Source organism: Vicia villosa, linkage group LG2, assembly GCF_029867415.1.
Source record: "Vicia villosa cultivar HV-30 ecotype Madison, WI linkage group LG2, Vvil1.0, whole genome shotgun sequence".
Taxonomy (NCBI): domain Eukaryota; kingdom Viridiplantae; phylum Streptophyta; class Magnoliopsida; order Fabales; family Fabaceae; genus Vicia; species Vicia villosa.
Window position 1 is genome coordinate 219,216,511 of NC_081181.1, and position 71,527 is coordinate 219,288,037.

At 33.8% G+C, this 71,527-nt stretch overlaps 2 protein-coding genes and 1 pseudogene across 3 annotated transcripts; 1 reads left to right on the forward strand and 2 right to left on the reverse strand.

The window, feature by feature from the left end:
* Window positions 1-13,709: 13,709 nt before the first annotated feature.
* Window positions 13,710-16,194, forward strand: LOC131653983 (zinc finger A20 and AN1 domain-containing stress-associated protein 8-like). The gene is made up of 2 exons (XM_058924351.1): window positions 13,710-13,870; window positions 15,279-16,194. Exon 2 carries the CDS (start codon window positions 15,294-15,296, stop codon window positions 15,810-15,812), a length of 519 nt encoding a protein of 172 aa, XP_058780334.1. The 5' UTR covers window positions 13,710-13,870; window positions 15,279-15,293; the 3' UTR covers window positions 15,813-16,194.
* A 750-nt stretch (window positions 16,195-16,944) lies between these two features.
* Window positions 16,945-57,696, reverse strand: LOC131653982 (uncharacterized). 2 transcript variants are annotated; one of them, XM_058924350.1, is made up of 2 exons: window positions 57,496-57,696; window positions 16,945-17,707 (listed from the first exon to the last, which is right to left on the reverse strand). In XM_058924350.1, exon 2 carries the CDS (start codon window positions 17,681-17,683, stop codon window positions 17,132-17,134), a length of 552 nt encoding a protein of 183 aa, XP_058780333.1. In that variant the 5' UTR covers window positions 17,684-17,707; window positions 57,496-57,696; the 3' UTR covers window positions 16,945-17,131. The 2 variants fall into 2 exon arrangements, with proteins under 2 accessions (XP_058780333.1, XP_058780332.1); XM_058924349.1 differs by lacking the exon at window positions 57,496-57,696 and adding an exon at window positions 17,823-18,004.
* On the reverse strand, window positions 51,150-57,500 carry LOC131653984 (uncharacterized; annotated as a pseudogene).
* Window positions 57,697-71,527: the final 13,831 nt, after the last annotated feature.

The window sequence follows — 71,527 nt, forward strand, 5'->3', positions numbered from 1 at the left end:
CCTTACTTGCGCCTTCTTGATGTTGGGCAAATAATTTCTGCTTATCCCTTTGTGGAATTGAGTTTTTTTTACAAATGTAGTCCATTTAGGATAAATGTCATATGGTAGATAATAATCTGTGTTGTATTCAGTGTGATTAATTTATCAATGCATTTTAGTATGGTGGCTTTTCCAATTCTCAAATAGTCGTCCATATTATCAGCGAATGTTCCACATGCCAAATATAAATAATAGTAGTACAATTTTGTAGCAGTCAATGACTAGTCTACCATTTGCATTAAACGTCATTCGAAAATATTCATCTTGCTAACGAAGAGCTTCAACAATACGAAGGACAGACATGTTTATGCATTCGGTACCTTCGAAGAAATGCTCATCTATATATAAAAGAGCATTAGAAAAATAATCATTGAATAATTTTTCATGTTCTTCTTCAAGATTCCTCTATAAATTCGTTCTTCGATGTCTAGGCATGTTAGAGCTCACAACTTCTTTTTGCCCCCGACTTTCATAGAAAAGCCTCATATGTTCTTCGTAAATGTCATCATTCATATAATCCATGGACATTTTTGTTATGTGTGAAGAATTTGAAGGCCCCATTTTTGCAATGTGAGAAAGATTATGAAGCTTATTCTGCATGTTAAGCATATCTATAGGAATATTTTGAATAACGGCTAGTTTGAATAACATTTAGTTTAAATAATATAATTTGCATAAGGACTAGTTTGAATAATAATGATTTACATAAAAACTATAGTAATTATGAGAATCTGAAAAATGATCCAACATACATGTTATTAATAAAGTTCAAATTTTTCTCTAATCAATTTGCACAATAATTCATGAGCCTGTAGTTGTCTTAGATTTATATTTGATGTATCCTTTGATAATATTTGTAAATCATTAATCTTCAGTCATTGCTTTTCATTCTCAACCCTTTGCATTTTTTATTCAACCTTTTTTCTCTCTATCTCAACTTTTTCACCCTCAATAAGTGCATAATCACATGCAAACACTAACATCAATTTAATTTTTTGTCAAATCTATCTTTCAATGTATTAAATTTGACTTTGGGGCTAGATTTTTCCACAAGATTTTCTTTCGCCATTCTTTTGGTCGCTTTTTGACCGATTGGATGATGTAAAAATGTAAGTGACCGTGAATTGTACTCGTTGCTTGTTGTTGTAGGTGGACTAGAAGAAGATGAATTCTCCCCTGAAATTGAATTCTTTGTTCTTTTTAAAGAGGGTAATGATGAACCCATGAGCTACTAGGGCCCATATTTCAATAATCTTCACGCCTCCTCCTATGTGAATTTTCCATGTTCACCTATGAAATAGATATTATGAGCTGCTAGAATAATATTTGTTTGATAGCTCTCATTTTCTTTGTAGCCACAACTTATTTGCAGCACTCAACAAATTTTTTAATAGATATATTAATCTTCTTGTGCCATCGACCTTTTAGTTTCATTGAATTTCTCTCTTGTTAATTCTTGTCGCGGTGCTTGTTATAACCTTCACAAATCTTCTTTCAAAAACAATCTCCTTTTTTATCAACCATAACAATTTGATCCTTTGAAATATTGAGGCACAATTGAATAATAACTTCACCATCCTTTGGCTAGAATTTTGTTTTCGGTGTATTCTTAATGTTGGAACAAAATTGGTTTGTACCATATCTCTGACATTTTGATGATAACAAAGTATTTAAAGAAAAATTGGATATACTAATATATGTTCAAGTGTGCAGGACCATGTACTAAAATATTTTAATATAAACTAAGTATTGATACTGAAAAAGTACATTTAAAGAGAAGCTAAAAGATTCAAAATTTGAAGGATCAGAACCTAAGAGTCGGACTCTAAAGACTCATAGAATATGAAGGAGGTCAACTTCTAAAGACTAGAGTTTGAAGAAAGTCAACCTCTAAATATCTAGACTCTAAAGGATCAAAAGTTGGGATCCAAACTCTGAAGACTCCGACTCTGAAGCAGGTCAATACTAGGATCAAGAAGATTTTGATATGTCACTATCAAACTCAGAGGTCATTTTGTCTTCTTCTGATAACATGCAGAACCAAACAAAAATATGCACAGACAGCAAGGATGCAACAAATAATTCCTTTTGAAGCAAAGAAAATTTAAATGTCTTTTTAACGACATTATCCATATCAAGAAATATTTCAACGTTTATGATCAAGCTTTCCCAAAACTCTCTTGTACAAGTTATTTTCAACGACTCTTTTATGTCTCTCCATATAAGGAGCTGAAGACTTGGAGAAATATAACTAATCCTTGACAATTAAAAGAGTTGTTGCTTTGTCAAATCAAAACCACAAGTTTAACTTATAATCTCTTGTCATTTGTATATCCTATAAATTCTCAAGTCTTAAGAGTATTATTGAGTTGTATTCTATTTACACCTCTTATTTTACATCAAGTGTAATATTCAATCAATCCTTTATGTGATTAGGATAGATTATCATAATTCTTTTGCTTATATGCTTGAGCATCTGAAGTCTCTTGCTTGTGTGCTTGAGAATTAGAAGTTTATTAATAGTGTGTTTGAGCATTAGAAGTCTCTTACTTATAAGCTTGAGCAATTGTAATCAGAAGTGATTATAGGGAAATTATTTGGAAGTGCAAGGGGAGTGGACTACTCTCGTTTTATGGGACGAATCCAAATAAATTGATTGTGTCTCTCTTTTGTTTACTCTCTACCTCTGAACTTGTTTCATCCGCTGCAAACAATAAAATTCTAGAGCTTATGTTTAGAATCTGATAAGAGTGTCTTACAAAAGAAAGAAAAAGCTAACACAACTCAACCCCTTCTTGTGTTTTTATCACCTTCAGTTCGAATCAGAGCAAGGTATGTGCTTTAAACACTTAAGAGTGGTACATAAAATATCTTAAGAGAAAAACATGTCTGATGGTGATGAATCTGGTGTTAGTACTAGTCATTATGTTGTGCACCATAATTGCAGTACTTCAGAAAAGAATAACTAAACTTCTAAACGTCCAACCTTTAATGGAGATTTTACTGAGTTTGAATGGTGGAAAAGTAATATGTACACTTACATTATAAGCATTGATGATGATTTGTCGGACATTATTTAAGATACCATTACTATTCCAGTTAATGGGGTAGGAATGGTTGTTGATAGAAAAAGTCTCACACCTGATCAATAGAAAATCTATAGTAAACATCACATGGTCCATGGCATTTTGGTAGATGTTCTACCTCACTCTGAGTACCTCAAGATAATTGACAAGTCAACAATAAAAATCATTTATGAATCTTTATGTGCTACCTGTGAAGGAAATCAGCAGGTGAAAGAGGCAAAGGCTAATCTTTTGGTCCAATAGTATGAATTGTTTAGAATGAAGGTATATGAAAATATTGAAACTATGTTCTCAATGTTTCAAGTTCTAGTATCTAGCCTTCAAGTTTAGAACTTTAATTCTTACCCTTTTTGGAATTGGAGAGATTTGACTTGATGATTCCAACCTTTTGCCTTTCCGCTTCTCAGAGAGATTCTTCTCAGGAATGCTTGAACTCATTTTAATGAAGGTAAATGAATTGGGAAGATGAGATGATATTGATAATGGATGAATGGGTTGAGATGATTGATGATGAATAAATGATTCTAAAAGAAAGGGTTTTAAGAGAGAATGGGAGTTTTGAAAATTATTTGAAATGAAATGAATGAAAAAAGAAAAGTGGGTGCTAAAACACATTTACTTGTGACTTTTGGTTTCATGATTCAAAAATTATGTTATAAGTGTGATTCGAATCATGCGTTAAAAACTTCTAAGAAATGAACAATTGATTCGAATCATGTAGATGTACTAACTCGAATCAATTTTGACAGCCATAAATTTTAAATTTTCAAACTTTATGGTTCGAATCAAGTTATATATGTGACTCGAATCATGAAGAATTTTTTTTGAAAATTTATTGCATGGAAAATGATTTAATGAGATGCAAAATTTTAAGTGATTATTTTAATGAAAAATTACTTTGATGGAAATGGCAAAATAGATTTTTATGTTAGAAATAAGTGATGATACATGAATGGAAATTGTGAATTTAAACACTATACACGGAAGAAATGAAATTAAGTTGATGCATGAGATAATTGAATGCTCAAAACATGAAATGCACAAATATATCACGTAAACATACACATCTCAAACAAATAATACATATAAGCAAATAAATAATTACGAACATGTATACAATAAAAAGAATAAATGAGGGTTGGAACCATCATACCAACTTGCTGCCCACGAAAATAATTAGTAATTAACAACAAGAATAACATAAACTAAATTAAGATCAATCATAAAAAAATTGGATACAACTTCTCTTGCATATATGAGAAACGCTATCATACTCATCTTCATAAGACTTCAAATGAACTTGTACGACAGATGTTCTGATTATATTTGATTGGTATATCTTGACAACCTCGAATAACTTATTCAACTCTTGGATGATTATCAATACCTTAATGCACACTTTGCAACCCTTGAATCTTTGGTAATTTTTTAGAACCCAGAAAACATTTACAAATGTCACAAACTGTCTTTATCTTCTTTTTACATTAACCTTGGAAGAGTAAGTCACTAGAAGATGAATTTTGCTTCTTTTTTTAATCTCTCATGAACTTAAAGCATGTTGACATATGAATGTAAATCGTTATTTAAGTAGGCTTAAACAAGAAAAAACTTTAAGACATAATATTGGGTTTTCGATTACACTGCACATACCTCAAAACTTTGTCAATTCAATTACGGATGTATAAAAACTTAGAGAATATCTAAAATACAATTGGTGATTGAAGGGACTATTAGTAAGGTTTTACTTTAAGTTAATACATACAATACATTACCAGACACTATGAAATTAATGTGATACTATTGGAATTCATTGAACTACATAAGCTTCCAAACAAATAGAAAAAATCCTCTAGAATCGAAAAATGAACCATATCTTGAAATTTTGGAGTCTTAATACTTTGATAAAAATCCCTACTCTGATACCAATTGTTGGGTGAGAATATGGACACAAGGGGGTCTAGGGGGGTGAGTAGACCTATCCTCAAAAGTCATTTCAAAATATTTTAGGTCTTGTTCCTGCAGAACATATTTGGAATACCTCCCGGAAGTGAATCCGATGAGGTCGTAACTGTTCTAGGGTACCTTCTTCCTTGATGTAGGCCTCAAAGGAAGGTATTGAATGGAATGCGTGCACCCAAGAAGAAATGTCTTGCTTATCCCTCGGATGAGAGCCCCTATTTATAGTGAAATAATTGGTCTAATGACCATTAATTAGCTTCGTAACGCTTGTAATCGTCCATAGGTTCTTGTAACATCTTCATTAACCATGGGTAACCGACTCCATCAATGGCTTGTAACGTCTTATGACCATTGACAACTCCGGGCTATTATCCTGGCCTCCGACCTCTAGATGCCTTACCCGTAGCTCGATTTTACCACTTCTTAGTATTGCTCAACACATCCGACTTGGGCACCCGGCCTAGAAAATTATGGAATATGTAAAAGTCTCATAAAATGAAATAAGATATTTTCAAATACGCATAAGCAAAGCACAACACGAATAGGGCTTGAAAGCTTCTCTGCCAATTAGTCTAATAAGAACACTACAAGATATCACTAAAGACATGATTATTTCTAATGCAAGTCAATTACAAGATAATAAAGAATGCTTTAAACAAAGAGATTTTAAAACACTTTATGTAGATCTTCATTCATAACATTATTGAATTTATGATGATCCAATAGGTTTGATGCATTGGAGACCCAAGCTTACACATTAAAATGCTATAAGCAAGATTTAACCTAAATGACAAAGAAATGATGCACTAACTCAATAATGCAATAGTTATAATAATGAATGCAAAAAATTAAAAGAGACAGGGGAAGAAAGAAAAGATACCCGTAAATATATAGTGGTTAGGCATTCGTCCTGGCTTTGCCTATCCACTCTTTAATGGTGTTAAAACCATCAGAATTAATCACGATATTCCAATATTTCAGAAGTTTGATGCAAGCATTTATATTAAAACAAAATATCACATGATAATTTTCTCTATTGACGCATATACTCAAACTACTAACAAAAACAAGATCTTGATCAAATAACCTTGATATCCACAATAATCCGCTTCAAGTCTTCGTATGTTGATTTCTTATTTGAGCAATTTCCATTAGCTAAGCATTCAATTTAACAACTCTAAACTTTATCTATGAATAGTCTTTACACGATTTCACCAAAGTTAGATAACTCCCAACTCCGCCTTACGAACAATCTGTACTCGACTTTGTCAAAGTATTCAATGGAGTATAATGAGACTTTTATCTTGATAGATAACACAACTTTCCAAACCGCATTCAAGAAACGATCCATGACCTATTACAAACAACAAACTTCACACAAAAAAATAGATACAATAATGTACCACTAGTCTCCCTAAAACACTTAATATTTAGATATAAAGGTCCACAAAAATAGATTAGGACTAAGGTTGAAAATGATTAATAATTCCAAAGGAATCACACACGCACACTCTAAAGTTTACAAGACAACTAAAAGGAATTTAGATGTTGGTGAAAAAATAACACACAAAGGTTCTCTCAAATTTTTGGATAAAATGGGTTTTAGTTCTTGATGGTTATCATGAGCTTTATCAAAGATGATTCATTACAATATTGATCAACTCGCTTTCTCTGGTTTCTCTCAACAACAAAAAATTACACAAAAATAAAGTGGGGCAAAAAGAAGATGCAATTTGACATGGATTAACACTCAAGAAATTCGGTAAAAAAACACTCAAGAAGATGTTCTTCAAACAAGATACAAAGGTGCTAAGAATATACACTAGAGAAGGAAAGATAAATTGAACTTTTGTCTTTCAACATTTTCATTAAAACTTTCATCATGAAAAAGAATCATAATGAGAACCATTATTGTCTTTTTTTTATCTAAGAAACTACTATTTCAATCTAAGGTGGAAATTTGGAATTTTGAAGGTACGATTCAAATCACTATTAAAACCCATGACTCAAATCAAGAGCAAACCATGAATCGAGTCACCCAGTGTTGCAATCTAAGTCACGTCAAATTTGTGATTCGAATCAAATCTGGCAGAGCAAAATTCTTGCTTTCAAAGAAGTTGTGATTCGAAACAAATCATACAACATTGAATTCCAACTTCTAGAAATTGTATGATTCAAATCACACAATATATGATTCAAATCAAGCAATTTAACACCTTGATTCAAGTGTTCTAACTTATGATTCAAGCAACACTTCATGAGAAAACAAAGACCAACTTGCAAGGATAAAAAAGGAACAATATCATGGATTAACACTCTAATATATTGAATATTGAAGGGACTAGGGGTAAAATGCCAAATAGATGAAGTGAACATAATACAATTCATATGAGAATGAATTAAAAACATGCGAATGATAAAATAATGAACAAATTACAAATATGTGAATAATCAAATAAAGAACACACACAAATTGAAAAAAACATCATAACTAAAAGATGATATCATGAATTCAATTTCACTGTAGTTTTTGGAAGATATCCCATAACATGACATCAACGAAACTACAAGGATCTATCAATACGCTCTTGATATCCCAATTGCCATGTTGCACTGTGATGACTAGAGGATCGTCATCACGAGGGTTGATGTCGAGGGCTCCCTCCTTAGAGAAAATGATGTTAACCCCTATTTTCACTAGGGTGCTTATGGGAAAGCCAGAGGATATTGCATTTGCTTCAAACACTTGTCTTGCGTATTTCCTCTAGGGTATACGGTTTTCTTGGAAAGGGTCACCATCCACCCAATTAATGGTGGGCCATTGAATCTTTATTTCCAAGGGATATGTGGGTCAATTAATGACCATAACTTCTCTCTGCCCAAGAAACGTCTTATCTTATGTTTCCCATGACTGGGTGATAGAAAGGTTCAGGGGCGAGGCGATACACCCTTTGGGCAATATTCCATCGTTGCCTCTTTTGGGGCGGTATGAAGGCTTCACCCTAGGTGGGTCCCTTCATAATTATAACACCACAAATATGAGCTCAAATAAGCTAAACACTTTAGCTTTAGATCAGAAGCATGCTTTTATAATTAGGTCAATTCCATGACAATTTTCATAGTATTTGATCTTTGTTGATCAATCAATAAAAAGTTTATTTCATGCCTTTTGATTCAGGTATATTATTTGACAATGTCTGTGATGTTTGATCTTATTGAATCAAACATCAAAACTTGTTTATGTATATAACCATAAATAATGTCAAATGTATACTCAACATTACCTTATTTCATATTAGTTTCCTTCCCTATGAAGATTCTTATGACATGACACAAGTAGTTTTTTACCTCAAGAATCTTAATTGTTAATAGATTTATCATAGAACCAATTTAAATTTAATCATTATATTCTTCCATATCATTGGCGAGGACAATGAACAAGTCACTTTCTTGGATATCACAATTCTGTTCTTTTTGTTGATACTTCCATTGATCAATGTGTACTACCCTGAAATCTAATTTACTAGTGTTTTTGAAAACTTCCTTAATTTTTCTCATTCAATTAATGGTGCATACCACCTATAACCATGTAAGTTTACCCAGTCGTAGGGAATTTAACATAGCATTTCACTTCCTTATTTGTGAGCCTTTCTAGTGAACTATACAACTAATTCGTATTCTTGTTGTCCCAATACCATGAGTTAAACTACAATAAGTTTAAGTTAAGGTCAATATAATATTTCATGGAAACAATTTTCCGTGCTTGTCCAAGTTTGAAGAGTTACACACTAAGGAACCATACTAAGTGAAAGTTGTTTTTGTTAAAGATAAAGGGAACATTTATAATTTTTTCGAATTCATTTTGGTTTTCTTCTCCATATTACTCAGTGAACTTTTTAATATACTTTGTAGTGGATTCTCCATATTTCTCGAAAAAGGAAGGGAAATTAGGAGTTTTATAACCTCTAGAAAAAGAAACCATTATATCCATAAACTGATGATACGTCTTTTTATATATGAGTTTCACAATGAATTTCAAATATATCCACAATTAGATCTTGATGGTATGGATTTGAGATCCAATAATGGTTGTCTAGAAGATTTAGCCTCAAGTGCATTTGGTTGGCACCATATATTTTGTGGTGGATTATGGAAATCTTGTTGATGTTGAACATGAGTGGGGTATTCCCCTTATTGCTGCTATTAATCCATTTCAACACCATTTCTCATAAGAATACCCAATACCATTGAAGAGTTATAATGGCAGGGTTAATTTGTAACACATGTATGCTTTCACAAAGATAACTACTAACCAATCTTACTAAATTTGAACCCACCTCTATTGAAATTGGAACATCAGTACTAGAAGTTATGATGTAGGATTACTCAATCAAGGAATAACATCCTCATTTCTTATGGGTGGAGTAATACATAAATAGTTTTTTGTTATCATGCTATTAGACTAAAGGATTGTCCTCTAACATAACATATTGTTCATTTGCATAATGTTGTTGTAACTTGTAAGACGAAACTTGCGATATACCAATTTCTCCTACTACTTTAAACAACCTCTTAACCATTCACGCATATCCAAATAGATGATTCTTCTTATTCAGTGTCTCATTCTCAACAACGTCCTTTTCTTCATGGTTAACCATGACAAAGTTACTTAGTTGAGAGTTCATAGAAAAAAATGTGTTTGATGCATAGAATTCAACATAATATATGAAGTTCATGTTATTGCAATGGTGGTCTAATTTTGCATTACAATGCCTACATGACTTTGGTACCCTGTAAATCCTTGAGTAATGGAAGTGACATAATACTCGCCTAAATTGGCGTGTTTGGCTGCTAACTCTCTGGCATGTTGAATCTCATTGTGAATTAGGAGTTTAATAATGTCAACTAGCTGTTGTGAGATCTAATACACAACAAATATATCATGTATCAACATATCAAATGTTGTTTGATGAAGGACACAATCATTACCACTAGCTGTTCAAGTGGACTTATCGAAGCATTTCTAGGGTCAATTAGAGGAGCTATAGAGGTTAGCATTCGTATAATTTGTAGTGGATTCATTAGGTACATGTAGGTCCAACTTATTTTATGTGAAAGTTGTTGGTTGATCCATGTTGTTAAGGCTTTTATTGAAACACAAACACAAACGCCAATTGTAATTGTAACACGAGGACCTAAGTTTTATAGTGAGGTTGGTCACAGTGTTCCACCAGATATGTCAAATGTATTTTTCAAATTCGAAATTAGTCAAAAAGTTTCTTAATAGCTCTCAAGTGTGAATATCTATGCTCTTCAAACAATTACATCAAAGAAGAAAATTTGTCACTAGGTTGTAAATTTCTTAACTCAACTAAAAAGGGTTAATTACGGTGTTAGGTTTCTTATGAACTACTAAACTAAAAAAATACATAAGTAAAGAAAAACAAAAATTATACCTACATTGAATGTTTCTGCAAAATGCAATTTCAATAGACTATTTCTGCATACATTGAATGTTTCTTCTTGTTATTAGGTAGAAGTGACAATCCACCTTTGACTCAATATCCCACGTCTTACCACATTTCTCCCTTTATCCACGTGTGTATTTTTGCTTCAAATCATACCTCTTCGAAGGTAAAACTTTTGTAACACAAATAAAAATGTTAAATTATCAATTTCAATGCGACTTTACTCCCTTGAATTTTTGAATTATATAAAACTTGAAAAAATTTACCTATCTTATATTCAATTGTATTTGGAAATTTCTGTACCCACCTCCTTACTTTCTTGGTCACCCCTGGCGAAATCCCCAAAATGCCCCCTGTTTCGGAAATGCATTTCCGAAGTCATTTATTTTATGAAAAAAAGGTGGTTTCGGAAATGTACTTCGGAAAACGTGTTTTTTTTATGAAAAACACTGACTTCGGAAATGTACATCCGAAATATTGTTTTTTTTTTCCAGAAAATAGGTGAATTCGGAAGTGCATCTCCGAATTCACCCCCTTTTGAAGAATTCGGAAATGTACTTCCGAAATAAGGTCCGGGACAGAAGAAAAATAACAAACAACAATGATTCGACTTATTTAAATGATGAAGATTACATAGATCACATTACATAAGATTAAAGTTACATATTGTTAAACACAGGTAGGTTAGGATGAGACAACATTTTGATAACGTCGGTCCCCGATCTTTGAAGTTTCGCATCCAACTCGATCGGACCCTTCGAAGAAAAGCGGTCGATAGTTGTCCACAAAACCGCTAAATCGTCGTCGTTCTTGACCTCAAATGGGGTGAACTCAACGTCTCCGCCGTTGTTAAGCGATGGCGAGCGGTACTCAAGCTTGACAACCTTCCGATTTTCCGGATATTGCAATAGCGTGTTGAGCGATGTTATCAATTCCGCAAACGGCGTGTCGCGCGAGAAGCGGATTTGGAACGACATCGGGTAGCCACTGGTGAAGTAGACGAATGCTAGGTGGGGGTAGGTTTGTGTCATTTGTGTTTTATGGTGTGAAGAGGATGAAGAAGAGTGTGTTGTATATATAGACTTATTGGAGTAATAATGGCCCAACAAACCTTATGTGATTCCGGCAAAGTAATGCGGTTGATGTCGGGAAGACGGTATCGACCGCATTCATCAAAGCATTATCCCGGTTGGTAACAATGACACTTGGCATAACCTTTTGATCAACCAACAAAGACTTGCATATTCCCAAAACCCATGTAAAGTTATCTTCTTTTTCACATTCAAAAAAAGCAAATCTGATCGAAAATGTCTTGTCCATCGAGGTCACACCGACAATCTCTAGAAGCGGAAGCCTATACTTGTTGGCCTTGTACGTCGAATCCATCACAAGAACGGTTGGAAATATGTTGAACAATTTGATACTTTCGGGATGAGTCCAAAAAATATCACGCACCGTAACTTTGTCCTCAGACGTTCGGAAGCTTGACACGTATTGGTTATCGCCTAATAGTTTCAAAAGTTGTTGCATTTCCGACCGAGGGCCCATTTTCAAGACTTTAAGATTGTGTCGTTGATTGTAAACTTGCTTGATATTTGAAACGCTATCCGGTTTTTTTCGCTTCAAATCAACAAGTATGTTTCTCGGCGCCACTTTGACTATCGATAAATCCGAAATAACATTCTTCTCTTCGCGGGACAAACGACACGCCGTTGGATGCCCGTGTAACTTGGCATCCAAGGCATGATTATGAATTCCACAAATGAAGCTTAAACGCCACAAATCATCAACCCTCCGAGTCACGCGCAACTTAAACAGACACCCACACTTTCTCGATCCCGTGTCTTCGTGTTTTAACACCCGGTTTGTTGGTACATACCTCCCACCCTCTCGCAATTCAAAACGACAAAAGCTTTCTGTCTACTATTTCCATTGTCAGACCTTAAAATAACAATGCCAAATCCAAGTTTACTAGCTTCGCTACGAACCCAATCAAACGATTGTTCACGACAAGTGAAGCTCCAATCAGTTGTAAATTGTTGTCGTACATCTACCGCATCGATCATGGATTTAACGTCGCTAACCGGATCGTTATTAACGTTGACATCTTCCGGAACTACTACGTCATCTTCGACAATGTTGTCCGGATGCACCATACCTAACATATGCAAAAATTAACAAAATTGGCCAAAACTGTTTTTTTTACTGCCAAGCATGATTTCGGAAGTACATTTCCGAAATTTGTTAGGTAACTTATTTCGGAAATGAACTTCCGAACCATCGCAGATTTCATCACAGATTTCATCAATCAATGTAATAAAATATGGAATGAAATGAGTGATGTTTACCTCAAATTGTAGCTTTCTATGCTCCCTCTAACGTGATCAACGGTTTGAAACTTGATTTTGAGACAACAAATGGTTTGATTTTGATGGAAGTTTTGGAGAGGGTCTGAGTTTGTTTTGGAGAAAAATGATGAAATAATGAAGGAGAGAAAATGGTATATGAACACTTTATTTCGGAAATGAACTTCTGAAATAATACCTGAATGTAAAAAACAACGTATTTTATAAATTTTCATGCATTTCGAAGATGCATTTCCGAAGTCTGAAAAAAATCTAAAAAAAAATTACTTTGAAGATACATCTCCGAAGTAGGGGCAAATTGGAGTTTTCGCTAGAGATCAGTCCCATAGATAAAAAGGTGGATAAAGAAATTTTGTTGTATTTAATCTCGACTATTCTTTACTTAACTAAATAACCTTCCATTAAATTTTAATTCATTACTTGCCGTATTCTACTAATAGTTCAATAGTATATTTTTAAGTGTAGATATTTTTTTCTTTTCATTTTACCCTTCCTTTTATTAAAAAAAAAATCTTTTCTTTTTGGAATAAAAAACAATCTATAGTTTCATCCCTTAAAAAAAATAAAAACCTTTCCACATACCAAATCCTCCACTTAACCAAAAAATTTAACGTAACAATCACTCAATAAATGATTTAGGTAGACCATCCTACCCACTTCCCCCAAACATTTCCACCTTAACAAAACCGCTAATCCAAATTCCAAAAAGGACAAAATCGTAAACCCAGCACAAACCCATTCCCAATAACGATTACCCACGTCGCCCCCAATCACTAAACAACGTTCGTTGGCAAAACAAAGAGAGAAAGAAACTTTTTCAAACGGAGAGAGAGAGAAAGAGAGAGAAACAGAAACAAACACTGAAACAACACTCATTTCAATTTCTTTCTCTCTCCTCTTCTCCTTCTCCGGTTTCGCTTTCTCTCTCCTCGTCGATCCCAAATCTATCAAGGTTAGGGTTCCGTTTTCTCATGTTCCTCCTTTTTCAATTCTTATCAGCTTGACTATTGTTGTTTTAATTTTTGATTTCCCTTGTTGTTTGATTATTTAATTTAATTTTTCCCTTTTCATTTTTTTTTTCTTTTCAATTTGGTGAATACATGATTATTATCTGAGATATATGATTCTGATCGTAGATCGGCTTGAAGCTTTCGTTTCCTAAAATTTTCCTTTTTTTTTTTCAAAAAGTTTTATTTTTTGAATAAATATTTAAAGGATTTTGAGTTTTGAGGTTGAGGGGAAAATTGGGGATTTTTGGTTATACATGCAGATTTACGTAGGGGTTGGTTACCTTATTGATTTTGTTATAATTTTTTTTTTTTTTTGAATTTTCGGTGCTGGGACTCAATAACATGTTTGCAGCATATTGATTTTATTATTGTTTTTTCTGTGTTTATGTTTCGATGTTTTGGTCGAGCTTTTTTGTCTTCATGTTATTCAACTGGGAAATGACATGTTTTTTTAAATGTTTTCTCCTTTTGTTGAAATTAATTTTTTCAAATGATTTTGATTTTAATGTTGTTTGGTGTAATAAGGTTCTGACGATTGTAAGAATAGTCTTTTATTTTATTTGATCTGATAAGGGTTGTGATTTATATGATGAATAAAAAGTATGTGGATACTTCTTTGTTTTCTGTTATTAATAGCGTCTTGGGCTTGTTTTCTTGTGTTCATTGATATCTTTTATGTTGTGTGTAGCGAGTGATAGGATTATTGTGTATTGGGTTGCGTTTTTGTGCTTTCTAATGAATTGTTTGATGTGTTTGATTTAATCAGCGAACATCCACTTATTGTATAAGTTTGATATGTTTTTGTTGAAGGAAGGGGTTCTGTATTAGTTTTTGAAAAGTTTACTGGATATTATTCTCCTGACTAATTTTGCTATCTTGTTTATTTGAGGTATTAGTTTATGAAAGAGTTTCATTCCTCTATTGTTTTGTGTGTGCACTTTCTCTAGAATCAAGTTGACTCCAGGAACTGGGAGTTATCTGTGTATGTGCGCTTTCTCTAGAATCATGTTTTAACTCTTGGAACTGGGAGTTATCTGTGTATGTGCGCTTTCTCTAGAATCAAGTTTTGACTCCAGAAACTGGTAGTTATCTGTGTATGTGAGCTTTTGCATAGGCATGCTGAATCAGAACACAATTTATCTGTTCTTTCCTGTTCAAGAGCTCATGTTTTGACCCAAGCTTCATTTGGCCCATGCATAGATACTTATCTGGAAATGATGCTGATTTTGCTATATACTTTAAGTGGCTGATATGTGTAATTGGACGTTTATATGCTCAAAAAGATTTGTAATTAATTTCGTGACTTATTTATATTTGGATGGTTTAGTACTTAATTTTTCGTTGGTGCAGAAAAGTTGAAATAAGATGGACCATGACCAGACTGGATGCGAAGCTGCCCCTGAAGGTCCTATGCTGTGCGTCAACAACTGTGGATTTTTTGGAAGTGCAGCTACCATGAACATGTGTTCCAAGTGCCACAAAGACATGATGCTGAAACAGGAGCAGGCCACGCTTGCAGCATCTTCCATTGGGAACATTATGAATGGTTCCTCAAGCAGCAGTGGAGTTGAACCTGCTATCGCCACCAATGTGGAAATCTCAGTTGATTCAGTGGAGCCCAAAACCATCTCTGCACAACCGTTAGTTGCTTCCGGCTCAGAGGAGAGTTTGGAGAAGAAGCCCAAGGATGGTCCCAAGCGGTGCACCAACTGCAATAAGCGGGTTGGCTTAACAGGATTTAATTGTCGATGCGGTAACCTTTTCTGTGCTGTACATCGCTACTCAGACAAGCATGATTGTCCATTTGATTACCGCACTGCCGGACGGGATGCGATAGCCAAAGCAAACCCGGTTGTCAAAGCTGAGAAGCTTGACAAAATATAGATCTGGTGTCTTAAAAGTTTAATGTCTCGAGCTGCTGTTATGCTCTTTGTCATCATGGGATGATCCGAGTTTCCTGCATATTTTATTGATGTTGTTATTATATTTTTATATGTGATGGGGGACTTGGAGTATTATCTCTGCAGTTTGAGAGACTGCTTATTTCATGTGATTGGCGAAAATATATGCCCCAGTGTTTTTTAAGTCTTTAAATCTCTGCTAGTTTGGTGGAAGTTGGTGGTGTAAGCATTATAAGGCTTTTATTTTGTTCCCTATCTATATCTCTGTAATAGTACATGTCAAAATGGTATGTGCAATTGACAGTTGATTTATGAAGGATCCATAGACATGAGTAGATTGTATATTATTATGGTTTTTATGGCTATCTTTGAATTTCTCTTGTTAACAATGTTTTGCAATTGCTTGGCTTCACAATTTCTAAAGTTGGGTAGAGCTTCAAGAAACCAAAAAGAAAACTGGTAATATATCTTAAACACTACGGCGAGGGCGTGTACACGTATTAAAAGTAGTTGCTAATTGCAAAAGCAAAATTGAGCAAGCATATTTCAAAAGCAAAATTGAGGAAGTATATGTTTGGAATTGCCCAACATATAAACAACAGTCAAGTATTGTTCCATTAAGTGAAATCAGCTTTATAGATTTGTTTTCAATATCTTAATATCTTTTCTTACAGTCTTTCTAGTTTTTTCATTTCCTCTAATTGTTTCACTTCTCTTCAGCCTTTTTTGAATTTACAAATCTTACAAGTACATGCCCAAACCATCTAGTCTATTTTAACTACAACATCTGCCACTGAATTTACAAATCATAGTAAAATTAAAGCTTCCAGTTGTAGATTCTGTCTTCAAACACCTTGATGTTGCATATGAGTTGAAATTATATACTCACTTCAACATTGCCCTAAACCTACCAAATCAAATGAAAGTTAGTTTCTATTAAGTATACAACTAATAATCAAAATCATCGTTCACCACCATAATCAAACGCACACTCAGTATTCAACTATAACTTCATTTCCACTCTACACACTATCAATAGTGAGTCTTAACCTAGAAAACAAACCAACATCCATTGCCAAGAATATTCAAAAACCAGAAAACCACAAGTTTATCCCTTAAGAACATAATAACTTTCATATCAAACTTCACTTATTCTTACACTTTTAAAATGAAAAACATCATTCTTTAAAAATTCAAATCAGCTCCTATCTTTAATCTATATTGGACTTGTTCTCTTCAATAGAATACCAGATAAGCCATTACAAATAATCACATTTCCACTCTACAACAAATGCTTTAGAATCACACAGAAAAAGAGCTAGACTCAGCCTCAAGATACTTGCAAATCCTCTCCATAACATCCCTACTCTTAGCACTATTCTGAAGAAACCTATCAGCACACCTCTGCTCAACTTTCTCCGCCATAGAAGCCAAAGCCGACAACGGCTTAATCCGAATCCGCGTCTCCTGCTTACAAACAGTCCATTCATTCGGATTCTCCGGATGCGGATCATACCGAGTATTCTCCTCCACTTCAATAAACTTCTCCATACTAATATTCCTATAACTAAGCATCATCGATCGCGATTTCGCATCCACCACAGTCGATTCAACACAGTGGCAGATATCTTCGCCGATAATTCTCCGGACTAGCCACGGACAACGGACGGTTATCGCGCGCGTCGCGTAAAGCTTCCCGGAGGATGAATCGAGGTTTGTGCTCAATGTGTTTACATCTAGAATGTGTGAGAGAACGCGTTTGTTTTCTGGATCGGTGAATTTTCGCCAAGAAGCCGAGGTTACTCGTTCCCATGGATGCTTGTAAACGTGTTCTTGTTTGTATGCTTTCACCATTGTTATGCTGGTAAATTGATTAACCTAATGGAAGATGAGTTGACTCAGAAATGGAATTAACAGTTGAATTAAAGGATTACTGAGAGATTAGAGAGATGACTCGATGGATCGAGAAGAATCAGATGGAATGGAAGCGTACCGGATATGAAATTGAGAACGTGCTGAGGATTGAGGTGGTGGTGGCCGGCTGGCCGTAAGAGGAGGTCGGTTGTTTTGTGATACCGCTTTCTACTGCATCTCTTGCCGCCGCAGATTTTCCAGTGGTTTGTTTGGTTAAGACAACTTAGACAAGCAGTGAGAGGAAATCGATGTAAGGAAAAGAAAAGTTTTCTTTTGCAAGAAAAGAAAAGATTTAATAGAATTTTTATAATTTAACAATATAAAAATATTTATGCTTTGTGCCTATCATGGACCCAATAATGCATAGGCTCAATTGTCACCATTGTGAAAATTTTACTTTGTGCCCTACAATTATATTCATATTCTAAAATTTGGATTAAAATATCTTATATAAATAATACATATTTTAAAATTTTTACTTTTCAGAAAAAATTCTGAAACACAAAAAAATATATAGGGCCAACAAAATCTAATATTTTACTAGAATAATTTGGTAAAAACGCTCTATTTAAATGGGTGACATGTATAAAATGGGGGTGGAAAAATAAATTTGGTAAAATTTGGTAAAAACGAGTAACCTCAGCTTCATGGCGAAAATTCACCGATCCAGAAAACAAACGGTGATAGTTAATTTATCAAAAGAGAGAAAGTGTTGTTTAAAATGATAGTTAATTATTATCGCACGCTTTTTAAAAAATATACTTTACATTTTAGGCTACGGTTATAAACCGTTGCGTAAGTCTAGGATTATTTAAAAAAATAAATCACATAATGGGCCATAATGAGCCGCCCCTACGTTTTCCAAGCTTGAATGTTCAAGGTAACCTCCGTCATCTCCATATGACCACTAATCATGGAGAATTTATTTTTCCACCCCCATTTTATACATGTCACCCATTTAAATAGAGCGTTTTTACCAAATTATTCTAGTAAAATATTAGATTTTTTAAAATTTTCGGTACCGTACCAGAAATTTCATATAAATATCGAAAGTTTTGTTGGATTTATCAATTTACCGTGCCTGATGCTATATATCGGAAATTTAAAATTTCCCGTACCAAATATTTCAAATTTCCAGTATGTAGCAACATTTAAAATTAATACCGAAAATTTGAAATATCTGGTATATGAAAAAATATCGGCATTTCAAATTTTCTGTGTGACTTCAGTTCATAAAATTACCAAAATTTTTGAAATTTCCGATAAATGGATACTAGAATATTTTGTAAAAAACAAAGAATTTCCGGTATCGCCCAAAAAAGAGGTACCGGAAATTTACTCTGCGGTACCTGAAATTTGCTTTTTGATGATTTTGGCAACACTAATTTTTTTCCAAAAAAGATAATTTTTTTGAGTAAATAGTGTCATGGGCATTTTGGAAATAATATAAAATGGGGTGGAGGGAAGGGGGGGGGGGGGGTTTGGTGTTGGCAAGATAAGTTCTCCTAATCACGAGTTATAACAATTCATACATCAATTTTGCAACCTCCATGTGACCCTTGAGCTTCCTCTTAACCGTTACAGTGGGCTACTAACTCGCCATCCGACATCTATCAAGGGATGACCTATGTATTCTGCCCGGGCACCTGCACGATCTTGATATACGGTTAGCAACTCGGATCCTTGCTAGTCAAGAAATTTCTTGCTCCTCTTATCCATCATCTCAACCAACACTAAAAAGAGATATTCTGGCTAAGCTAAAAATTTTGGGATGTACATAAGCCCCCCAAGCATAAAGTCTAAAAGGGTGAAATATTTGGATAAAGAATCCTAGAATATATTCCATCCTTAAAATTGTATCCTAGCTCAACATTGATATGTCTAGAAATCGCTCGTAGATCCCGCATGATGATAATGTGTGTTGGTGTGTTACACCAGTAATGATTGTAAATATCTTGTGGGATATCTTCTCTCTTCGTAATGATGTATTTTTATGGGAAAACAAATTTCATTATATTTATGAACAAATACAACTTACCTAGCCGTTTTATAACACTAATAGGATAAATATCAAACGTCTCCTTTCTTGCTATCTATTCCTAAATTTCAAATATTTTTAAATTCACTTTAGAGTTGTCCTTGAAGCTACACGCCTTCAATAGCTTATCACCAACAACTTCAGGTATCCTCGTTTTTTTACCTTAATTTCTTTTTTCTTAGTTTTTTGAAATGGTTGTAAACATGAGTGTGACGATCAGGGAAACGTACCAATTCCTTATAATGCCCAAGAGAGGAGAGAATTTTGGGATTTATGCACCTCTTAGTGACACTGACTCGAAGTCCATCTCACATGGTTTTGTAGAAGTTTTGATGGAGATGAATGAGTCTTATGTTGATTCAGAGGTTGTAAGCTATACTCATAGCACGATCGATGCTAGTGATATTTAAAATTCTGGTACACATATCAGATATCAAACCAGATGTCACGACAATGATATCAGATCAATCACAACAATAAGAACAATTATGCAAGTAAGGTAAACAACTGAAAGTAAATAACACAAATAATTGTTAATCCACCTCGGTGCAACATCACCTACTCTGGGGGACATCCAAGCTAGGGAGGAAATCCACTAAAATAGTATTAGTTTGAATCCTAAGTAAACAACCTCTGGTTTACAATATTCTCACCAAATCACTACCCGTGCTATTTCTATCTAAGACACTCCTAGATATGAGACCCCTCTCACTTCCCTTTTATCACACAACAATGATAACAACTTCAATCAAATAATAGAAGACACACTTCCAAGACACATAATCCACTCTTGCTTAAAAGCATATGAGTGATAGACAAATTACAACTCAAACTCAGTCCAACTCTAATATCAAGGTGATATTAGAGTGGCTCATCACAATAAACAATGATCAAACTAAAACCCTACAAAACTCTTCAATACACACGACTTAGTTGATACATTAGGTTTAGATTGTTCTTTTAAATAGTCTTCCATAAGCATGAGCTTCAGAATCTTCAATCAAATTGATTCAAATCCACAAACTGATTGTCGCATAATTTATGCAAAAAACTTCTCCTTAAAATAAGGAACAAGCATCACATGTTTCCTAAAATGTCTCAACATCTTATTTGTAACACCCCATACATAACTGACTAGTATATTATGCATGAAACGTTAAATTGATACTGAGTACATACAAAAGCTTTAGATATAGAAAGATCCATAATACAATACAACATGAAATTCCAATAAGAATTACAAAACATGTGTCTTCAATGGATCTGCACAGCGGAAAATGAGATTTGACTAGGTCTCCGAGCCATCACCACTTTAAGCCGTCAATCCGAACCTGCTATCTGCCAAAAGCTACTAAACTGCACCTGAAAAAATATAAGTTGATTGGGGTGAGATTACTAAATCTCAGTGAGTCCTCCTATCCTATGGGTCCACTCGGTTCTACAGGGTACATGCATCAACAAAATCGAATCCACCATTGATCCGGGTTTTATCCTCACGTCCGGTACAAGCACGGAGAAAACAAGGAATCATCCACCATTGGACGATTAATGCAGATATACAATTATATAAGCAACCAAGTATGCAAAACCCGCATCCATATACGGGGAATCCAGAAGTACGTTAATACCACTAGACTAAGTTACTAACACACCCTCGGTGGGTTCACCCATGCCTATTTGTCAAGAGACTTACACAAGCACCCTGCAAGAATGATTAAATGGGTTCGCACAAGCCTACATGGCTGCGAGATGACCTTGCCTAAAAGGCGACATCGTCCCATTAACCATCTGTACGCACGTGGTGTTAACAGCAAGTGCAACACGCCGTCTTGACGCATGAGCCCATCCGGATAGGAACCTAATGATGTAGCCTACATGGCATCATTAGAGATGGTTTACCTGTTATGCGTAGGCTTACTTAGCCGCATAACGCCATCATACCGAGCACGCGAGTGTGTATACAGCAAGTGAGTAAACGCCTTCAGGCCCTCACAAGCACACTGCAACGGTAGTTCAGGTATGTGCCTCTAGGATCCATGATCAGGGCAGTCCCACAGACAACTCAAGGACCCACGGTCCGAATCGTAACTTAGTACCGGGTCTACTTCGATTCAGCATACACACACATAAGCAAACGCTAAAGCACGCAAGCAGACAACCCCGATTGTTTAACCGAAACAATGGGCATCAATAGAATGATCATATTCCATCATAATATAGCATTCTCATTTCAGCAAAATATAGCAATTAGAAACAATGAGCTAATTTAGTCCAACTACACACAATTTACATAGTTTCAGTGTCGCACTTTCAACTTAAGGTATGTCAGATATATCGAAAAATATTAATTAAACACCAAAGCCAATTTTCCTAGATAGTACACTTTAATAGCTTTCTAACGGTATATGGTACGCGTCAAACGGGTACACGAAGTGGGAGATATGAATTTTCGAAATTCTGAAAATTCTGCTCAGCATGCAGAGTAACGGGTTACTTCATTTCAAGTAACCGGTTACTTCAGCCCAGAATCCATTTTTTTCACTTTTCGCTCCCAGGTAACCGGTTACCTCATCCAAGTAACCGGTTACTTCACCTGCAGAACCCCAAATTCTGCATTTTAAAGCTTCTAAACCAGTCTCAATGTCCTATAATTGATTCCAAACATCACCTATATCATTTCCACGAATTTAACATGCAACACTGATCAAGATATACCAGTCAATGATTAATCAAAAACAACTAACAATCAACACAATTAACATGTTAGTGACATGAATTTATGATTATCTCTCACAAAATCCCTAACCCCAATTATAACCCTAACATGCAAATTCCCCAAGCCACTATCTAAGGACTCACCTTGGATCAATGGAGCTTTAGATGATGAACATGCTGCAATTGAGCTCCTAACTTGACCAAAATTCCAACTCCAAATTCATCAAACCCGTAATCACTCTTGTACCAACTTTCAGCATCACTGACACAACTTCAAGGTCAGTTTTCTCCTTCGAAACGGAAGCTATGAACACGAACCATAGGTGCAAATCGAAGAGAAATTCGTTAGCTTTCCAATGGGACCAGAATCGTTACGATCGGAGTTACGAGTTGAGAGTTATACCTGTTTTAGTGGAGCTGTATCCATAGTTGCGAAAATGGAACTTGCATCATGAGTTTCTTCCTTCTCTTTGCTTCTATGCTCTCTCTCTAATTCCCTTGCATGGATTCTGATTTGCAAGCCAAACAACTCCCTAAGTTCATGCATCAAAATCTAATGTCCTCTATGTCCACATGCAAGCATTAGATAAGTCCATTATGCCCTCCAACTTAACCTTATTTACAACAATGCCATAAGTTCAATTCTAACCCATCATCTTTGTTTCTAATCACTCCACTAATTCTTCTAATATCCATTCTTTAGATTAATAGGTAATAAGACTAATGACCCCTCTCTAATTATCATTTACTCATTTAAATGATAATTATCGGTGTCAAAAGATTGGGATATTACATTCTCCCCCCCTTAATTAGAATTCGTCCTCGAATTCCTTCTGTTCACCACGAAAACCAACCCCTCATATCTATCCAACCAAGGGAAAGAATGTTACTCACACTCCTGTTTAGACAATTTCACTACTCTGTCTGATGGTCATTCGATACGGAGAAACGCAATCTGCAACAATACTTGCGTCCTACTATACATGATTAGAAACTTTAACTGTCAAGCAACACATCCATTCAGATACTTCGCCTTGACCTACCTTGGGAATTATCCTTCCAAGGTCCTAGGCCTTCGCTGCTCTGTAGTGAATCTCCCAAATTTCTGAAACCCTAGCAATCCACTCTTGTTGGATATCTGCCGTTCAAAATCTGTTGTGTTCACCCTTATCCAACACACTTACTGATTCACTTAGGCTCCTTGAATTACTTCCCATCCAAGCATTCTTGCTACAATAATCCTTTCTATGACGACACTTCAAATTATTCGCTACCAAGGCCCATTCAATGACGTTAAGCATTAGCCGAATTTCTTGGTCCTAACTTCTGGTTTCCAAAGTGTTAGGATGATTGTCCCAAGTTTACCTTTACTTATACAACTGAATCTCCTTACTTAACTCTCGCCTCAGTGCTAGACATATCAGTCATCACCGCAATCCATGATAGCGTAGCATCTTGCAACTATAGCCTCGACATTCGAAAACCTCACACAAGATTCTACTGATGAGAGGCGAAATTCAACAGCTGACCTGTAATCATTTCCCAAGTCTTCCTGCACAATCATAGTGTACAAGGCTTAACCACAAGGAACTTGTGCCAGCTGAATGTCTTCACTAGCCCCCAGCATTCCGGCAATCACGATACTACGTCCAACTCTTGATGCTTACAAGTTCAACTGATGATCTACGAACATCGGATCACACGTCATCCACCAGGTCTCTTCCCAATCTGGTCCACTGTCGGTATCTCTCGTGGTCATGGTGGATCCCCTAGAGAGAACGACAAAACGAAATGCTGCTTCGACAATTTCCCTTAGGAACATACTTTCATCCCAACATAGAATCCTACAAATAGTCCGTTCGTTCCTACCTCTGACTTATCTGATTCTTCCTTGATCCGTTGCGCTACTCTGATTCCAACAAGTCACACACCTTGAAAATTCTCTGAGTCACGTTATATCCATAATTCACTTGGTTTCCATTAATACACAATAATCCCTATTCCACAGTTGTCCAATTACAACACGCGCCAGAACTCCATATACATCCATCATCGACTACTACTCTTCGAAATTGCGTACTCTTCTGAATCAAGCTTCTACTTACTCTGCCATTCCATATAGTTCATCTACCACAACTGGGGCACACGTTTCATCCTCAGGACATTGAAACCCAAATACTCACTGACTTAGAGGTTCGTCCCTGTCACTGACATCCACAACGTACGACTGCTATGTTTTTCATTCCAACAAGTCTTTGTTGCTCAACTGGTATATCGAACCCTTCACGATGTACTGCCGCTCATGACGACTCTAGAGGTTTTACACAACTTCCACCCTACAATACACCTTCATTCTCTTAGCGCAGTATCACATCTGATAACTCGTGCGACTTACTGATATAACAATCTTCCCATAGCCACACTCCATTCACAAAGTCATCTATCGTATGTTCCACCTCTGAATCAGACACTGAACTGACTTCCTCAGCGGCTGCATCCTTCATTGCAGTGCTTCCAACGGTCTAAGTGTAGCCACAATGCAAGAAATTGCACTTTGCAATTTGCACTTCGAACATCTCTCTTATAAATTCCTTAGCAGTTCTCAAACAAAATGTCTATGCTTTACCTATATTCACACTTCTTTGCTCTGAGCATCTACCAATACCCTACCAGACACATCACATCGAGCCGAACCAAGATACATTTCGCCTAGTCTGTCACTAGTCGCCAATGGTATAGGATAGCCGCTCAAAATGTTGACCAGGATATCAGGACCGCACATGAGTCCCACCCTAGACACTCATGCAAAATTTCCAACTTAACACTTCATGAAACGAGAACGTCCCCGAGGTACAATCTGATACTAACCCACGCAATCACGATCACTAAGAGTCTCCATAAGTGTAGTATTGGATCTTGATCCATTTCACCATCGGCTGTCTAGTTATTCCTCTACTATCGAGCGCGACGTATGGATCCTTATCCCACATACCTTATGAGAGTCTGGATCTGTGTCTCACGAGTGCCGAATCAGAATTCTACCTTGAGTTTCAGATCACCTTGTCTCACACATGTCGGAAAAAGATGACTCACGCATCTTTGTGTACGATAGCGATACTGTGGCATTATACCCGTCTGGTAGTACCAACATGGTGGTCTAACTCCGAGGCCATGTATCCAGGTATCTACCTCAGTGGCGTATAATGATCTCCACGCGTATCCTAAAGTCACAACCGACAAGTGTCTGAATAGGCTTCCAATAGGCTCATCGTTCCTCAAATCCTTCGAATCACACTCCTCAGGATGCTAAAACCTGAGAGTGCTACACACCAAGGTTTACTTACTCGGAAAGCCAAAATGCTAAGCACGAAGATTGAAGTTCAACTTCGGGTTACCATGCAGTGCGCGTACCCACTCGTCCCACGCATGCATGAGATTCCAAGGATAATTCATTTCACAGGAATACTATGGTTCCTAACAACCAACACAACTGCGATCATCCTACTGATGTTCCAGATAGATCTTAGTTCTTACTCGCCTGAACACCCAACGCCAAGCGTAGTTCTATGGCTCCACTCGGGGTCAGACGAACAACAACTAACAAGAACTTAGGTTACTGCATCTCACGCTTCTACATCATTTCATATTCCATCTAGTGTAGTTCTAGAACCTAAATATAAAATGATAAGAATAGAAATACATATCCTCTTCTATCGACTGGGTATTCAAGCCTCGCCCAATCGTAAGTTACCACACTCATACATTCCACCAACCTTTACTAGGTAACCACTTTCGTCTAAGATACACCAAGCTGAATCAGGATCCAATACTCCGTCCATCCAATTACTGTCCATACCAGCGTAATCAGAAAGGTCTGACTCCTCTATCCGTGCTTCCAAAGGTTATTCTGTCCTATCCGCTCACCAGCCACACCTAACACCGGCAGCATCATCAGTACTGAATCCTAATAAATCCCAGCTCAACACCTTCGGAGAATCTCACTTACAAGGCCCTATCTCAATCCTTACTGGTTTTCCCTTGCTATTACCAAGACTTAGAGAAAGTTTCACTCCGTCCAATCAAAATCCTGGGGGTTCTGGTTGTCTCAATCCACACCTTGGTAGTTCGGGTATTACTTCTCTGCGTCAAATGCTTCTCTTAAGTCTGTCAACTCCAACATCCCTTCTACTTACGTCGTCCAATAAATCCAGCTTCCATATATAATTCACCACCCAACTAATCCTTGCTACTTGAGTTCACGACACTTACAGGTTTACGAGTCCTCGTGGCGGCTCTGCCGTAATTCTACCGTCCCACACTCAGTCGATGAGTTGATCAAGTTCAACAACTGAATGAGATTTTGGTAAAATCAGGCTAGCAACGCACACATGTGAGGAGGAAAGGAATTGCTAGTGATGTCTCATGGCTCGGCCGAGAATCGACCTGCTCTGATACCAACTGTAACACCCCATACATAACTGACTAGTATATTATGCATGAAACGTTAAATTGATACTGAGTACATACAAAAGCTTTAGATATAGAAAGATCCATAATACAATACAACATGAAATTCCAATAAGAATTACAAAACATGTGTCTTCAATGGATCTGCACAGCGGAAAATGAGATTTGACTAGGTCTCCGAGCCATCACCACTTTAAGCCGTCAATCCGAACCTGCTATCTGCCAAAAGCTACTAAACTGCACCTGAAAAAATATAAGTTGATTGGGGTGAGATTACTAAATCTCAGTGAGTCCTCCTATCCTATGGGTCCACTCGGTTCTACAGGGTACATGCATCAACAAAATCGAATCCACCATTGATCCGGGTTTTATCCTCACGTCCGGTACAAGCACGGAGAAAACAAGGAATCATCCACCATTGGACGATTAATGCAGATATACAATTATATAAGCAACCAAGTATGCAAAACCCGCATCCATATACGGGGAATCCAGAAGTACGTTAATACCACTAGACTAAGTTACTAACACACCCTCGGTGGGTTCACCCATGCCTATTTGTCAAGAGACTTACACAAGCACCCTGCAAGAATGATTAAATGGGTTCGCACAAGCCTACATGGCTGCGAGATGACCTTGCCTAAAAGGCGACATCGTCCCATTAACCATCTGTACGCACGTGGTGTTAACAGCAAGTGCAACACGCCGTCTTGACGCATGAGCCCATCCGGATAGGAACCTAATGATGTAGCCTACATGGCATCATTAGAGATGGTTTACCTGTTATGCGTAGGCTTACTTAGCCGCATAACGCCATCATACCGAGCACGCGAGTGTGTATACAGCAAGTGAGTAAACGCCTTCAGGCCCTCACAAGCACACTGCAACGGTAGTTCAGGTATGTGCCTCTAGGATCCATGATCAGGGCAGTCCCACAGACAACTCAAGGACCCACGGTCCGAATCGTAACTTAGTACCGGGTCTACTTCGATTCAGCATACACACACATAAGCAAACGCTAAAGCACGCAAGCAGACAACCCCGATTGTTTAACCGAAACAATGGGCATCAATAGAATGATCATATTCCATCATAATATAGCATTCTCATTTCAGCAAAATATAGCAATTAGAAACAATGAGCTAATTTAGTCCAACTACACACAATTTACATAGTTTCAGTGTCGCACTTTCAACTTAAGGTATGTCAGATATATCGAAAAATATTAATTAAACACCAAAGCCAATTTTCCTAGATAGTACACTTTAATAGCTTTCTAACGGTATATGGTACGCGTCAAACGGGTACACGAAGTGGGAGATATGAATTTTCGAAATTCTGAAAATTCTGCTCAGCATGCAGAGTAACGGGTTACTTCATTTCAAGTAACCGGTTACTTCAGCCCAGAATCCATTTTTTTCACTTTTCGCTCCCAGGTAACCGGTTACCTCATCCAAGTAACCGGTTACTTCACCTGCAGAACCCCAAATTCTGCATTTTAAAGCTTCTAAACCAGTCTCAATGTCCTATAATTGATTCCAAACATCACCTATATCATTTCCACGAATTTAACATGCAACACTGATCAAGATATACCAGTCAATGATTAATCAAAAACAACTAACAATCAACACAATTAACATGTTAGTGACATGAATTTATGATTATCTCTCACAAAATCCCTAACCCCAATTATAACCCTAACATGCAAATTCCCCAAGCCACTATCTAAGGACTCACCTTGGATCAATGGAGCTTTAGATGATGAACATGCTGCAATTGAGCTCCTAACTTGACCAAAATTCCAACTCCAAATTCATCAAACCCGTAATCACTCTTGTACCAACTTTCAGCATCACTGACACAACTTCAAGGTCAGTTTTCTCCTTCGAAACGGAAGCTATGAACACGAACCATAGGTGCAAATCGAAGAGAAATTCGTTAGCTTTCCAATGGGACCAGAATCGTTACGATCGGAGTTACGAGTTGAGAGTTATACCTGTTTTAGTGGAGCTGTATCCATAGTTGCGAAAATGGAACTTGCATCATGAGTTTCTTCCTTCTCTTTGCTTCTATGCTCTCTCTCTAATTCCCTTGCATGGATTCTGATTTGCAAGCCAAACAACTCCCTAAGTTCATGCATCAAAATCTAATGTCCTCTATGTCCACATGCAAGCATTAGATAAGTCCATTATGCCCTCCAACTTAACCTTATTTACAACAATGCCATAAGTTCAATTCTAACCCATCATCTTTGTTTCTAATCACTCCACTAATTCTTCTAATATCCATTCTTTAGATTAATAGGTAATAAGACTAATGACCCCTCTCTAATTATCATTTACTCATTTAAATGATAATTATCGGTGTCAAAAGATTGGGATATTACATTATTTTACAAAACAAGTGTACAACTGGTATAGAAACAATTGTTCCAAAATTAATCCTCCTTTTACTGTGAAAATATGTGAGATAAAATAACAGAGAATCTCACATTTAAATAAACCAAATCTTCTAAGAAGTAAAAACGCAGCCTACTACGATGTCTGATCAATATGTCACAACATCTAGTTCAACATCTTGCTGTGATACATGTTTTACCAAATTTGTTGCCGATCATAAAATCATAGAACTAACAATCTCCGCCTTTCCAAATTTTGGCTGAAACAACCTTTGCATAATGAAGCTGGAAAGAAATAAAAATAGCAGCAAACAACAAAAAAACACAAGATACACAAATTAGAGCATACTTGGTATATCATCAAAAACATATCAAGGGCACACACAGTAAAGCTATAGAGATAACCAACCTCACACACATACAAACACCCATCCTCACACACATACAAACACAAAAAAAAACTCTCACACTCCAGAATTCCTTCAGAGACAACCATAATTCCTTCAGAGCCCAAATGTCGTGACATTCTGTCTGACATCACAACAACATCACAACACCATAATACAGTCACACTGTAAAGAGAGAAATAAACTCTCAACACACTAGCACCATGCTCCCACTGCCACACATGATCATTACTCCTCTTATCACATAGGATTAAAACTCCCCCTCAAGAACAAATCCAACACACACAACCAATCACAACAAACATGCACATACAATCATGCACATATCCAAACAACCAAATCCACACAATTTCTCCCCCCTTTTAGCCTTAATTTAGACAACAACTAGTGATAACTTAGCAGCAGCCTCTTATTATTATAACTGTGACTATTAATTTTGTACTACAATTTCTATATATCTTAAAAAATTATAAATACGTATCCAATATTTGATCTTAAAAATAATTTAAATATAAATAAAAATTAAGCAAAACAGTTCTATTTATATTTTTTTGGGTATGCACACTAAAATAGATCGGACATCCATAGTAGGAATAATAAAAACATAATTTTTTTTACAAACAAAAATACGTTTTTAATAGGTTGAATAGCATAATAATAAAAGCGAATTTACCGTAGAAAACTAGAGTGAATTCACATGTAAATTTTACTGTTAATTAATGTTCATTACTTCGTTTATTTTGATCTCTAACGTCAAAGTTATATTCAAGTGTTGAACCCATGCCCTTTACATTAACAAAATACTCCCCATCTACTAGGCCACTTCTATTCTTTGTATATTAATTACAGTGCATTTCTATATATTACATTGATTTCCATATATTACATAGTACATAAATTTATTTATTAAATAGATTATGTTTTGTTTTAAGTTTTGGTATTAATTTTTATTTTTATTAAAAAGTTGTAACACCCCACACATATATGTCTAGAATAATATGCATAAAGTATTAAATATGGTTCATAAGACAACGATTACATAACTTTTGCAGCGAAAATAGAAGTACACGAATACATAAGCCGAATGTATCATGGCCAAAATATAAGTACATCATAAGAGTACATGTCCAAAACACAAGAACTAGTAAGCACGATAAGGAACTAAAAGAAACATCCAATAAGCATCGCCAAAAGATCTAATCCATCATTCCCTTACTACGATCTTGACTTGAACCACCTGAAAAAAATATAATTGGAATGGGATGAGATTACTAAATCTCAGTGAGTCCACCTATTCTATTAGTTCACTCGGATCTAAAAGGTAACATACAAAATGAACGAATCCACCATTGATTCAGGGTTCTTCTCACTTCCGGTACAAATACAGAGCAAATAATCAATTCATCCGCCATTGGATGAATAATGAAAATATACAATTATATAAGCAACCAAGTATGCAAAACCCGCGTCCATATACGGGGAATCCAGAAGCACGTTAATACCACTACTAAGTTACTAACACACCCTCGGTGGGTTCACCCATGCCTATTTGTCAATAGACTTGCACAAGCACCCTGCAAGAGTGATTAAATGGGTTCGCACAAGCCTACATGGCTGCGAGGTGACCTTGCCTAAGAGGTGACACCGTCCCATTAACCATCTGTACGCACGTGGTGTTAACGGCAAGTGCAACACGCCGTCTCGACGCATGAGGCCATCCGGGTAGGAAACTAATGATATAGCCTACTTGGAATCACTAGAGATGGTTTACCTGTTATGCGTAGGCTTACTTAGCCGCATAACGCCATCATACCGAGCACGCGAGTGTGTACACAACAAGTGAGTAAAATGCCTCCAGACCCTCACAAGCACACTGCAATGGTAGTTCAGGTATGTGCCTCTGGGATCCATGACCAGGGCAGTCCCACAGACAACTCAAGGACCCACAGTCCGAATTGTAACTTAGTACCTGGTCTACTTCGTTCAGCAGACACGCATATCAAGCGCCAAAACACGCAAGCACACAATCCCATTTGTTTAACCGAAACAACGGGCATTAATAGAACATTCATATATCATCACAATACGGTATCCACATTTCAGCATAACATAGCAGTTAAGAATAATGAAGTCAATTAAGTTTAACTATACATGATTCACATGTTATCAGTGTCGCACTTAACTGAAGATGCGTCATATATATCGAAAAATATTATTTAGACATCAAGGCTAATTTTCCTAGATAGTACGCTTTATTAGCTTTCTAACGGTATATGATACGCGTCAAACGGGTACACGAAGAGGGAGTTACGAATTTCCAAAGATCGTTGATTTTTCCCTCTGCGCTCAGGGTAATCGGTTACTCTGGGACCACTAACCGATTACTGGCATGAAAAATGCCCAGCCACGCAAATTTACACAGGGTAACCGGTTACTCAGGATCCAGTAACCGGTTACTCAGGATCCAGTAACCGATTACTCTGAAGCAGAATCAATTTTCTGCGTTCTAAGAGCTCTAAACTAGTCCCAAACATCCTATAATTGATCCCCTGCATTCTCAATATAGTCCCAATGAATTTGCAACATATAAACACGTTCAAAGACATCAACATGCAAGGATTATAGAAAATCAACATATTTAGCATCATTGATTCATAGGTTCATTCACAATCCCTAAACCCCAATTAAATCCCCACATGCAAAACCCCATGGTTGCTAACTAGGGACTCACCTTAGAGATGAAGAAGATGATGAATCTGAGAGCAAGATGAAGATTTTGATAGGATCAAAGCTTGGACAGATTTTGGTGCATGCAAGTAGGGAGCTTGGACCAAGTTGGAGACTTTCTCCTCTTCCTCTCCCTTTCCACGTTTTCCTTCTTCTTCTACTACTAAAATTCTGGTTTTTGTTCCAAAGTTAGTGACATGAATACCAAACAATGCCCTAACTTTTATTTAAGAGAGGAAAATATTATAATTCCCTTAACACACATACACTTAGTTTTATTTCCCAATATCACTAAATATATGGTTAATATTAATATAATTCCAAAAGTCCTCCACTTTATAAAGGGTAATAGACTTTTAAGAAATATTAATACCGGGTATTCACCCCCTGCCATTAGAGCGAGATTCGGTTTTCCCCCTATTAATTTTTTTTTGATCTCCCCCTTATAAAACATAGATTCCATTTTCGCTACCCCCTATCCCTTGTTTGGCTGACTGGGCATATTGAATCTGGTTATGTGGCATCCACGTGGCTTTTTAAATATTTTTTAGTTATTTAATTATGGTTTTAAATGCCACGTAGGCACTGTGTGGTAAAATTAAATTGCACTTTTCCAAAATTTGACAAAGATGAGAATCAAACCCATGTATTTTAGGATGCATATAATGAGAACTTCCACTAAGCCAGCTTGTCAATTATGTTACTTTTTGAAACTGAAACAATCTTATATATAGTATATTAACGTCTTATCAACGTTTTATATATATTAGTATAGTATATTAACTATATATTTTAACAGCATATTTTCTTTATAAATTTTAACAGTATAATATACTAACTATACATATTAATAGTATATTAAAAAAATAAAATGTATATATAAACGTATATATAAAAAAATAAATGTAATTTTGAACAATAATTAATATAAAATAATAAACGTATATATAAAAAAATAAATGTAATTTTGTACAATAAATTTTAACAGTATAATATACTAGCTATATATATTAACAGTATATTAAAAACTAAAATTTTATATATATAAAATGTTATATATTAAAAGTAAAAAAAATAAATGTTATATATATATATATAGAATGTTATATATTAACAGCAAAAAAAAAATTTAAATGTTATATATATATATATATATATATATATATATATATATATATATATATATATATATATATATATATATATTATTAACGTTAACACATATTATATAATATTTTAATATATATATAAAATGTTAAGTTACGGTTTTATAAAAAAATTTAAATAATATATATATATATATATATATATATATATATATATATATATATATATATATATATATATATATATATATATATATATATATATATATATATATATATATATATATATATATATATATATATATATATATATATATATATATATATATATATAATATTATATAATATGTGTTAACGTTAATAATATATATATATATATATATATATATATATATATATATATATATATATATATATATATATATATATATATATATATATATATATATATATATATATTAAAACGTTAATAAATTAAATAATTTTATAAGGTAAATAGTTTTATAAGGTAAAATAATATAATAACGTTAAATTACAATTAACGTTTTAACAATTCTAACATGTTATAAAAATTTATTTTTTAACGTTTTAATATTTTATAAATTTTTTAACGTTTTGCAAATTAATATATTTTAAATTAACAAAAATAATATGTATAAGTATGTATATAATATGTATAATAGTTTTATAATATATTGAGTTTGAAACAATAAAAATCAACAAAACGAAACAGTTCAGTTGGTGGGAGGTTTGCTTGATTACCTTATAGTACCAGGTTCAATTCTTGGTTTTGTAAAGAATTTATTTGGTTCCTCATTACAAAAAAAAAAAACTTCAGGGGAGAAAACCGAAACCGAATCTCCCTCTAATGGCAGGGGGTGAATATGTATAGATGAATTATTTAATAAATTAAATAGTTAAAATATTTAAAAAACTAATAATTTTAAATATTAATTAGTTAAGGTATATTTAACTATTGAAACATATTTTTAAAATGTAATTCGATATTTCAACTATTAATATTTAAAATATTAATAGTTGATAGATTCAATAGTTAAAATATTAATAGTTTATATATTAAATAGTTGAAATATTTAATAAATTAAATAGTTAAAATATTAATAGTTGAAAGTTGAAACCCAGAATTAGGGACCTTAACCAAAAAATACAGTAGCAGAAATCCTGATCTAGAGACCTAAACCACAAAATATATATATTCAGGGACTAAAAAAACACACGGAAACTAATTAGGGACCTAAACCAAAAAAATATATAAATTAAATAATTATTTTATTAAATATTTCAAATTTAATTAGTTTATTAAATTCAATAATTAAATATACCTTAACTATTAAACATTTAAAATAATTATTTTTCTAAATATACCTTAACTATTTAATATTTAAAATAATCAATTATTTAATAGTTATTTAATATTCAGTTAAAATAATAAAGTTTTAATTAAAATAATTATATAATATTTAAGTAGTTTATTATATTCATAACTTAACTATTTAATTTTTAATTGATTATATTTAATATTTAACTATTTCATATTTATTTGATATTAGTATTAAATAAATATTTAAAGTATTAAATAAATATATATTTGTTTTTAATAATATTTCAACTATTTTTAATTATTCATTAATTATTTAATTATTAATTTTTCAAATATTTTAACTATTTATTAAAACTAACACATTTATGTAATATATATGTTCCCAAAATATAAGAGATAAAAATTAACTTTTATCTTTTTCAAGGTAAAATTAAATCCAAACTGAATTTAATTTACTCTTTGTTTTACTTTTTCTATAATTAACAATCTATTATTATTTTTACATCTTTTCAACACAATTGATTCAAGAAAACCACAAAAAATCTTCATCCAAATTATTATGTTTTTACTTTTCTTAATAAGTGTGATTTTTGTTTTTTCTCTTATATTTTAGAACGGAGGTTGTATTACATAATTAAAGAAAAGAAAAAAAAAATGAAGGAAGTTCTAAAGTAACTGGTGCTTCGTTACATGCTTGTAATATAGAAACGGAGCCACTAATAGTGTTGGTTTGCTCTAATCCAATTTATTTTTTATTTGAAAAAATAATGTAATTTGATATTTAAGGAACACAACACAAAAGAGTTATTACTAAAAAAAACATGTTACCATTATCCAAAAACAATAGGAAAACGTTTTTCATTAACTCGTGGCATGGTAAAGCACGTGATCACCGCAAGAGTAGGAGTTTGTTACTTGTCCTTGTTGCACAAGTTTTTAGAATTTTCTGTATATCTAGTATACTAACTATTTACCCCCTATGTGCAAAAGCTCAGGTAAATAAGGAAAGAAAAATGTATCAAATATTTTAGCGTGTCATTCTAAAACGATCATAGTACGCGTTAGCGAACTGATAAAAAATTCAATAACCATATTGGCGCGTGTGTGGATGGAGAAGTTGAAAATGCCCCTTTGAAACTGAAATAGAAGTGAGTCTCTCTCACAGTCTGTTTTTGCTTTCGCTGTTTTTGTGTTATCTCTCAGTTTGGTTTCGTTGTTTTTGTGTTTTCTCTCGGTTTGCTTTCTTGTTTCTGTTGCAAACATGAACATCAGTGAAAACAATTTTGTGGAACGTTTTTCTGCATCCGAGTTGTCGGCGTTGGAGAAGTAGTCTTCGGAGAAACGTGCTGATGAATCTGAGTTGCCGACGACGGAGAAGAAGTTCTCAATGAAGAAAATTGTTGATGAATTTGAGTTGCTAGCGGCAAAGAAGCAATTCTTGAAGGATAAGAGTGTTGATGAATCTGAGTTGCTTACGACAGAGATGAAGTCTCTAAATAAAAGTGTTGATGAATTTGAGTTATAGGCGGCAGAGAAGAAGTTCTCGACGGAGAAGAATGTTGACGAGAGCAAGTTGTTGGAAAAAAAGTTTGGAATCAGGTGAGGATTCATTTTTTATTTTATCATTAATTTTGTTTAGTGGTTCAAATAATTGATTAGGTTAGAACTTATTTTGTTTACTTAATAGACTAAATTGATTAGGTATGAGTGTTTTGAATAGGTATTAATGTTTCAACGTTCACGTTTTGTCAGTAGTCGGTTTTTGTTATGTTAATGCAATAACAAAGCCATGAATGATGATATGAATATGCATGCAAGATTACTAGTGATGATTTTGTGTAATTTTGATTGTTGAAAATCATATCCATCCGCATCCATCTATGATGCTTTGATAAAATGGATTCTCAAAAACAAACTGGTGATTATCATCATCTCTACTTTTAATTATTGGACCAAAAACTCAACGTTGCCTTCCTGAATTGAATTTCCTCGCAATGAACTTTTTTATCAGATTTTTTATTAGTAATAGAAAAAATCTTTTCTTGACAAATTCCAATTTGATGATCATCGTATAGTTGGTTGCGAATGAGTTTAGTATGAATATTAAATTCTTTTAATGTGATTTGATTAATTAATAATAATGTGATTCAACTAATTAATTATAGACACTAAGGAGTCTGACGAGACTAGGATCATTATCATATCGGGCTACTTTTCAAATTTGACTATGTAGCTTCACATTATCAAAAAGCTTGTTCTTTTCTTGTTGAAGGGGTAAAAAGTATTACCTTTTTTTTCTTATATGAACGGGTAGACAATATTTTACACTATCATTGCATTTCCTTTTTTCTCATAGTTTTTACCATTCAATAATTCCTAAGAATTAAATTGTCTCATGTCGAATTTCAATAAAAATAACTTAAAAAATATAATAAAATATCAAAATCTTATAGAGTTAAACTTAAATTTTATTGGAATTAAATCCATCAAAGTATTTCAAAAAAAATTTAAAAATAAAATATTTCTTTAATTCTGAGTATAATTTAATTAATTATTTATTTTGATTATTTTATTAATATCTCATTATATAATCAAATATAACTAAAAATGATTAAAGACTAATATATCAAATATTCCCTCTGTCACAAAATATAAGAAAACTTTTTTTTCTTGTCCCAAAATATACGAGAAAAAAAATTAACTTCTATCTTTTTTCAAGGTAAAATTAAATCTAAACTGCATTTAATTTACTCTTTCTTTTACTTTTTCTATAATTAACAATCTATTAGAATTATTTTTACATCTTTTCAACATAATTGATTCAAGAAAACCACAAAAAATCTTCATCCAAATTATTATGTTTTTACTTTTCTTAATAAGTGTGATTTTTGTTTTTTCTCTTTTATTTTGGGACGGAGGTTGTATTACATAATTAAAGAAAAGAAAAAAAAATGAAGGAAGTTCTAAAGTAACTGGTGCTTCGTTACATGCTTGTAATATAGAAAATGAGCCACTAATAGTGTTGGTTGGCTCTAATCCATTTTTTTTAGTTGAAAAAATAATGTAGTTTGATATTTAAGGAACACGACACAAAAGAGTTATTACTAAAAAAACATTTTACCATTTTCCAAAAACAATAGGAAAACGTTTTTCATTAGCTCGTGGCATGGTAAAGCGCGTGATCACCGCAAGAGTAGGAGTTTGTTACTTGTCCTTGTTGCACAAGTTTCTAGAATTTTCTGTATATCTAGTATACTAACTATTTACTCTCTCTGTGTGCAAAAGCTCAGGTAAATAAGGAAAGAAAAATGTATAAAATATTTTAGCGTGTCATTCTAAAACGATTATAGTATGCGTTAGCGAACAGATAAAAAATTTAATAACCATTTTGGCGCGTGTATGGATGGAGAAGATGAAAATGCCCCCTTTGAAACTGAAATAGAAGTGAGTCTCTCTCACACTCTGTTTGTGCATTCGTTGTTTTTGTGTTTTCTCACAGTTTGGTTTCGTTGTTTTTGTGTTTTCACTCGGTTTTCTTTCTTGTTTCTGTAGAAAACAAGAACATTAGTGAAAGCAATTTCGTGGAACGTTTTTCTACATCTGAGTTGTCGGCGGTGGAGAAGTAGTCTCCGGAGAAACGTGCTGATGAATCTGAGTTGCCGACGGCGGAGAAGAAGTTCTCAACGAAGAAAATTATTAATGAATTTGAGTTGCTGGCGGCGGAGAAGAAATTCTCGAAGGATAAGAGGGTTGATGAATCTGAGTTGCTTACGACGGAGATGAAGTCTCTAAAGAAAAGTGTTGATGAATTTGAGTTATAGGCGGCGGAGAAGAAGTTCTCGACGGAGAAGAATGTTGACGAGAGCAAGTTGTTGGAAAAAAAGCTTGGAATCAGGTGAGGATTCATTTCTTAATTTTATCATTAATTTTGTTTAGTGGTTCAAATAATTGATTAGGTTAGAACTTATTTTGTTTACTTAATTTACTGAATTGATTAGGTATGAGTGTTTTGAATAGGTATTAATGTTTCAACGTTCACGTTTTGTCAGTAGTCGGTTTTTGTTCTGTTAATGCAATAACAAAGCCATGAATGATGATATGAATATGCATGCAAGATTACTAGTGATGATTTTGTGTAATTTTGATTGTTGAAAATAATATCCATCCGCATCCATCTATGATGCTTTGATAAAATGGATCCTCCAAAACAAACTGGTGATTATCATCATCTCTACTTTTAATTATTGGACCAAAAACTCAATGTTGCCTTCCTGAATTGATTTTCCTCGCAATGAACTTTTTTATCAGATTTTTTATTAGTAATAGAAAAAATCTTTTCTTGACAAATTCCAATTTGATGATCTTCGTATAGTTGGTTGGGAATGAGTTTTGTACGAATATTAAATTATTTTAATGTGACTTGATTAATTAAAAATAATGTGATTTGATTAATTAATTATAGGCACTAAGGAGTCTGACGAGACTATGATCATTATGATATCGGGCTACTTTACAAATTTGACTATGTAGCTTCACATTGTCAAAAAGCTTGTTCTTTCCTTGTTGAAGGGGTAAAAAGTATTACCTTTTTTTTCTTATATGAACGGGTAGACAATATTTTACACTGTCATTGCATTTTCTTTTTTCTCATAGTTTTTACCATTCAATAATTCCTAAGAATTAAATAGTCTCATGTCGAATTTCAATAAAAATAACTTAAAAAATATAATAAAATATCTAAATCATATAGAGTTAAACTTCAATTTTATTGCAATTAAATCCATCAAAGTACTTCAAAAAAAATTTTAAAAAATAAAATCTTTCTTTAATTCTGAGAATAATTTAATTAAATATTTATTTTGATTATTTTATTAATATCTCTTTATATAATCAAATATAACTAAAAATGATTAAAGATTAATATAACAAATACTCCCTCTGTCCCAAAACATAAGAGAACAAAAACATTTTTCTTGTCCCAAAATATAAGAGAAAAAAAATTAACTTTTATCTTTTTCAAGGTAAAATTTAATCAGAACTGCATTTAATTTACTCTTCTTACTTTTTCTATAATTAACAATCTATTAGAATTATTTTTACATCTCTCCAACACAATTGATTCAAGAAAACCACAAAAAATCTTCATCCAAATTATTATGTTTTTACTTTTCTTAATAAGTGTGATTTTTGTTTTTTGTCTTATGTTTTGGGAGGGAGGTTGTATTACATAATTATATAAAATAAAAAAAAGAAGAAGCAAGTTCTAAAATAATTGGTGCATCGTTACATGCTTCTAATATAGAATAGGAGCTAGTAATAGTGTTGGTTTGCTCTAATCCAATTTATTTTTTATTTGAAAAAATAATGTAATTTGATATTTAAGGAAAGCAGCACAAAAGAGCTATTACTAAAAAAAGATGTTACCATTATCCAAAAACAAAATGAAAAGTTTCTTCATTAGCGCGTGGTATGGTAAAGCGTGGATCACCGTAAGAGTAGGAGTTTGTTACTTGTCCTTGTTGCACAAGTTTCTAGACTTTTCTAGGTTTTTATTATACTACTTAATTACTCTCTCTGTGCAAAAGCTCAGGTAAATAAGAAAAAAAATGTATCAAATGATTTTAGCGCATCATTCTAAAACAATCCTAGTGCGCATAAGCGAAAGGATAAAAAATTCAATTACCATTTTGGCGTGCGTGTGGATGGAGAAGTTGAAAATATCCCCTTTAAAACTGAAAAAGAAGTGAGTCTCACTCACACTCTGTTTGTGCTTTTGTTGTTATTCTGTTTTCTCTCCATTCGGTTTTGTTGCTTTTGTGTTTTCTCTTGGTTTGCTCTCTTGTTTATGTTGAAAAACATGAACATCGGTGAAAGCAATTTCGTGGAACGTTTTTTTGCATTTTAATTTTATCATTAATTTTTTTTAGTGGTTCAAATAATTGATTAGGTTATAACTTATTTTTTTACTTAATTGACTGAATTGATTAGGTATGAGTGTTTTTAGTATGTATTAATGTTTCAATGTTCACGTTTTGTTAGTAGTCGATTTTTGTTCTGTTAATTCAATAACAAGTCCATGAATGATGATATGAATATGCCTGCAAGATTACTAGTGATGATTTTGTGTAATTTCGATTATTGAAAATCATATCCATCCCCATCCAATTATGATGCTTAGATAAAATGGATCCTCAAAGACAAACTGGTGATTATCATCATCTCTACTTTTAATTATTGGACCAAAACTCAATGTTGCCTTCCTGAATTGATTTTTCTTGCAATGAAATTTTTTATCAGATTTATACTAGTAATAGAAAAAATCTTTTCTTGACAAATTCCAATTTGATGATCATCGTATAGTTGGTTGCGAATGAGTTTTGTACGAATATTAAATTATTTTAATGTGATTTGATTAATTAAAAATAATGTGATTTGATTAATTAATTATAGGCACTAAGGAATCTGACGAGACTAGGATCATTATCATATCGGGCTACTTTTCAAATTTGACTATGTAACTTCACTTTGTCAAAAAGCTTGTTCTTTCCTTATTGAAGGGGTAAAAATTATTACCTTTTTTTTCTTATGAGAACGGGTAGAGAAAATTTTACACTATCATTGCATTTCCTTTTTTCTCATAGTTTTTACCATTCAATAATTCCTAAGAATTAAATTGTCTCATGTCGAATTTCAATAAAAATAACCTAAAAAATATAATAAAATATCAAAATCTTATAGAGTTAAACTTCAATTTTATTGGAATTAAATCCATCAAAGTATTTCAAAAAAAAAATTAAAAATTAAAAATTTCTTTAATTCTGAGTATAATTTAATTATTTTATTAATATCTCATTATATAATCAAATATAACTAAAAATGATTAAAGATTAATATAACAAATATTCCCTCTGTCACAAAATATAAGAAAACTTTTTTTTTCTTGTCCCAAAATATAAGAGAGAAAAATTAACTTTTATCTTTATCAAGGTAAAATCAAATCCAAACTGCATTTAATTTACTCTTTCTTTTACTTTTTCTATAATTAACAATCTATTAGAATTATTTTTACATCTTTTCAACATAATTGATTCAAGAAACGTGTTGATGAATCTGAGTTCTCAACGAAGAAAATTATTAATGAATTTGAGTTGCTGGCGGCGGAGAAGAAAATCTCGGAGGATAAGAGGGTTGATGAATCTGAGTTGCTTACGACGGGGATGAAGTCTCTAAAGAAAAGTGTTGATGAATTTGAGTTATAGGCGGCGGAGAAGAAGTTCTCGACGGAGAAGAATGTTGACGAGAGCAAGTTGTTGGAAAAAAAGCTTGGAATCAGGTGAGGATTCATTTCTTAATTTTATCATTAATTTTGTTTAGTGGTTCAAATAATTGATTAGGTTAGAACTTATTTTGTTTACTTAATTTACTGAATTGATTAGGTATGAGTGTTTTGAATAGGTATTAATGTTTCAACGTTCACGTTTTGTCCGTAGTCGGTTTTTGTCTTATTAATGCAATAACAAAGCCATGAATGATGATATTAATATGCATGCAAGATTACGAGTGATGATTTTGTGTAAATTTGATTGTTGAAAATAATATCCATCCGCATCCATCTATGATGCTTTGATAAAATGGATCCTCCAAAACAAACTGGTGATTATCACCATCTCTACTTTTAATTATTGGACCAAAAACTCAATGTTGCCTTCCTGAATTGATTTTCCTCGCAATGAACTTTTTTATCATATTTTTTATTAGTAATAGAAAAAATCCTTTCTTGAAAAATTCCAATTTGATGATCTTCGTATAGTTGGTTGCGAATGAGTTTTTTACGAATATTAATTTTTTTTATGTGATTTGATTAATTAAAAATAATTAGATTTGATTAATTAATTATAGGCACTAAGGAGTCTGACGAGATTATGATCATTATCATATCGGGCTACTTTACAAATTTGACTATGTAGCTTCACATTGTCAAAAAGCTTGTTCTTTCCTTGTTGAAGGGGTAAAAAGTATTACCTTTTTTTCTTATATGAACGAGTAGACAATATTTTACACTGTCATTGCATTTCCTTTTTTCTCATAGTTTTTACCATTCAATAATTCCTAAGAATTAAATAGTCTCATGTCGAATTTCAATAAAAATAACTTAAAAAATATAATAAAATATCTAAATCTGACGCAGTCGGAAGCCGCCCTAAGGAATAGCAAGCGCTAAACCTTGAATGAAAACAAGGTTGCTAGCGCAAACCCTATAGATAAGCTCTAGAGTCCACCAGGAATAAAGAAAACTTTGGATTTTATTACAATAAAAGAGATGATCCTTACGCCCATGCCAACGGTCTTTAAATACATAAAACAAATAAACCCTACTAGGCCTTATGGGCATTTAATCCAAAACAAAATTAAATAACACAAATAAAATAGAAATTGCCTAAATATTAAAACTAAAATTTCTTAAATATTAAAATATTTTCCGACGTGCGATTTCTTCTTTGATACGCACAATCCTCCTACATCAGTCTCCTTCACTTCTGAAGAACTCGACCCCGAGTTCTCTTCTTGATAAAGAACTTCATCTGGCAGCTTGCTATAATTGTAAGTACCAACTGAAAACCTCTCATTACGCCGAAACGCCATCACATCATCTCCCACTTTGAAAACTTTAACTTCCATGTGTTTATCTCGCATAGGAGGCAATTCGTTTGCCAGCTCATCTGCGGTTAACTCCTTGAAACCCTTTAGGATCCCTAGCAGTTCTTTTGGAATTGTTGTTTCCTCCTTTACAACATTCATCAACCCTTTGATCACCACTGGACAGAAACATTCAATTTCTTTTACAGCCTCATCAAGCTCCTTTTCAATCTGCATCATCATCAAAAATCTAGACTTCTTTCCTTCTGGATTCTTATCAAAGTGCAAAACAGGAGCCATAGCAATTTTATATGTGCCCCATGTAAACATCATCACGTTATCCCGTCCTCGATAAGTGATATCATTATCAAACTGCCAAGGCCTACCAATTAAAATATGACAAACATCCATATCAAGAACATCACAAAGTATCTCTTCTCTATAATATTTTCCGATGGAGATAGGAACTCTGCAGGTTAGTGTTACTCAAACTTGGGAGCCCTTACTTACCCAACCGAGGTTGTATGGCTTCTCATGTGATTTTGTGGACAACTTCAAATAATCTACCAATTTTTTCGACACCAGATTCTCCATGCTGCCACTATCCACAATTAGATTACACACTTTGTTCTTGATAGAACAATGTGTCTTGAACAAATTCTTGCGCTGCCCTTCGTCTTTGGATGCTAGTAACATTCACTGCAACACAAAATTTACCCTCTCATCAGATTCTTCCACCGTAAAATCAACATCGGCATACTCATCGTTCTTAACTGTAGGATCTTCTCTTTCTTCATCTTCCTCCCTTTCTTCCATAACAGCAGCGACTCTCCTTGTTGGACAAACATTCGATTTGTGGCCTCTTCCGTTACAACGATAACATGTGTCTATAGCGGGTCTAGCATATGGATTATTCGGCCTCTGAATTGGTGCTTTACCCTGCTGCACATTGCTAGAGCTGCTAGCCCCCTTATTCCCAAGGTTGGAATCTCGGGATGTTGCATTCTTTTCCTTGTCACCTGCTGATTCGCAGTTACTTTGGGGTGAGTACCTTTCAATAGACGAGAAATTTCGAGGGGATTTCTCCATCAATTCTGCGTTTAAAGCCAAACTAGATGCTTCAGCTACGGTCCATACAGTCTGTAAACCCATCTTCTCCTGCAAGGATCCCTTTAGGCCACTGATCTATCGAGCCACTTTCTGGCTTTATGATTCTCCCAATTCATTACGCTCAGAAAACCGCAGGAACTCAGCTGTGTATTCAGTCACGGTTCTCTTGCCCTGAACACACTCGATGTACATCTTATAAAGAATTTGCTCATAATCCTCCGGTAAAAACCGCTCCAGCATCAATTGTTTCATTCTTCTCCAAGTTATAACTGGCCCCTTCCTTTGTCTCTGCCTTTGAACAACAAGTTTATCCCACTAGACAGCTGCAGTACTTTTAAGCCTGATCGCAACCATCTTGACTTGTTTGTTCTCAGGGACACCCATAACGTCGAAGAACCTGTCGACGTCAATCTTCCAATCAAGAAACTCCTCCACTCCCATAGTTCCGTAGAACAATGGAATATCAGCCTTCAATCGATAGTCATGGATGTTTTGTAGATTCCCATGATTAACCTCTTCATCGTAAGTTTCTTCCTCATCAGAACTCAAATCTTCGACACAGTTTCCACCCCGCATAACCCTAATCGGTTCCTCTCTCCTGTCTCTTTGCCGATTCCCATTGTTGTTGGCGTTGTTCGCCTGATTTGCTAAATTCGCCATCTGTTCAGTCAAAGCAGTTAGAGCCGCGGTAAAAGCCGTGGTAATTCCCTCAAGATCTGCTTTGGTCACCGGTTGATCCGCCATAGTTGTCAAGCTATGAAAAGAATAGGAGAAAACCTGCTCTGATGCCAACTGACGCAGTCGGAAGCCGCCCAAAGGAATATCAAGCGCTAACCTTTGAATGAAAACAGGGTTGCAAGCGCAAACCCTATAGATAAGCTCTGGAGTCCACCAGGAATAAAGAAAAGTTTGGATTCTATTACAATAAAAGAGACGATCCTTATGGCCATGCCAAATGTCTTTAAATACATAAAAAAATAAACCCTACTGGGCCTTATGGGCCTTTAATCCAAAACAAAATTAAATAACACAAATAAAATAGAAATTGCCTAAATATTAAAACTAAAATTGCTTAAATATTAAAATATTTTCCGACGTGCGATTTCTTCTTTGATAGGCACAATCCTCCTACATCAAAATCTTATAGAGTTAAATTTCAATTTTATTGCAATTAAATCCATCAAAGTACTTCAATTTTTTTTTTTTAAAAATACAATTTTTCTTTAATTCTGAGAATAATTTAATTAAATATTTATTTTGATTATTTTATTAATATCTCATTATACAATCAAATATAACTAAAAATGATTAAAGATTAATATAACAAATACTCCTTCTGTCCCAAAACATAAGAGAACAAAAAAAATTTTCTTGTCCCAAAATATAAGAGAAAAAACTAACTTTTATCTTTTTCAAGGTAAAATTTAATCAGAACTGCATTTAATTTACTCTTCTTACTTTTTCTATAATTAACAATCTATTAGAATTATTTTTACATCTTTCCAACACAATTGATTCAAGAAAACCACAAAAAATCTTCATCCAAATTATTATGTTTTTACTTTTCTTAATAAGTGTGATTTTTCTTTTTTGTCTTATGTTTTGGGAGGGAAGTTGTATTACATAATTAAATAAAAGAAAAAAAGAAGAAGCAAGTTCTAAAATAATTGGTGCATCGGTAAATGCTTGTAATATAGAATAGGAGCTAGTAATAGTGTTGGTTTGCTCTAATCCAATTTATTTTTTATTTGAAAAAATAACGTAATTTGATATTTAAGGAAAGCAACACAAAAGAGCTATTACTAAAAAAAGATGTTACCATTATCCAAAAACAAAAGGAAACGTTTTTTCATTAGCGCGTGGTATGGTAAAGCGCGTGATCACCGTAAGAGTAGGAGTTTGTTACTTGTCCTTGTTGCACAAGTTTCTAGATTTTTCTAGGTCTTTAGTATACTACTTAATTACTCTCTCTGTGCAAAAGCTCAGGTAAATAAGAAAAAAAATGTATCAAATGATTTTAGCGCATCATTCTAAAACAATCCTAGTGCGCATAAGCGAAAGGATAAAAAATTCAATAACCATTTTGGCGCGCGTGTGGATGGAGAAGTTGAAAATATCCCCCTTTAAAACTGAAATAGAAATGAGTCTCTCTCACACTCTGTTTGTGCTTTTTTTGTTATTGTGTTTTCTCTCTGTTCCGTTTTGTTGCTTTTGTGTTTTCTCTTGGCTTGCTCTCTTGTTTCTGTTGAAAACATGAACATCAGTGAAAGCAATTTCGTGGAACGTTTTTCTGCATTTTAATTTTATCATTAATTTTTTTAGTGGTTCAAATAATTGATTAGGTTATAACTTATTTTTTTACTTAATTGACTGAATTGATTAGGTATGAATGTTTTGAGTATGAGTTTGTTTGGTAAAAATAGCGGTTGACTCATAAGCTAGCTGATAGCTTATAGCTTATGACTGATGGCTGATGACAGATGACCTATAGCTTATAGCGGATGGTTGAGACTGATAGCTTATAAGTTCATTGAAGTGTTTGGTAAAATTAGCGGTTCAATTAACTTATAAATGTAAAATGACATAAAAGATATTTAATATATAATTATTTTATTTTAAATTAAAATAAATTATAAGGGTTAGAATTAGATTTTAATTAAAATAATAAGGATAAAAAAGGAAGAAAAAATAATAAGCTATAAGACATAAGCTAAAAAGCTATTTGAAATAGCGTCTGGAAAATAAGCTATAAGCTAGTAAAATAAGCTATAAGTTTGTGATGAAATGACCGTTACCAAACGGGTCTAAATTATCATATGAGCTTATAAGACATAAGACATAAGCTATAAGCTCAAAAATATGTCTTACCAAACAGAGATGTATTAATGTTTCAATGTTCACGTTTTGTCAGTAGTCGGTTTTTGTTATGTTAATTCAATAACAAGTCCATGAATGATGATATGAATATGCATGCAAGATTACTAGTGATGATTTTGTGTAATTTTGATTGTTGAAAATCATATCCATCCCCATCCAATTATAATGCTTAGATAAAATGGATCCTCAAAGACAAACTGGTGATTATCATCATCTCTACTTTTAATTATTGGACCAAAAACTTAATGTTGCCTTCCTGATTTGATTTTTCTCGCAATGAACTTTTTTATCAGATTTTATATTAGTAATAGAAAAAATCTTTTCTTGACAAATTCCAATTTGATGATCTTCGTATAGTTGGTTGCGAATGAGTTTTGTACGAATATTAAATTATTTTAATGTGATTTGATTAGTTAATAATAATGTGATTTGATTAATTAATTATAGGCACTAAGGAGTCTGACGAGACTATGATCATTATCATATCGGGCTACTTTTCAAATTTGACTATGTAACTTTGTCAAAAAGATTGTTCTTTCCTTGTTGAAGGGGTAAAAAGTGTTACCTTTTTTTTCTTATATGAACGGGTAGACAATATTTTACACTATCATTGCATTTCCTTTTTTCTCATAGTTTTTACCATTCAATAATTCCTAAGAATTAACTAGTCTTATGTCAAATTTCAAAAAAAATAACTTAAAAAATATAATAAAATATCAAAATTTTATAGAGTTAAACTTAAATTTTATAGCAATTAAATCCATCAAAGTATTTCAAAAAAAATTTAAAAATAAAATATTTCTTTAATTCTGAGTATAATTTAATTAATTATTTATTTTGACTATTTTATTAATATCTCATTATATAATCAAATATAACTAAAAATGATTAAAGATTAATATAGCAAATATTCCCTCTGTCACAAAATATAAGAAAACTTTTTTTTTCTTGTCCCAAAATATAAGAGAAAAAAAATTAACTTCTATCTTTTTTCAAGGTAAAGTTAAATCTAAACTGCATTTAATTTACTCTTTCTTTTACTTTTTCTATAATTAACAATCTATTAGAATTATTTTTACATCTTTTCAACACAATTGATTCAAGAAAACCACAAAAAATCTTCATCCAAATTATAATGTTTTTACTTTTCTTAATAAGTGTGATTTTTATTTTTTCTCTTATATTTTGGGACGGAAGTTGTATTATATAATTAAAGAAAAGAAAAAAAAAAGATGAAGGAAGTTCTAAAGTAACTGGTGCTTCGTTACATGCTTGTAATATAGAAAATGAGCCACTAATAGTGTTGGTTGGCTCTAATCCATTTTTTTTAGTTGAAAAAATAATGTAGTTTGATATTTAAGGAACACGACACAAAAGAGTTATTACTAAAAAAAACATGTTACCATTTTCCAAAAACAATAGGAAAACGTTTTTCATTAACTCGTGGCATGGTAAAGCGCGTGATCACCGCAAGAGTAGGAGTTTGTTACTTGTCCTTGTTGCACAAGTTTCTAGAATTTTCTGTATATCTAGTATACTAACTATTTACTCGCTCTCTGTGCAAAAGCCCAGGTATATAAGGAAAATAAAATGTATAAAATATTTTAGCGTGTCATTCTAAAACGATTATAGTATGCGTTAGCGAACGGATAAAAAATTCAATAACCATTTTGGCGCGTGTATGGATGGAGAAGTTGAAAATGCCCCCTTTGAAACTAAAATAGAAGTGAGTCTCTCTCACACTCTGTTTGTGCTTTCGGTGTTTTCGTGTTTTCTCTCAGTTTGGTTTCGTTGTTTTTGTGTTTTCTCTCGGTTTGCTTTCTTGTTTCTGTTGAAAACATGAACATCAGTGAAAGCAATTTCGTGGAACATTTTTCTGTATCTGAGTTGTCGGCGGTGGAGAAGTAGTCTCTGGAGAAACGTGCTGATGAATCTGAGTTGCCGACGGCGGAGAAGAAGTTCTCAACGAAGAAAATTATTGATGAATTTGAGTTGCTGGCGACGGAGAAGCATTCTCGAAGGATAAGAGGATTGATGAATCTGAGTTGCTTACGGCAGAGATGAAGTCTCTAAAGAAAAGTGTTGATGAATTTGAGTTATAGGCAGCGGAGAAGAAGTTCTCGACGGAAAAGAATGTTGACGAGAGCAAGTTGTTGGAAAAAAAGCTTGGAATCAGGTGAGGATTCATTTCTTAATTTTATCATTAATTTTGTTTAGTGGTTCAAATAATTGATTAGGTTAGAACTTATTTTGTTTACTTAATTGACTGAATTGATTAGGTATGAGTGTTTTGAATAGGTATTAATGTTTCAACGTTCACGTTTTGTTAGTCGGTTTTTGTTCTGTTAATGCAATAACAAAGCCATGAATGATGATATGAATATGCATGCAAGATTACTAGTGATGATTTTGTGTAATTTTGATTGTTGAAAATAATATCCATCCGCATCCATCTATGATGCTTTGATAAAATGGATCCTCCAAAACAAACTGGTGATTATCATCATCTCTACTTTTAATTATTGGACCAAAAACTCAATGTTGCCTTCCTGAATTGATTTTCCTCGCAATGAACTTTTTTATCAGATTTTTTATTAGTAATAGCAAAAATCTTTTCTTGACAAATTCCAATTTGATGATCATCATATAGTTGGTTGCGAATGAGTTTAGTATGAATATTAAATTCTTTTAATGTGATTTGATTAATTAATAATAATGTGATTTGATTAATTAATTATAGACAGTAAGGAGTCTGACGAGACTAGGATCATTATCATATCGGGATACTTTTCAAATTTGACTATGGGTCTGTTTGGTAAAAATAGCGGTTGACTGATAAGCTAGCTGATAGCTTATAGCTTATGACTGATGGCTGATGACTGATGACTGATGACTTATAGCTTATAGCGGATGGTTGAGATTGATAGCTTATAAGCTAATTGAAGTGTTTGGTAAAATTAGCGGTTCAATTAACTTATAAATGTAAAATGACATAAAAGATATTTAATATATATTTATTTATTTTAAATTAAAATAAATTATAAGGGTTAAAAATGGATTTTAATTAAAATAATAAGGATAAAAAAGGAAGAAAAAATGATAAGCTATAAGACATAAGCTAAAACGCTATTTGAAATAGCGTCTGGAAAATAAGCTATAAGCTAGTAAAATAAGCTATAAGCTCGTGATGAAAAAATCGTTATCAAACGGGTCTAAATTATCATATAAACTTATAAGACATAAGCTATAAGCTCGAAAACATGGCTTACCAAACAGAGCCATATGTAACTTTACATTGTCAAAAAGCTTGTGACAATATTTTACACTGTCATTGCATTTCCTTTTTTTCTAATATTTTTTACCATTCAATAATTCCTAAGAATTAAATAATCTCATGTTGAATTTCAATAAAAATAACTTAAAAAATATAATAAAATATCTAAATCTTATAGAGTTAAACTTCAATTTTATTGCAATTAAATCCATCAAAGTACTTAAAAAAAATTTAAAAAATAAAATATTTCTTTAACATCCATTGCCAAGAATATTCAAAAACCAGAAAAGCACAAGTTTATCTCTTGAGAACATAATAACTTTCATATCAAACGTCACTTATTGTTACACTTTTAAAATGAAAAACATCATTCTTTATAAATTCAAATCAGCTCCTATCTTTAATCTATATTGGACTTGTTCTCTTCAATAGAATACCAGATAAGCCATTACAAATAATCACTTTTCCACTCTACAATGAATGCTTTAGAATCACACAGAAAAAGAGCTAGACTCAGCCTCAAGATACTTGCAAATCCTCTCCATAACATCCCTACTCTTAGCACTATTCTGAAGAAACCTATCAGCACACCTCTGATCAACTTTCTCCGCCATAGACGCCAAAGCCGACAACGGCTTAATCCGAATCCGCGTCTCCTGCTTACAAACAGTCCATTCATTCGGATTCTCCGGATGCGGATCATACCGAGTATTCTCCTCCACTTCAATAAACTTCTCCATACTAATATTGTTGGATCACGATTCTAAAAAGTTTGCCACCGAAGAAATTACCGGGTCGAGTCGCGGATCGGTACGCTTTCTTTAAGACGTTTCGCGGTACTGCCCAAATTATGCAATACAACTCTTAATAACCACGACGCCTCCAGGATAAAACAGCCCAGTTCTATTCAAATATGGTATACATACCATCTCAGTATCTGGTATAACAACCAGTCGTAGTAATTTCTCAAACCAAGAGAAATTTCAATAATTCTCTAAAAAGAATCCAAGAAAAATTTATACTTGATAATTTCTCAACTCAAATGAGGAGAAATTAACATTATTCTCTAAGGAGAATTCAAGAAGGTACTCGGAAAATTCAACGAGTAAAAAGAAAGGGGGAGAAGTTGGCGCTTCGACAATTCGAAAGACGCAGAGTTATGAGAATGAGGAAGGAAAAACTCAAAATAAGTTTTTGGTGTGTTTTGGAATGAAACAAGTGACTTCCTTATATAATGAAGTAAATTAGCCAAGATTTCTAATCTAAGCAATGTGGGACTAAGGAGTTTTTTCAACTAATATACAATGTGGTACTTTAACTTTTTCGATTCATCAATGTGGGACTTTAACTTTTTCAATTCATCTCCCTATATTGGAATATATTATAATGTTCCAACAATCCCCCACTTGAATTTAAAAAAGTGTTTCAGAAGTAACGCCAAATGTTTCTAAGATTGTGCATAAGCAAAGGTGTCTACGACTTGAACCTTTGCGTAGCAAGTAGGATTCCGATTCAACAAGAGTGACACTATTGTCTTAAACTCTATCTCAGACATCAGACCCACACACAACCTTTTCTTAAGGTGTATTCTTAATAGCCCGTGCTTTTAATGGCTCTGCACGTGTATCCCGGTTTAGTGAAGGCTCTAGGAATTCTGCCTCGAAACTCCATAGGAACCGACCTCAGTTCCACAATCACATAGGTGAGTCTATCAAGAGTACTCATGTAGCCTAGGTACTCCCTCATATAGAGTATAGATCTCATTAAGAGTTTCTATTATCTCATCCTCTTATTACTTCAGGATTCATGCTTATTTTATTTACTCTAGCATGATCGCCTCATATTACTCACAACTTGTTACTACCCATTGAACCTATTTCTTGGGATCTCCAGTCATTTAGGTCGGGTTACCATTATGAGCAACTCATTTGTGTATAGGCATTAGTCCCATCTTTTTGGATGTATTATGGACTTTATCTCTAGCTAATCCTTTCGTCAAAGGATCTGCTAAGTTTTCATCAATGCGTACATGATCCATCTTACAGCTCCTTTAGAGATACAATCTCTAAAGGCGTTGTGCTTTCTTCTTATTTGACATCTTTTACCATTATAATAACGGTTCTCAATTTTTGCAATAGCCGCGGTACTATCGCAGTGGATTAATACAACTGACATAGGTTTTTCCCATAAGGGAATCTCAGCTAGCAAGCATCTTAACCAACTTGCTTCTTCACTAGCATTTGCTAATGCGATCATTTCAGACTCCATCGTGGACTGAGCCAGGATAGTCTGCTTCTTTGATTTCCAAGATACAGCTTCTCCAACTATGTTGAATACATAGCCACTAGTAGCATCGGAATCACCTGACAAGGTATTCCAATCTGCATCACTGTATCCTTCAAGTACAACAGGAAATTTCTAATAATGTAGGCCGAGAACTACGGTCCTTTTAAGGTTCCTCATGACTCGCTCAATAGCTTGTCAGTGCTTGTTACTCGGTCTACTCGTAAATATGCATAACAATCTTACGAGATATACAATGTCGGGTCTAATACAATCAGTGGCATATCTAAGGCTACCAATGATGCTCGCATATTCAGTTTGTCTCACACTTTCACCAGTGTTTTTAAATAGTTTAACACTTGGATCATAAGGTGTGCACGCAGGTTTACAATCAAATTATTTATATTTCTTTAAGATCTTCTACACATAGTGTGATTGATCCTAAGAAATTCCTTGCACGGGTCTCGTGATCTTTATACCAAGAATCTCGTGTTCTTTCATATCAAAGTTGTTACTCAATAATAATTTCACATCATTAATGGTCTGAATGTTTGATCCAAATATGGGTAAATAGTCTACATATAGACATATGATAGTGTAAATGCGATTCTCAAATTTGTAATAAACGCATTTGTCACTTTCATTCACTTTATACCCATTCGATATCATTAAGTTATCAAACTTTTCATGCCATTGTTTAGGAGATTTCTTTAATCCATACAGGGATTTGTCTAACTTACAGGCCTTGTTTTTCTTGTCCATGGATCACAAACCCTTCTGGTTGTTCCATATAGATTTCTTCTTCTAAGTCACCGTTTAAAAAAGCAGTTTTAACATCCATTTGGTGTACTATTAAATTATAAATAGCAGCAATTGAAATAAGTATCCTAATGGATGTTATTCTAGTGACAGGAGAGAAGGTATAGAAGAAATCTACATTTTCTCGTTGTCTAAAAACCTTGGCTACAACAAGCCTTGTATTTATCAATAGTTCCATCAGGTTTTAGTTTCTTTTTCAAAACCCATTTACAACCGATTGGTTTGCAACCAGGAACCAAGTCTACTAAGTGGCAGGTCTTGTTAGATTCTAGAGAATCTATCTCATCATTAATAGCTTCTTGCCATAAGTCTGCATCCACAGATGACAAAGTTTCTTGAAGATTTATTGGATCTTCTTCTACATTATAAGCCGCATAGTCAGGCCCATAATCTTTAGAGACTCTTACTCTTTTACTTCGTCGAAGTTCTATTTCTATATTTTGTTGCTTTTTGTGCTTCTTATCACAAGAATGTGACTCGATTGAGTGCCCCCACTATTTCTCAATTTGAAGGGAAATTCGTATTCATAGAAATCAACATCATTTGATTCTATGATCGCTTTTGCATTTAGGTCATAAAACCTATATGCCTTACTGTTTGTTGCATATCTAATGAATACATATTCATATGCTCTACTAGCGAGTTTAACTCATTTTAGATCCGGATTTCTGACATAAGCCAGACATCCCCAAGTTCTCAAATAAGACAAGATTGGTTGTCTTTTCTTTAATATATTATAAAGAGATATATTACTCTTTGACTTGGGAACTCTATTCAGGTCATAACAAACAGTCAATAAAATTTTCCCCCACTAGTGAGGTGCAGCACCAGAATTCATCATAATTGCAACAAAAAATTCAGTAAGATTTCTATTCTTTGTTTCTGCTTTACCATTTATTTCAGGGGAATATGGAGCAGTCGTTTCATGTACAATTCAATGTTGTTTATAAAAATTATTAAATAAACTAGAATCATACATATTACCTATCACTACAAATTCTTACTAAATCATTATCAAATTCTTTACAAAGTTTTTAAACTTATTAATTTCATTCACAAAAATATCATTCTTTATGATGACGGTGTACAAATCTACCCCAATAAATTGACTAAATATTTCCTTATTTATAAGAAGAAGAAAAAACATAAACATGATTCTTTATAATATTAGAAGTATACATGACATTCTTCAAGATTAAAGTCTTTTCATAGGTGGACCATGTTCCACTTCTCCAATATCGACAATATTAGTGTTATGGGCATCTCCCAACAACGTTTTCTTATCTTTAGTATTCGTGTATGTTTTAAACATAACACGATCATAACAAACACGACGAGAGACGCCCGTGTTTATCCACCAACCATCAAATCTATCAACAATGTTGATTTCAATGATCATATGAATAAATTTTCCATTAGCCATGTTAACTCGTGTATTACGGGCTACACCAAGTTCAAGCATTAAAAGATACATTTCTTAGCCATGACTTAGTTTTCTACAGTTGAAACAAAAGGAAAACAACGTCATTTCTTTGAGGTGGTGGTTGTTATCTAGTTGGAGCAACTAGGGCCATAAAAGGGTTCACATTCTTAATTCGGTTCACAATATTGCAGTTCTAATTCTTTAATGATTTGCCATATGGCTTCAGAACCACACCGAATTTCTTTTTGTTGTTTAAAACAACCAAGACTTTTCTATTTAATCATGTCTCTGATATTCTTCTTTAATGAGAATAATCAGTCTCTAAAAAATTATTTTATTTTGTAACAAAACATAATTCTTAAAAACTTTCAAACTAGGGGTAGTTTGTCAATAATAAAAGAAATTCTAATTGCTTATAAATACATACCTTATGAGCAATCTTTTGAAATTCGTGACTTTGAGTTTCTATGGACCATTCAACTACCATCTGATACTTCACGTAGTTGCTAAAATCATTCTTCTATTCTCCAGCATCTTCAATGTCATACTTGTTTTTCAGAGCCTCTTAAACATATTTTGAAGTATCACAGTTACTGTAATGGTCATACAGATCATTTGTGATTCCATTCAGAATGTTATAATCATTATTTCTATAAGGTGATTTCTTTCCTAAGCTTTAATTTGTTCGCTTTAACTTGTGCAACAAATTCAACTTCAACACTATTACATGTTTCTTTTGAATGCTTAGATTCTTACAGTTAGTTCGTTCGGTTGATCCAGAAGGAGCAACAAAATGTCCTCCGTCAGAATGTTAGCTATATTTTTCAACATTAAGAAGAAAATCATCATTTGTTTTGCTAACATTTGAAGTGACATTTCTCAAACATCAGCAGTTTTTCAAAGAAAGTATCCGCAGAAGTACCAATAATTTCTTCAGTAGCCATGGCAATTCGAAACGTCTTAAAATTGTTGGATCACGATTCTAAAAAGTTTTCCACCGAAGAAATTACCGGGTCGAGTCGCGAATCGGTACGCTTTCTTTAAGACGTTTCGCGGTACTGCCCAAATTATGCAAAACAGCTCTTAATAACCACGACGCCTCCAGGATAAAACAATCCAGTTCTATACTATACGATTACTACTTGCACGGTAGATAATCGGTCTAGAAATACACCCTCAGATGGTACTAAGACTATTCAAATATGGTATACATACCATCTTAGTATCTGGTATAACAACCAGTCGTAGTAATTTCTCAAACCAAGAGAAATTTCAATAATTCTCTAAAAAGAATCCAAGAAAAATTTATACTTGATAATTTCTCAACTCAAATGAGGAGAAATTAACATTATTCTCTAAGGAGAATTCAAGAAGGTACTCGGAAAATTCAACGAGTAAAAAGAAAGGGGGAGAAGTTGGCGCTTCGACAATTCGAAAGACGCAGAGTTATGAGAATGAGGAAGGGAAAACTCAAAATAAGTTTTTGGTGTGTTTTGGAATGAAACAAGTGACATCCTTATATAATGAAGTAAATTAGCCAAGATTTATAATCTAAGCAATTTGGGACTAAGGAGTTTTTTCAACTAATATACAATGTGGTACTTTAACTTTTTCAATTCATCAATGTGGGACTTTAACTTTTTCAATTCATCTCCCTATATTGGAATATATTATAATGTTCCAACAAATATTCCTATAACTAAGCATCATCGATCGCGATTTCGCATCGACCACAGTCGATTCAACACAGTGACAGATATCTTCGCCGATAATTCTCCGGACTAGCCACGAACATCGGACGGTTATCGCGCACGTCGCGTAAAGCTTACCGGAGGAGGAATCGAGGTTTGTGCTCAACGTGTTTACATCTAGAATGTGTGAGAGAACGCGTTTGTTTTCTGGATCGGTGAATTTTCGCCATGAGGCTGAGGTTACTCGTTCCCATGGATGCTTGTAAACGTGTTCTTGTTTGTATGCTTTCACCATTGTGATGATGGTAAATTGATTAACCTAATGGAAGATGAGTTGACTCAGAAATGGAATTAACAGTTGAATTAAAGGATTAGTGAGAGATTAGAGAGATGACTCGATTGGATCGAGAAGAATCGGATGGAATGGAAGCGTACCGGATATGAAATTGAGAACGTGCTGAGGATTGAGGTGGTGGTGGCCGGATGGCCGAAGTCGGTTGTTTTGTGATACCGCTTTCTAGTGCATCTCTTGCCGCCGCAGATTTTCTAGTGGTTTGTTTGGTTAAGACAAGAAGTGAGAGGAAATCGATGTAAGGAAAAGAAAAGTTTTCTTTTGCAAGAAAAGAAAAGATTTAATAGAATTTTTATAATTTAACAATATATAAAAATATTTATGCTTTGTGCCGATCATGGACCCAATTAGGGATGGCAATGGATACCCATGGGTACGGATATTAGTCTTCGGCTACCCATCCGTTTAATAAAAATGATATCCATATCCGCCCCATACCCGTGTGGATATCTGCCGGGTGGGTATTCGTGATATTTTAAATATCTGCGGGTATTTATGGATACCCATGGATACTTTTTTTAATTGAAATTTACTAATTTTTTATATATTGAATAAAAAATTTATCTTTTTATTAATAGAAAAGTATGTGTTATACATTTACTATATTAAATTCAAAAGCATCTTATAAAGAATATTGATGTAGAATGTGAGAAAATGTTAAAAGAATATTTAAGTATACTAATTGATATTAAAAAGATATTCAAGTTATACTAATTTTAAAAGGATATTTAAGTAATTTTAATGACTATTAACGGATATGGATACCCGCGGATATGGATACCATCAAATCCGTATCCGTACCCGTAAGTAAATGGGTAACTAAATATTCGTTTATAATACCCGTGGATACCCGTTAAGCTATCCAACCCGTGCCCGTGACGGATTTTATCCGCGGATACCCGCGGGTATGGATTTTTTTGCCATCCCTAGACCCAATAATGCTGCATAGGCTCAATTGTCACTATTGTATTTTTGTTGGTACTCTTATATAATCTTCGGATTCATATATGAATCCTTTCTCAATGGGCCATAATAATTAATAAGCCGCCCCTACGCTTTTCAAACTTGAATGTTCAAGTAACCTCCGTCGTCTCCATCATGGAGAATTTATTTTTTCACCCTCCATTTTATATACATGCCAACCCTTTAAATAGAGTGTTTTTATCAAATTATCTTTGTAAAATATTAGATTTTTTGAAATTTTCGGTACCGTACAAGAAATTTTATATGAATATCAGAAATTTTGTTGGATTTACCAATTTACAGTGCCTGATGCTATATACCAAAAATTTAAAATTTGTGGTACCGGATATTTTAAATTTTCAGTATGTAGCAACAGTTAAAATTAATACCGGAAATTTGAAATATTCGGTATATGAAAAAATACCGGATATTTCAAATTTCCTGTGTGACTTCAGTTCATAAAATTACCCGAAATTTTGAAATTTCCGGTAAATGGATACCAGAATTTTGTAAAAAACAAAGAATTTTCGATATCGGCCAAAAAGAGGTACCAAAAATTTGCTCTGCAGTATCGGAAATTTGCTTTTTGATGAGTTTGGTAACACTAATTTTTTTCCAGAAAAGATAAATTTTTTGAGTAAATAGTGTCATAGCATTTTGGAAATAATGTAAAATGGGGTGGAGGGGGGTGGTGTTGGCAAGATAAATTCTCCTAACCATGAGTTATAACAATTCATACATCAATTTCGTAACCTCAGTATGACCATGGAGCTTCCTCTTAACCGTTACGGTGGGCTACTAACTCGGCCATCCGACATCTACCAAAGGCCGACCTATGTATTCTACCCGGGCACCTGCACGATCATGATATACGGTTAGCAACTCGGATCCTTGCTAGTCATAAAATTTCTTGCTCCTCTCATCCATCATCTTAACCAACACTAAAAAGAGATATTCCGGCTAAGTTAAAATTTTTGGGATGTACATAAGCCCCCCAAACATGAAGTTTAAAAGGGTGAAATATTTGGATAAAGAATCCTAGAATATATTCCATCCTTAAAATTATATCCTAGCTCGACATTGATCTGTCCAGAAATCGCTCGTAGATCCCGCCTGATGATAACGTGTGCTGGCGTGTTACACCAGTAATGATTGTAAATATCTTGTGGGATTTCTTCTCTCTCTTCGTAATGACGAATTTTTATGGGAAAACCAATTTCATTATATTTATGAACAGATACAACTTACCTAGCCGTTTTATAACACTGATTGGATAAATACCAAACGTCTCCTTTCTTGCTATATATTCCTAAACTTCAAATATTTTTAAATTCTCTTCAGAGTTGTCCTTGAAGCTACACGCCTTCAATATCTTATCACCAACAACTTCAGGTATCCTCGTGTTTACTAGAAATTGGGTCTGACCAATTGACTAGAAATTATGTAAAAATAAATTGAGTCTATAGTAGGGGTGACAAAATGGACCCGGTCTGTTGGACATGTCTGTTTTGCCCGCACTTTTGTGCGGGGCGGATCAAGGTTTTAGGCACTCACTCTCAAGTGTGACCACCCCGCCTCGTTTTTTATGTGCTTTTGAGGGCACAAACATAACATAAACTTTATATTTTTAGGTTTAAAAAGTGCAGTGTCCGCGGGTTTAGTCTGCCCCGTCCTCACTTTTTTGCAGGACGGAGTAAGGTTTTGGGCCCTCACCCTCAACTATGACCGCCCCGCCCCGTTTTTTTTTGCGGGATGGGTCTAAACGAGGCGGGCATGCCCGTTTGTCACCCCTAATCTATAGTCATTTGAGAGGATGTCTTAATGAATAGTAATGATTATCTATCTAAACTTTTCAATTTGACAACAATAATCATTATTGCAAACACTTAATTGATTAGCTAATAAGACTTATATGCGTTAGCGCGATAAAAACGTAGAGTATCTGTATATAATTAGTGGGATACCTATGCGCTCGCACGGGTATCGGTGTGTTTCACGTATTTGTTTCTAAAATTTTATAATAATGAAAAGAAAAAAAAACAAAATTGTATAATAAAAAGAGTTTATTATTTTTTTAAAAAGACATTTTTATTTTTACTTAGGCAATAAATATAATTTTTCTGTATATAAAAATGTTTTCATAAATTTCTTTCTCGTATATAAATATTATTTTTTTTTGTTTTGACATTCTTTATAAAAATATTGGAATCAATAGTAAATTTATTCCCATATATAAATTTTAATCATTTGAATCAATAATAAATTTATTCTCATATATAAAAAATGATAAAAAAAGTATGAATATATAATTATAAATTTTTTATTTTTTAATCATAAAAAATTAAAAATAGTTAGTAAATATAACAATGACCATTAATAGTTAGTAAATCGTTTATGTTTTTTATGCTAAATTTTTAGATTTAAGATCTTTAATAAATAAATTATTTATTTACTTTTAATCTAATAATTGAGATTTTAACATTTATTTTCTAGATTTGAAAATTGATTAAAAAATAATTACTTCATGCTACTTATTTTTTGTGTGATAGAAAATTGATTAAAAAATAATTATATGCTACTAATTTTTGTGTGATATAGGGTCTGTTTGGTAAAAATAACAGTTGACTGATAAACTAGCTGATAGCTTATAGCTTATGACTGATGGCTGATGACTGATGACTTATAGCTTATAGCTTGTTGTTTTTCGATTTAATAAAATAATGCCACAGAGGAAATTATCGGCTGAGTCGCGGATCGGTACGCTTTCTTTAAGACGTTTCGCGGTACTGCCAGATTTATGCAAAGCAGCTCGTAAATACCCACGACGCCTCCAGGATAAAACAGCTCGTTTCAATACGATTCACACTTGCACGTGTGATGAATCGTTCTAAATGATACACCTTTCTGATGGTTAAAAACCAGTCTCAGTATCTGGATTAATTCCAGTCGAAAAAAGAAAAGAACAATTTGAGATGAAGCAGAGTAAGAGAGAGAGGAAAGAATTCGGAATTGAATTCTGGAGTGCAGAATAAGTGACTGAGGGAAATGTATTTATAGGCAAAAGGATCCACCCGAATGGACCAAATCGTGGGCGAAAATAGTGGGAGAGTTGAACCGGCCCAGTCAAAGTAACCGTTATTCACTTGGTCAGACTTGGAGGACAAGTAAACCTAGTCAAAATCTAGGTTAAGACTTGGTCTAAGGACACGTCACCAATTCGTATTAATTAATATTAAATATTAATTAATTTCTTATTTAATAGTATTTAATTTTTACCGAATTAATTAATTATTCAATGATAATTAATTTCCATTAATTCGGGTTCCAAAAAATTAATTCATGTAGACCGGACCGGACCGGACCGGACCGAGCCGAGCCGAGCCGAGCCGGCCGGACGGACGGCGGCGGCGGCGCGCGCGCGTGTGTGTCTTCTTGGCATATTGGTGTGTCCTCACTCCTTTATAAAATTGTAGGTGCCCTTGGGCCCAACAACAATTGTTCAAGTTGGAATATATATACACTACTAATATTTGTGTTCCCTCCAATGTGGGACTTAAATGAACCTTTTCAAATTCATCTCCATATTAGCTCTTACTTGTGTTCATTTATTGCTCATTTAATGTCAATAAATCTTTCCAACTCTTCCTCTAAGTTATCATCATTCCAAGTTCCAACAATCCCCCACTTGAATTTAAAAGGTGATTTTAGAAGTACGTTAAACGTTTCTAAGATTATGCATAAACAAAGGTGTCTACGACTTGAACCTTTGCGTAGCAAGTAAGATTCCGATTCAACAAGAGTGACACTATTGTCTTGAACTCTATCTCAGACATCAGACCCGCACATAACCTTTTCTTAAGGTGTATTCTTAATAGCACGTGCTTTTAATGGCCCTGCACGTGTATCCCGGTTTAGTGAAGGCTCTAGGAATTCTGTCTCGAAATTCCATAGGAACCGGTCTCAGTTCCACAATCACATAGGTGAATCTATCAAGAGTACTCCTGTAGCCTAGGTACGCCCTCATATAGAGTATAGATTTCATTAAGAATTTCTATTATCTCATCCTCTTATCACTTCAGGATTCATGCTTCTTTTATTTAGTTTAGCATGATCGTCTCATATCACTCACAACTTGTTATTACCCATTGAACCTATTTCTTGGGATCTCCAGTCAATTAGGTCGGGTTACCATCATGAGCGACTCACATTCCTATAGGCATTAGTCCCATCTTATATGATGTATTATAGACTTTCTCTCTAGCTAATCCTTTCGTCAAAGGATCTGCTAAATTTTCATCAGTGCGTACATGATCCACTCTCACAGCTCCTTTAGAGATACAGTCTCTAATAGTGCTGTGCTTTCTTCTAATTTGACGTCTTTTACCATTATAATAACGGTTCTCTATTTTTGCAATAGCCGCGGTACTATCGCAGTGGATCAACACAGCTGGCATAGGTTTTTCCCACAAAGGAATCTCAGCTAGCAAGCATCTTAACCAACTTGCTTCTTCACTAGCATTTGCTAATGCTATCATTTCAGACTCCATCGTGGACTGAGCCAGGATAGTCTGTTTCTTTGATTTCCAAGATACAGCTCCTCCGGCTATGTTGAATACATAGCCACTAGTAGCTTTGGAATCATCTGATAAAGTATTCCAATCTGCATCACTGTATCCTTCAAGTACTGCAGGAAATCTCTGATAATGTAGACCGAGGTTCATTGTCTTTTTAAGGTACCGCATGACTCGCTCAATAGCTCGCCAATGCTCATTACTCGGTCTACTTGTAAACCTACACAACAATCCTACAACATATGCAATGTCTGGTCTAGTACAATCAGTGGCATACCTAAGACTGCCAATGATGCTTGCATATTCTGCCTGTCTGACACTTTCACCAGTGTTCTTAAACAGTTTCATACTTGGATCATATGGTGTACTTGATGGTTTACATTCAAAATAGTTATATTTCTTTAAGATCTTTTCCACGTAGTGTGATTGATCCAAAGAAATTCCTCGTTCAGATTTTGTGATCTTGATGCCAAGAATCACACTCGCTTCTCCGAGGTCTTTCATATCAAAGTTGTTGCACAACAATGATTTCATAGCGTTAACGGCATGAATGTTTGATCCAAATATGAGTAGGTCGTCTACGTATAGACAGATGATAGTGCAAATGCGATTCTCAGATTTGTAATAAACGCATTTGTCACTTTCATTCACTTTGTACCCATTCGATATCATTAGGTTATCAAACTTTTCATGCCATTGCTTAGGAGCTTGTTTTAATCCATACAAGGATTTATCTAACTTACAGACCTTGTTCTCTTGTCCATGGATCACAAAACCTTCAGGTTGTTCCATATAGATTTCTTCTTCTAAGTCACCGTTTAGAAAAGCTGTTTTTACATCCATTTGGTGTACTATCAAATTATAGATAGCAGCGATTGATATAAGTACCCTAATGGATGTAATTCTAGTGACTGGAGAGTAAGTATCAAAGAAATCTACATTTTCTCTTTGTCTAAAGCCCTTGGCTACAAGACGAGCCTTGTATTTATCAATAGTTCCATCAGGTTTTAGTTTCTTTTTCAAAACCCATTTACAACCAATTGGTTTGCATCCAGGAGGCAAGTCTACTAAGTGCCAGGTCTTGTTAAACTCAAGAGAATCTATCTCATCATTAATGGCTTCTTGCCATAAGTCTGCATCTAGCGATGACAAAGCTTCTTGAAGATTTATTGGATCTTCTTCTACATTATAAGCCGCATAGTCAGGCCCATAATCTTTAGAGACTCTTACTCGTTTACTTCGTCGAAGTTCTGTTTCTACCTTGTTGTTGCTTTCTGTGCTTCTTATCACAGGAATGTGACTCGATTGAGTGCCCCCACTATTTCTTGATTTGAAAGGAAATTTGTCTTCATAGAAATCAACATCATTCGATTCTATGATCACTTTTGCATTTAGGTCATAAAACCTATATGCCTTACTGTTTGCTGCATAACCAATGAATACACATTCGTATGCTCTACTAGCGAGTTTAACTCGTTTCGGATCCGGAATTCTGACATAGGCCAGACAGCCCCAAGTTCTCAAATAAGACAAGTTTGGTTGTCTTTTCTTTAATATCTCATAAGGTGAGATCTTACTTTTTGACTTGGGTATTCTATTCAGGACATAGCAAACAGTCAATAAAATTTCCCCCCACCAGTGAGGTGCAGCACCAGAATTCATCATAATTGCAACAACAAGTTCAGTAAAAGTTCTATTCTTTCTCTCTGCTTTACCATTCATTTCAGGAGAGTATGGAGCAGTCGTTTCATGTACAATTCCATGCTTAATATAAAATTCATTAAATAACCCAGAATCGTATTCAGTTCCCCTATCACTACGAAGTCTCTTAATCTTCTTACTAAATTGATTCTCAATTTCAGTCACATACATCTTAAACATGTCAAGCGCTTCACTTTTATTTTTCATTAAGTATACATAAGTATAATCAGAACAATCGTCAATAAAAGTGATAAAATAACGTTTACTATTTATAGTTAAGGTTCCATCTAATTCACATATATCAGAATGTATAAGATCTAGGGGATTAGATTCTTTAATTATTGATTTATGTGAGGTCTTAGTTATTTTAGCTTGACTACAATATTCACATTTATTAGTATCATTCACATTTAATTTAGGAATTAAGCCTAAGTCGCTTGCATTAGAAATAATTCGCTTATTAACGTGACAAAGTCTAGCATGCCAAATATTAAAATCACACAAAGAGTAAACGGAAGGAGAAACTTTATTAAAATCAACATTCAACTTAAACATGCCATCAGCGGCGTACCCTTTCCCAACAAAAATACCATTCTTAGTGATGGTGTACAAATCTGCCCCTATAGTTTGACTAAACCCTGCCTTATTTAAAAGAAAACCAGAAACAAGATTCTTCCTAATTTCAGGAACGTGCATGACGTCCTTCAAGATCAAAGTCTTTCCTGAGGTGAATTTCAGCTCAACATCTCCAATTCCAGCAACATTAGTGGTGTGAGCATCTCCCAACAGCACTTTCTTATCTTCAGCAATAGTGTATGTCTTGAACATAGCACGGTCATAGCAGACATGGCGAGAGGCACCAGTGTCTATCCACCAGCCATCACTTCCACCAACCATGTTGATTTCAGTGATCATAGCAACAAATGGCTCATCAGTCATATTAATTTGAGCATTTGATCCAGCAACAGGTTTAGGCCTGCTCTTACATTTCCTTGCCATATGACCCGGTTTTCCACAATTGTAGCAAGTGAAAACCGGAGCGTCATTTCTCTGTGGTGGTGGTTGCTGCCTAGCAAATGGAGCAGATGGGGCCCTAGAGGGATTCCCATTCTTAATTCGGTTCACAGCATTGCGGTTCTGATTCTTTAATGGTTTGCCAGTAGGCTTCAGAACCGCACCGAATTTCTTTTTGTTGTTCGAAACAACTAAGACTTCATCTTTCTGATCTTGTCTCCGAGCTTCCTCTTCAATTCGGAGGCGAGTAATCAGACTCTTGATTGAAAATTCTTTTGTTTTGTGTCGAAGGACATTTTTTGAAATCTTTCCAACCGGGGGGCAGTTTGTCAATTATTACAGCAATTTGAAATTGTTCATCGAGGGGCATACCTTCAGTAATGATTTCATGAGCAATTTTCTGAAGCTCGTGGCTTTGAGCTTCCACAGACTTTTCATCCACCATCTTGTAATTCAAGTAGCGGCTCACAGCATATTTCTTTGCACCAGCTTCTTCGGTGTCATACTTCTTTTGGAGAGCTTCCCAAACCTGTTTAGCAGTCTTGTGATTACTATAGTAATCATATAGGTCATCAGCAAGACTGTTCAGAATGTGATGTTTGCATAGGTAATCATTTTCTTGCCATAGGGCAATTTCTTTTCGGAGTTGTAAGTCATCTGCTGCGGCTTTTTCTTTTGCAGCAGAGTCTCCATCAGACGTTTTGGAAGCTCCGTCCTTTTTGGAGGTTCCGTCAGATTCAGCAGTTGACTTACCATTAGTTATCTCGATTGATCCAGAAGGAACAATTGGGATGTCCTCAGTCAGAACGTGAGCAACCTTTTTCAGAGTTAGGAAAAACTTCATCTTAGATTGCCAACGTTTGAAATTGGATCCCTCAAACTTGAATGGTTTGTCATTCACAGAAGCGGCCGCAGTATTACCGATAGTTTCCTCAGTCGACATGGCAGTTACAGAAGCGTCTTAAAATTGTTGTTTTTCGGTTTAATAAAATAATGCCACAGAGGAAATTATCGGCTGAGTCGCGGATTGGTACGCTTTCTTTAAGACGTTTCGCGGTACTGCCAGATTTATGCAAAGCAGCTCGTAAATACCCACGACGCCTCCAGGATAAAACAGCTCGTTTCAATACGATTCACACTTGCACGTGTGATGAATCGTTCTAAATGATACACCTTTCTGATGGTTAAAAACCAGTCTCAGTATCTGGATTAATTCCAGTCGAAAAAAGAAAAGAACAATTTGAGATGAAGCAGAGTAAGAGAGAGGAAAGAATTCGGAATTGAATTCTGGAGTGCAGAATAAGTGACTGAGGGAAATGTATTTATAGGCAAAAGGATCCACCCGAATGGACCAAATCGTGGGCGAAAATAGTGGGAGAGTTGAACCGGCCCAGTCAAAGTAACCGTTATTCACTTGGTCAGACTTGGAGGACAAGTAAACCTAGTCAAAATCTAGGTTAAGACTTGGTCTAAGGACACGTCACCAATTCGTATTAATTAATATTAAATATTAATTAATTTCTTATTTAATAGTATTTAATTTTTACCGAATTAATTAATTATTCAATGATAATTAATTTCCATTAATTCGGGTTCCAAAAAGTTAATTCATGTAGACCGGACCGGACCGAACGGCCGGACGGACGGACGGCGGCGGCGGCGCGCGCGCGTGTGTCTTCTTGGCATATTGGTGTGTCCTCACTCCTTTATAAAATTGTAGGTGCCCTTGGGCCCAACAACAATTGTTCAAGTTGGAATATATATACACTACTAATATTTGTGTTCCCTCCAATGTGGGACTTAAATGAACCTTTTCAAATTCATCTCCATATTAGCTCTTACTTGTGTTCATTTATTGCTCATTTAATGTCAATAAATCTTTCCAACTCTTCCTCCAAGTTATCATCATTCCAAGTTCCAACATAGCTTATGGTTGAGACTGATAGCTTATAAGCTCATTGAAGTGTTTGGTAAAATTAGCGGTTCAATTAACTTATAAATGTAAAATGACATAAAAGATATTTAATATATAATTATTTTATTTTAAATTAAAATAAATTATAAGGGTTAAAAATGGATTTTAATTGAAATAATAAGGATAAAAAAGGAAGAAAAAGTAATAAGCTATAAGACATAAGCTAAAACGCTATTTGAAATAGCGTCTGAAAAATAAGCTATAAGCTAGTGATGAAAAGACCGTTACGAAACGGGTCTAAAATATCATATGAGCTTATAAGACATAAAACATAAGCTATAAGCTCGTAAAGTTGTCTTACCAAACAGAGTCATACTAGATCATATCAAATCTACTAATTATCTAAACCATAAATTATCATCATATTAAATTCAATTTAATTACTTTTAATATTTAATAATTATTAGTAGTCAACGATAAAATGTTTATTTTTAATATTTTAAATCAATTTCGGTCTAATCAGTCACCCACTTTTCTATCATAAATTTTGGTTCCCAATATTGCATTTTAGAAATTGCAGAAAATCGATTATTGCCTTTACCTATATTCATTCAAAAGCATATTTTTTCATATTTCTCATACATCATCTCATCTCTCTCTTCCCTGCTATCATCATACCCTATGCAAAACTTTTGCACATCATCACCTTTTCTTCTTGCAAACCTATTGCGCTTTGCTAAACCATCCATATTTCATGTTCCTCCTTAAACCATTTCAAATCTCTCTGCATTACAATATTCAGGTATCATCAAAACTTTACCCAAAACAACTTTTTAATTCAAAGACTTGTCCCCCAATCCAACTATAAAAAAGATCATTGTTTTTTATGACATATGACAATAGTTATAGGAAACATATAAATTTGGAGAGGAGTTATTTTATTAACTGAGTTAAATTAAATATACCTCAACGGCATGAAAAAATGAGTTATTTACATTATACTTTTCACAGAAGCAAATAACAATATATATGTTAAACATTATTTACAGAAGAAAAATAGTGTAGTCAATATTTAAACCCAAAAAGATGACTGTTGAAAGAGTATAAAAAAATATATTAGAAAAAACAAAAAACATAATACATTTATTTTTCACACAAAGTTCATTTGTTATTTTCTCAACACAAACCTTCAAACAAACATTTTCTTTCTCCATCTTTAACCATACTAAATGCAACAAAAAGACATCATTGACCATTGATACTTTATTAACTATTTCTTACTTTTAGGATTATGCTAATGGAGGTTTACCAATTTCTCACACTTTTTGCAACAATTGACGGCTAATTAATTATTTATTATGCTACTCAAAATAAATTACATGAATATTAAATATAAGTATTTTACAATTAAATCTCAATGACACATTTCATAATCCTAAAATTACTTTTTATAACTCTGTGAAACACGGTTTGAAACTTGGCGCAAAATAAAAAATACTTTTCATAACCATATGACATCATCAATGTAGAAGCAAATCATTAGTAAATCTCTCTGACTATGTGATGACTTTATTTATTCATTTTAAAATAATAATTTAAAACTTAATTTAAAAACTAGAAGAAAGCCTAATTATCTTTCTGTTACTTAAAAATATTTGGAATTGATTCTTATAAATCTGGTTTAACCAATACATTCAAAGGACAAAATATTGAATCTATGCTAGTCAACTTCAAACTATGATTTGTATCAGACATAAGATTAGTATCATTTAGAACTGCTATAACAGAACCATAATTAATAAATTGATTATCAAAATACATCTCAGTTCAAACTTCAAAACAAATTTCTATTTCTATTTTATTTTAATATAAATATCATTATGATAAAATATACATCTATGATTAATAGAATTTTGTTTCAACCAATTAGGCTATGTTTGAGAGTTTGGAGGGGAAGGGAGGGAAGAGCTTTCGAAAATAGGAAGAATTTAGTGAAAAGAATAAAAGGATTTTAAGTAGGAGAGTTTTGGAAGGTTTGATTTTATTCATAACACCAAAACTCCATAAAATGGGGAACTCAAAAATTGTATTGAATGAGGGTTTTAAAGTGCTTACATAAATTTTCTAAATATCTTTTAGGTTGTTATACTATTTTGAAAATTAAAATTTTTATAATGATAATAACTCTTTTATCATTCTAAACAAAATCATTTTTTAAAAAAATATCAAAATTCATTTTCGAAAACCTTCTCCGTCCCTCCCCTCCAAACTCCCAATTTATTTGATGCTTTTCATAATTTGAAGGTTGGCATCAAAATTCAAATTAAAACCATCAAATAAACTTTCTTTTTGACACAAGCATCCTAATAAATATATATGGGCAAAAGGTGGGACAGAAGATTTGAGTAGTGGGGCCTTATAAATTCTTTCAAAAGTTGTTAAATGTATAGTAATAAATAAATAAATAATAATAATTATTCTGATCTCTAAATATATGATGCATTAACACTTTAATATTTAAATGACTTAAATACACTTTTGGTTTCCGTAAGTTAGCGTTTTTGATTTTCGTTTCTGTAAGTTTTTTTTTGTTTGGTTCCCTATATCTTACTTTTTGCTTGAGGTTTAGTCCCTAAAGCCAAAATCCGTAGGAAAATCTGCAGGTTTTCTGCGGATTTTCTTGGGAAATTTCCTGCGGATTTAGATTTTAGGGACTAAAACGAACGCGAAAATGAAATATAGGGACTCAAACAAAAAAATTACAGGGACGAAAATAAAAAATTCACTAACTTTTAGGGACCAAAAGTGCATTTAAGCCTATTTAAATTTATCAAAAATTAAAAACACATATAAATATTTAAATGTACGCTTTCTTATTAATTGTATGGGTCAATTTGATTTGTTAAAAATATACTTTTTTTTTTAAGTCAAAAGGAAAGATTTCATAAATAAAAAAGAAGGAGAACAAAATAAGGGGGACCAAACCAAAACCCCTTAGAAACAAAGTCTGGTCCAAGGAGTACCCCCTTATCTAACAAGTAATCTTTCCTAATATTCTTATGCACATGTTGGAACCAAAGAGAAGAATTACAATCTAAACCAATGCTAGCAAGAATATCCGCCCAAAAATTGGCTTCCCTAAATATATGTGTGATCCTGAAATCTATATTCATCATATAAGCCCAGCAAACTAGCCAACGAGATCATATATTCCACGAAACTAAAGCATGGTTATTGAAAGTTTCTACAACTAGAGTGCAGTCTGATTCCAACCAAAATTTGTTTAGCTGCAATTCCATAGCTTTTTCCATGGACACAATGGCAGCCTACAACTCTGCATTTGCAGGAGGTTCACAGCCAAGGAAAACACTAAAGCTGAGAACATGATTAGCTTGGCAATCCCTAAAGATACCTTCACAAGCCAATTTCCAAGGAGAGCCCCTAGTCACTCCATCAACATTGCACTTAATCTAACCTTGTAAAGGAGGAGACCAAAGAACATCAACATAACTAGAAGTCTTAGAAGGATTCAAGTTAACATCAAATCTCTTTAACATGGCAAAATTAGAGATGGTCGAATTTGATTTCCTGCAGAAGAAGTTGCCAGCCAACTTAGCCTGGGCAGCAACAAAAGCAATACAAGAATTCCGATGAATTTTAATGTTCTCCTATCTAGCCTTGTTTCTAGAACTCCAAATTTCATAGAAAATTCCAACCATGCTAGTTTTGATGACAGCAAGAGCTTGGGCAGACCAGGATTTATCAAGCAGCTTCAAGCAATCATTGTAGTAGAGGATTTTTAAGTTGATCTCACATTTAGATTTGATCCAGTTCCACAAATTGGATACAAAAGTGCAACTAAAGAAAAGGTGTTCCATCAATTTGGAAGAGGAGTGACAGAGAGAACACATAGAAGGAAGAGAGAAACCTCGAATGGTATAATTGTCATCA

Bases quoted from the DNA above. Each gene is read 5' to 3' on its own strand.
- LOC131653983 (XM_058924351.1), top strand. From the start codon at position 15,294: ATGGACCATGACCAGACTGGATGCGAAGCTGCCCCTGAAGGTCCTATG.
- LOC131653982 (XM_058924350.1), bottom strand. From the start codon at position 17,683: ATGGTGAAAGCATACAAACAAGAACACGTTTACAAGCATCCATGGGAA.